This window comes from Rattus norvegicus, chromosome 3 (genome assembly GCF_036323735.1).
Source record: "Rattus norvegicus strain BN/NHsdMcwi chromosome 3, GRCr8, whole genome shotgun sequence".
Lineage (NCBI taxonomy): Eukaryota > Metazoa > Chordata > Mammalia > Rodentia > Muridae > Rattus > Rattus norvegicus.
The window spans coordinates 140825701-140897789 of NC_086021.1; the positions used below are offsets into that span (position 1 = coordinate 140825701).

At 40.6% G+C, this 72089-nt stretch overlaps 2 long non-coding RNA genes across 4 annotated transcripts; one reads left to right on the forward strand and one right to left on the reverse strand.

Annotated features, from left to right (window-relative positions):
- Window positions 1–8619: 8619 nt before the first annotated feature.
- On the forward strand, window positions 8620–13330 carry LOC134486448 (uncharacterized). The gene is made up of 3 exons (XR_010065394.1): window positions 8620–9356; window positions 10561–10776; window positions 13273–13330. It is a non-coding gene; the product is annotated as an uncharacterized LOC134486448 (long non-coding RNA).
- On the reverse strand, window positions 12260–35463 carry LOC102554852 (uncharacterized). 3 transcript variants are annotated; one of them, XR_591679.4, is made up of 4 exons: window positions 35361–35435; window positions 34367–34448; window positions 34109–34218; window positions 12260–12810 (listed from the first exon to the last, which is right to left on the reverse strand). It is a non-coding gene; the product is annotated as an uncharacterized LOC102554852 (long non-coding RNA). The 3 variants fall into 3 exon arrangements; XR_005502481.2 differs by lacking the exon at window positions 34367–34448 and having other exon boundaries at window positions 35361–35463; XR_005502482.2 differs by lacking the exon at window positions 34367–34448 and having other exon boundaries at window positions 34109–34213; window positions 35361–35456.
- Window positions 35464–72089: the final 36626 nt, after the last annotated feature.

A 72089-nucleotide genomic window follows, 5' to 3' on the forward strand; every position in this document is an offset into this window, starting at 1 on the left:
GCTGAGGTCCCTTGTGAGACAGTGAGCCAACAGTACAGCACAAGGGGAATAGTGAGACAGTGAGCCAACAGTACAGCACAAGGGGAATAGTGAGACAGTGAGCCAACAGTACAGCACAAGGGGAATATAACCCAACCTGGACAGTTTTTTAATGGCTATTTGCCCCCAGTAATCAGCAACATGTTTCCATTTCCTGTGGCTTTGTCTGTAACAGTGAGCTCTTGTTTTTTTCTGAGAGGTAGATCACTGTCCATCATCTGTGGTGTTCTTTCCTCAGTGCACCATAAAGGAAAGAGAAGGTTGGTGGTTCACTGACTCCAGTTGATCCAGTGTTTCCACACTCTCATTACTGCTTCTGTGCTTCTGTGCTCTTACAATCATTTCTGTATTCTAGGACAGAAACGGAAACTATAGATCCAACAGGAGAGCAGGGAGAGTCATCAAGAAGTGGGATAGTTGAACCTAAATAAAAACCAAGGCCTCCCTAGTGTCGACATCTTCCCAGCTCCAGGAAAGCCCTTCTCTATCCAAGAGGTCTGTCACATCTGCCAATAAACTTCATTTCTACATTTTTCTGAACTATTTTTCTGCCTATTAATTCTTAACCAACAGAAAAGGGACCTGTTGGCTAGTTGGTGACAGTTGTCAATCATAGAAAGATTGCCTACCCTTCTTCAGTCCCCAGAATTACAAGGAAGAAAAGAAGACCCCAAAGGAAGCATATTTTTGTATAAACAGAGTTTGACAGTGTTGATAATAACTGAAAGAACACCAAATCAACGAGATTGTAAATGTACAGTATGCATGTGCAGATACAATGCATGTATATAAGTGTGTGCTACTTTGATCAGAATTTTAAAAACTCAGCTAATAAACACTTTAATTAGCCATTACATTTTTGTAGTGTAAAAATATGATGTTAACAATTACTTGTCCCATTAAAATATAGGTCATTGACAAAATGTTTTGAATAATCAAGCTAATAGGGGCAAATAACAGTCTCTGATGAGAGAAGTCTGGAAATTACAGTTTTGTTAGGAAAATGACCCTGGGCTGTGGCATTAAGCAACAGTGTTTGTGGATCAGCTGGTGGATGTGGAATTGTTCCTTGAATAACTTATTTTTCTTTTTTGCTGGGTTCTATAAAGACACAAAGATGCTACTTGGAGGCTGCATAAAATCTAATCCTCAAGACATGCTTCGAAGGTCAAATCATCTTTCTTAAATTTGCATTTATTTCTCAAGGAGTCCACATTAACTTGACAAGGAAACTGAAGTTCTGCCTCTAATTTCCAGTTTACACAGATTGATGGGATTTTGAGCTGTACAGGAATTTACAGGTAAAAACTCTTAAGCCAGTAAAATCTCACTAAAAGATAGAAATGTCTGGGAGCCACAAACATCGAAACATTGGAGGATCATTACTTTTTTGCTTTAAAGAGTTCCTGCTGGAGTCCCACAGATTTCCCAGAAGGTGTCCTAAAAGGGCCATGCCGTATTCCCCCAGTACCTTCTTCTGCAGGATATGGAACTATGGGCATTTCTTGCCTTTCACCTCTTCCCTCTACAGCAGACCCCGGTCAATTTTATTTAAGCTGTTAAAGGCTATGTATGATTATCTGTTGTTGCATAAAAAGTCAGATCTAGGATTATAACATCAACTACCATCTATGTTGATGGCCCCTCATAGGCCTGAGCTGCCTATGACATCAGGACAGCTTGTTTTCTTCTGAGGGGGTGGTGGTTAGACAGCAACCAGGGCTATGTTATTTGAAAGGTTTTGCTCCTCATGGATCTGGTGCCTGATGTTGGCTGTGGTCTAAGAACTTATATTTGGTTTGCTGCTTGGAACATCCACATGAACTCTCTCTATGTGGTCTCCAGGCTCTCTAGCCTTTGACTCAGTACAGCAGTTGAGTTCCAAAAATACATTGGGGAGAAGGGAAAGCATAAATGTGAGCTGCCAGGCAGAATCCTTAGCACTGTTATAACCCCACATTGGAAACTGGCTTGTCTTTAGTGTATTCTATTGGCTGAAGCAGAGACACAGGTTCACCTAGGTTCTAGGAATGGTCCTAGGCTTTAACCCTTGGAGGGAAACAAAAGCCTCTTTGTTCTATAGGCAAGAGCTACTCCTAGGCCTTCAAAACTGAAAATTTGGTTTGCTCTTGAATACTCTCCTTTATTTAGGGGATTAAATGAGGTAGATGGATTTGTGTGGAAAAAATACCACTGATTTCTTTCCCCAGAAAGCCCACGGGAGAACTTAATAATTTCACTGAGCTGTTCCTCCACACTAAGAGAACAAAAGCCATCTCTTGGTAGAGTTCAGTAATCTGATCAGCAGTAAGTGTCCAGGTTTCTATTTCAGCACAAGATAACTCAAAACACCATGGCTTTGTACAGCATCAGTGTGTCATATCTTAGGATGTGTGTCAGAAGTCTGAGGGGGCTCCTTATAGTACTTTCTTTGCCCCATGTGGCTCTGCTTGGATCACTCATTACACACTTGGCCAGTGACTAGGTCTGCCTGTGGAGTCCTAAGTCGCTTCCCTCCACAGCTGTGATTTGACCAGAATGTCTGGAAGTGAGCTTACTTGGGCTTCTCTCCACTGTGTCTCCTCAACAGATTTGGTTGAGACCTGGTCTTGTGTCACTTTCAAAGGCTTCTGGCTAAAGCCTTCTCAGAATGTTCCCACACTCGAGGAACAGCAAGAGCCTCTTGCTAGTGGGAGGGAAACATGCAGAATGGGAGACTTATTGCAGTGATGGGAAAAAAAAATCTTGTTTTTTTTTTTTTTCTTTTTCAGCACCAGGAATGTCAAGTAGGAAAGAGAGACTAACTCAAGTAAGACTATGATTATTGACACTGTGATAGAAGAAAGATTTTGCTAAGTTAAGTCAACGGAAGCTGCTGAGTTCCTGTATCTGGCTTGGTATCACTTCATTGGCTTATTTGTTACCTGAGCACGGGTAACTATTTTAAACTACATTTTGCTTTGGGGCACCAACGTGCAAGGTTTGCCCGGACATTTCCCTAAGTGTTTGTCCATTTTGTTGGTATTGACAAAGAGAATTCTATCCCTTACCCCTCTTTTCCCTCGTTGGCTTTTATGTCCACTGACTGGTATTTATATAGTATCTATTATTTATGTGTCTAACACTGGTTCAGATGTTGGAGGTACAGAATTGATCAATATAAACTCTCTGGGATTAAGGAATCCACATTCTCCAGATTTCTAAAAAAAAAAAAAAATCCCTGAGCAAGGCAATGGTCTAGTTATGACTAATGGGAGTTGGGGATTAAAACAGAATGTCTGTAAGACTCTAATTGTATGACCAGAAATATTTCCCTCTTAACCAGCACATAAACACATTGGGAAAGCTCATTTCTTTTGTACATGTGGGGAAAATAAAATACATTGAGGAATGTTGAGGAAAACTTTTTGGGATTTCTGGAGTGACATTAGATTTGCCAGGAGGCTGGAAACGAAACAAACTTCTGCATTCACTGGACCAGAAAAGAGCAAAGTGGGAGCAGGCAGTTCTGAGAAGCCTCCGAAGCCCACTGTTTGTCCTTTCCATTCCTGCCTGCTGGGCAACCCCAGACTGTAAGTTACATTTCATCAAAGTCCGAAAGAGGGAAGTCAAAGCACTTTTGAACCTACTGGCAGGCACACCTTGCTGTCTCTGTGTCTTCACACACAGGCACACCCACAGGCAAAGTCTACATAACCAGGAAGTAAAGACCGATCACAGGCTAGGAACAATCGTAAGTTCCACTTTTCTTTTTTGAATTTAATGCCATGAGAGCATGCATTTTTCCCAGCTGCTAAACACTTCTGAAGCCATGAGTCCTTTCATAGTATGAACACACCAACCCACGCACTATTTACAGTTTCCTTTGTTAGTGATACTGCTGGGGTTAACATCTGTGTCTGGGTCTGTGTTTAGATGAAGCTCTGATTTTTTTCCCTCCTTAGGATAAACTCCTGAAAGGGGAATTTCGTAGTCAACGATACAAACACATTTAAGGCAAACATCTCTAACTCTTCCTTGCACATAAGAAAGAGGGATTTAAATGTACACTGTTTACTTCTAAAAGTCACCCAATGGCTGTGTGTGATAGTGTCCTCTCATCTTGTTACCAAGGAGAGCTTCATGCTCCTTGTTTTGGATCTTAGGTAATTTCTCAACTAGGGGAAATGCAAATGGAATCTGGAAGCTGCCTGAGAGAGCTTAGCTCAGGAACAAAGTCCTGTTTTGTTTTGTTTTTTTTTTTTTAATGATTTGCCTTTCAGTTCCCAAGTCAGAGTAAGAGAAGCAGACACTAAATTGGAGGTTGAAACCATCACTTACAGCTGCTCCTGATAAAACAGAGCAGTCTCAAGTGCTCTCCCACTGGCAGCTGCCTCCTCTCCCCTTATCTTTACTTTCCCTGTATCTCCTCTCATTTCTCATTTGGTCCCAAGCACAGAGCCAAGAGGGCATCTGGTCTGAAGCCTGAGATTCGCTCACCTTATCACTCTGCCTTGCTTCCCACCAAGAGGGCCTTTGCTGCCACTTCCCCTCCTCCTACCGCCCCCTCCCATCTTTTAGCAGTTTATAGCACGTTCCTCTCTTGGATACAGAAAATGCAGGCCCTCAACGGGATCTGAGTGTGCTGTTTGGAACTGTTTATGGCTGATTTTGGACTCTGCAGGCAGGGCCATAAATACACAGTTAATCTGCCTGATAGCAAGAGCAGTCACCTTGGCCCCAAGAGATTAACCACATGTGAAAACACAGAAAACCCATTCCTCCATACCAGTTGTGTGATGTCGTTAGCTGTGAGCCTGGCCTGAGAGGACTGGGCAGGGGACACAGATGCCACAGCTGCCTCACTGGGACCCTTCACAGTTGTTCAATCTCTGTGGTGCTCTCCTCAATCCTTCCCTGTCCTTGGAAAGGATCCATCCATGGTTTAAACCATGGTTTTGCCTCTCTGCTGTTGGTTTTTCAAAGCTTTGTCACTTCTTATTAGGTCGTTTTGGGGATGCAATGTCCAATAAGGTGGTTACTAGTAGCCACGTGGGGCTACTTTAATTTAAATGAGGTAAGATAGTGGAGGTAAGAAGTTCCCTTTCTCAGTTAGACTTAGCACATGTTAAGCGTTCGGGAGCCGAGTGTGGCAAGCGACTCCCGTAGATGCAGGGCATCCTGCGGTTACTGTAGGTTCCCTTAGGCAGAATTGATTTATGGCATTTGTATTGGGAAAGAAGGGGAATGTATTCCTCTTCACTGCATATTTTGGACTTTTCTTGGAAGCGGATAATAGCTGACATTATTTGAGCTTTTACCCAATAGTGGGAATATGCTGAGATCTCCACCTCATGAAACCCCAAGATAAGCCTAGAAGGAAGATGGATTATGATTGTGCCCATTCTACAGATGAGAAAAGAAAGTCTGCATAATGTTCATGGAATCTGCAAATAATCTCAAGAATTTTGAGGTTATAACTGTGCTATGACTTCACCCAGTCCGCGTATTACTGTGCTCCATAGCTGTGGGAAGTTTTGAGGGCCAGCAGCTGAGCTCCCAAGGCTCTACTGCAGTTTGGAGATTTCTCAAACACTACAGGGTCCTGGGAGCGATGGTCTGGTACTGGGATAGTGGTTTCTCGGAACTGGAGTCAGGGCTATGTAGTCTAGTTTTAGCTGGTCTTGGAAGAGAACATTCTAGAACTCATAACTTCAGCTTTGTGGTTCTCGTTGAGAGTCATCTGAAATGGGGGTTTTTCTGGTGGTTTTTAAGTTTTTCAAGGTTAAGACAAAACTTGGCATGGAGACCAAAATCCTTGGAGAGAATGGCTTCAGTCACTCTGAATATTCTCATGAGTTTGGGGTCCTGGTCACATGGAGGGGTTTGTGGAGCACTGAAAGGAGGGAGACATAGCACAGCTGCTGAGTAGTTCTGCGGAGGACCCGCTCACTTTCACAGGAAGGCTTCCCGTCATCGATTGCTGTTTCTTAGCAACCCTGTTTACTAAAGCGGCAAACACAACCTCTGAGCTTTCATGCTCTGCCATGTGAGATTTTAATACAGTGTGGAATAGTAGACAGACCTACCTCACTCTGTTTACCTACTAACTCATGCGCTTATTCTTTCTTTGTGGTATGGAGGTGAGAGGATGACTTCTGGGTCCTTCACCATGTGGGCCCTGGGGACAGAGCTCAAGTCATCAATCAGGCTTGGTGGCAGCATTGTTTATCTGCTGAACCATCTCGCTGGCCATGTCAGAAATGGCAGAATTTTATTCTTTTTTTTTTTTAAGGGTGAACGGTGTGTATATCCTACATTTTCTTCATTCATTCATTCATTCATTCATTCATTCATTCATTCATTCACAAAGGGCACTTAGGTTGATTCCATGTTACTGTTACTGTGAACACTGCTGGACTGGTCTGAGAGAGTACAGATGTCTTCTTAGCATATTGACTTCATTTCTTTTGAATATTCATATGAAGAATGTGCTTCCCGAATGTATGGTAATTCTACTTCTAATTTTATAACAAGTTCACACTGCTGTCTCTGGGAGCTGGACAGTTTACCCCCCACCAGCTGTGCACAGGTAACCAGTATCTGCCTTTCACACAGCTCTGGTCACATCTCCCGCTTCTCTGGAGCGTCCCTTTGGCTGTTTGTGGCACTGAAGTTTTCTCCTCTGACTGAATGTGCGGCAGCACCCCAGCACTTTGTGAGCTGAGTGTCAGGACAAGGTGTGATCTGATTTCCCCGAAATCTCCCTTGTCCTAGAGATAGCCTCCTGGGCCAGATGGCTCTTCGGGAACAAAGTTCAGTTCCCACCACTCCTCATCACATTGGCAATCTCAGAAGGTGCAAGTTCCACATATCCTGGTGGTGACAGATCAGAGGAGGGCCAGAGGCGACAACACAGCTGCTGCTGGAGGGGCTGAGAGGTGACTGATTAGGCCAAGCTTAGATGGAGGGCCCCCATTCCCACCCTCTCCAGCATGAAGCCTAAGCAGAGGCATAGAACTTTCTGTCCTGAGCATTTACAACCTTGTTTGGTAAAAACACTTTTGCAGACTTTCTCATCCTATCTGTGTGAATGAATAACTCTTTAACCAAAATGTCATCTCCGGGATGACAGGACGTGGGTTTGTGTCTCTGTATTTGTGAAGTTCTGGGTGATACTTAGCAGTCACAACAGGGGAAAGCCGGGGGTGGGGCTTAAAGCAAGAGCACAGAAAGATGTTCAGGATGTTTTAGTCAACAAAAAAGAATTTATTAACCTATTTATACAATTCCATCCACTTTTAGAAAGAAAAGTTATCTCTGTAAAACATACCTTTCTGGCTGGGCACTGGTGGTACATGCCTTTAATCCCAGCACTTGGGAGTCAGAGGCAGCCAGATCTCTGAGTCTGAGGCCAGCCTGGGCTACAAAGCTAGTTCTAAGACAGCCAAACTTACACAGAGAAAGCCTGTCTCACCCCCAAATAACCTAAACCCTCCTGCTTTCTTTTTCATGCATGAAGCCCCTCCCTCTCCCCCTTCTCCTCCCAACTCCCTCCCCTTCCCCTCCCCCTCCCTCTCTCCACATAAGGGAAAAGCCCAGAACATTCTGCAAGTATGTTAATTGATGGTTAGATCTCTGGGTTCTGGTTATGGCAGTTAAGCAACATTTGAGCAACTTAAATAGAGGTGGTGGGGCAGGGTGCAGACTCCAGGACAGCCCAGTACTTGGCTATCAGAAGGTCCATGTTGAAGGGATCTCCCAGATGAAGGAACCCAGAAATAAAGGCTGGCTGGTGCCTGCTCATTGTTCAAGCACTTTCCCAGCATTGTATATGGGCTTCCAGAGCCAGCTTCTGAGAGGGAGAGAAACTGCTTATCCTAGCCTGGTTCACATGTCCTCCTGTGTTCCATGAAGGCCAAACAATGATGGGAAGCCAGTGCTATTATCAAAGAAAGGAGGATGGATGGATGCTGTGAGGGGAGAAATAAGATGATGACTGCCAGAAACCATTAAGGGTCTTTTTTTCACTGCGGCTTCCTGACTTTTTTTTTTTGTAACAAAAATTTAAAACTACTTCTATTGTGTGTGTGTGTGTGTGTGTGTGTGTGTATCTATATCTTAAATATATCTTATACATATATATCTTAAATATATCTCATACATATATATCTTAAATATATCTCATACATATTTGTTGAGATAATACACCTTTTAATTGTTCAAGGTCCACTTTGGACCTCCCTGGTTGCTCTGAATTATTTATTTTGTATAGCTCACCTCATTTAGAATAAGCTGCACTAAGTTATTCTTTGTTTACACATGGTATTCTTTTAGAGTATCTGTGAGTTTCTCAAGGTTAGGATCCATGCCTAATATTCCTGCCTACGTGTTTAAGCACCTTGTACATAGTATTTACTCAATAAATGGCTTTTTCAATGTTATTGCTGATGACGTCTGCCAACATCACTGCACTGAGCAAAGGTCTTTGTATAAAGCCTTTCAGTTAATCATACATATCCATGGGATATGTTAGCACCATGACCCAGAGCCAAGAAAACCAGAGCTTAAAGAAGGCAATGGCACCCTCAAAGCCACCGCCGATTTGCAGTAACTATCATATCCTCCTTAGACAATCTTTTAAGGCAAGAGCTCTTCAGTGTTTGACTTTTAATTTTCTACTTGAGACCATTGTGCAGTGAGTAAATAAAGCTTTATACTATGTGGGTGAGATGACATGAAGCTTAGTTCACAGAAGGGTTAATGAAGGATTTGTGAGGTCAGAACTCTTGGCCCATGTCAAACCTGGTGGCCTCAATGAACCTCAATGGTTCAGAAGGGTAATGTGGGCTTGGAACGTAGCTGGGTGGGTTTGAGCTGCATCAGGGACATTCTCAGGTCCAGAAATACTGCATGTAGCCAGTTCCCGGTTGCTTTGTGGGTTGAGAAAAGTTCCTGATGGGGCCAACGTGCATTGGTATGTTGTCTGATGTGAAAAGAAGACAACAAGGAAAATCTATGGGAGAAACACTGGAAGCTTCTGGAGAAAAGGATGATTGTTTATGACCAAGAAGAAGTAAAGAAAAGCACATTTTCTGTAGGACAACTTGGAGACGTGACGTTGAATTAGCAATATTCTTCCTATTTAACTGCTGATACGGGGCCACAGATCCATCACCAAAATGCTCGAATATTTGCAAGCATACAAAACTATGACCTCTGCAGAAAAGTATGCCAGAATGTGTTTTAGGATCCATATCAATACAGCCCTGAAGATTCACAGAAATGGTGTTCTAGTTCTTGGATATTCTTCAGTGGGCTACATCACCACCCGCCAAGTATGTTTACTGCTAAGAAGTAAACAATGGAAACAGGAAACAGCTGTGGGATAAACATGATCCTGATGTTTTACTCCCACATTTCACAGGGGTCAAGGTCTTAATGTGACTTCATGCTTCCTCCTCTTAGTAGTTTAGCTCTCCATACTTCTCTTAATTGACAAATTATAGTTGTGTATATTTATGGGGTACAAAGTGGTGTTGTGATTTTGGGGGCAGAAAGGAAAAGGATGAATAGGAGAAGGGCATTCCTTAGCTACACTTTAGATTGTGATCGCTGGCCAGCTGGCTTGCCTTCATAAACACTTTTGTCATCAATAGCATGGACTGTGATACAGAGAGCTTATCCTCATGTCAGGGGAGTGTATACAGCACACGACCATGGCCAGATTTCAGCAGCTGCATCTTGCTCTTTCTCTGAGTTCTGATTGGCCAGATTTAGCTGGGCTTTTCCTCTGTTTCCTAATACTACAACCACACCACAGAAAGACCCTTTGACAAATAAGGTCTTTTAAGGCCAGTTCTTTCTTGTACGAGGGGTAGGACATTAAGTATCTGTTGAGCAATTGTTCACTATCATCTCTCTATGTTATGAATGTTATGAAGGCTATTGGCCATCATTGTAGGCCACAATGTCATACAAATAAGCGCTCCCTGGCTTGAAAATGAGAGAACTATTACCTTTGGTTGTTAATTTCTTCCTTTTTGTCCTCTTCCTCCTCTCTTTTTTCATGCTGTATAGTTCTTGTTTTTGTGTACTAGCTGTACTTTTCCAATAATTATTCAACCAATCTTATTCATGTGAACATGTTATACATGCAAGTAGTTTCCTAGCTTTGGCTATCTAAAGTCCAGGCCAGAGAATACTCTAGTGTGTTTTTTTTAATGTAAATCATGTGTTGACTCTTTAGGCACAGTAGATAAATCAAAAGGCATTCTTGTCCTTAAGACTATCATCTATCTATCTATCTATCTATCTATCTATCTATCTATCTATAAATCATTTATCTCTATCTATAATTTGGTTCCTTTAGAAAATGTCTTGTTATGTAGTTCTAGTTGGTGTAGAACTCACTGTGTAGATGATACTGGCCTTGAACTTGCAAAAGTCCTTCTGCTTCTGCATTTGAAGTATCAGGATTGTAGGCATCCACCACCATACCTGTCGCAAAGCTCAGCTTCTTACAGACTATTCCTTTCTTAGTGTCTCAGCAGAAAACTTCTTGAGAATCTAAAACCCATGGGCTTTGGTGATTCAGAAGATAATGAGAACAAGGAATCGTAGACACAGATTAATAGATAGACTGAGAAGACAAGTGGGGATCAATGAAGCCAGCAGAGATCAACAACGCCAGGCAATCTTTACCATCCCTCAATAGGAGAGAGTGAATGAAGAGCCAGCCTAGAGGAATCAACTCAGGTAAGATGGAATTCCGTTGAGCTCATTCATTGGAAGGAGCTCATTCATTGGTTTTCAGATATGCTGGAGATACAGTTTAGGAAGATGCTCCTCCCTCTCTTCTCTTTTCCCGCCTTATGCTGCAATCTGCCACCACACAAACTAAGTGAAGATTTTGTAGATAACGTTGCTGCGATGGTTGGTGATTGTTTGCTCATCAGATCCAACTCTTAGCTTTCAATACTGTGTTTTGCACTCTTTCTAAAAAGGAGTTATTTTATCATTTATTTATGACTTTGTGTGTTTTGAGTGCCTGAAAAGGTCAGAAGAGAATATCAGATCTCCTGGAGCTGAACTTACAGGTGATTGGGAACCACCTGATATGGGTGCTGGGAACTGAATACCTGTCCCTTGAAAGAGCATCATATGCTCTTAAACACTGAGCCAATCTCCAGCCCTAGAAACTTAAAAAATATTATGTATATGTCTAATATTATATACATATATAATATTTTTTATTATTGGAATATTGGAAAACAAAATGCAATTGGATTCCCTGAAACAGGAAGTATAGGTGGTTGTGATCATGGGAAGTGGTTACTGGGAACTGAACTTTTTCCTCTGTAAGAACAGTAGATGCTCTCAAACACTGAGCCATCTCTCTCACTCCTGTATTTTGAGCCTTAGAGACTGACTGAGCCTGGGAATTACAGTCTGCACGGATCAGTCACTGAGATCCCCAACAGGAAATACGATCTGTGTGAATAGAGGCTTGAGGTGGCGACAGGCTCTTTCTGCAAACCTTCCACTTTCTACTCACTCACTTTCTAGTCAGGATTGGTGACCTTCCCTATAGAAAGACTTTTCTTGATTCTTCCCTTCTGGACCTGACATGCTTCTGGTGCCCAGCATTGTCCTGGATCCTCCCCTTAGGATGTGAATTCACCTGCTTTGCTTCTTTCTATCATCCGTAGTTTTCTGTGATGGCATTTCTTATCCATCCTCTCTGCCTGTCCCCTACCAGCAACCTCAATAGAAACACTAGATAAAGAAGCGCCTGAGTGGGTTCTTTAAATATTTAAATATTTATTTATTTATTTAGACAAGGTTTCTCTGTGTAGCCCTGGCTGTCCTGAAACTCACTCTGTAGACCAGGCTCACTTTGAACTCAGAGACCCACCTGCCTTTGCCTCCCAGTGCTGGGACTAAAGGCGTGCACCACCACTGCCCAGCTACTATTTGTTTATTTACTTTTGTACACCGGTTTTGCTCTACATAGCCCTGGCTGTAAGGGAACCTACTATGCAGACAAGGCTGACTGCAAACTCTGAGAGATTCACTGGCTTCCTGAGTGCTGGGCTTAAAGGTATGCACCACCACTCCCAGCTCTTGTCTGAGTGTTTTTTTGTTTCTTGTTTTTTAAACCAAGATGTATAAGACATGCAAGATGTCAATGGCCATCTTCAAAAATGTACATATTAAAATGGTATGGCTCACTTCATTCTTTTCTTGTGAATGCGTGGATTTATTTTTGGAGCCAAACGTAATCTCCATAGGTGGAGAGTTGGATCCTTTATCATTAATTTTGGATGCTAAATGTGTGTCTTTGGCAGATGGAAGTTGTTGACAGATTGCTGGAAAGGCAACCAGAGATGACAGAAGTGTGAAATAAATGGTCTTGGGAGCTGAAAATTGATCGTCTGAATGCGCCCTTCTTTCCACTGATGATCTGTGGTATAACGAACTGATTTGTCTCTGCTCTCTCCCTTTATTCTGACACAAATGGGTTGTTGGAATTTGAGACAGGAAACAAGAAAACAATTTTACATCAGTGGATGGAGAGAGTGTGTGACCTTCTTGTCTGGATGAGTAAACTTTTTCCTAGTGATCTTCTTTTTGACTTCAGCAAGCTCTGCCCTTCTCTACTAAGGTTGATTTGCTGGTTTCTTTTGTAAGCTGGATGATGCTTGTCCTATCTTCACCCGGAGTGCATAGTGAATGGGCTGACACACTTGTCAGAAACATCTCCTCTTCGTCTCTGGAGGATTTGCCTGTCTGTGAAACAATTAGACCGTTTATTTCATAAACTTGCCTTTTTGATTTCATTTTTAAAAGTTAACCTCATATAGTAAATACTGAGTCATAAGAAGTTTTCTATCTATTGTATAATTAAATAGGTAATTATAAACACACATTGTATTCTGTACTTCAAAGATATCACTTTCTCATTCTGCTTTTTTTGTTTCCTTAGCACTCTTTTGTAAAAATCAACTAGTGTTTCTTGTTGCTCGTTCACCTTTTCAGAATTATTCCACGTTTATAAAATCAGAGTGTACCCCGTTCTGACCACACACGCACTTCTTACAAATGGAGCATACTGTACATGTTGCTTGAACTTCTGACTGATATGACACATGCCACTTTGCAAGCATTTCAGGAGGTCCTCTTTTACCCTGGCTTTCCTAAGTAGGTCTATTTTTGATCATTTAAAGCTAACAATGTTGTATTTTTCCATAGGTTAAAATCTGCAACCCTGAAGAGGAAGCATATTAAACTCCCAAGTAACTTAAGCTCAGATATAGATTGGTTTATTGACAAATTAGATCATCATCTTTCTTATCTGTTTGTGGGAGAGGTGTTGATCTTAGTCTTTGGGAGAGAAAGATGCCTAAGATGAGAGATGCCGAGAGGAAATTTCCATTCCCCCCCAATTTGCAGGGTTCCCTTCAAAAATGTAAAGAACTCAGAGGACCAATGAGAGCCATACTTGAACCAATATAGCAATAGCTATATGGTTTCCAAAGACAAACATATCCTAGCCTTGGGAGAGGTGAGTGGTCTTATGAGTACTATTAAGTGTGGTTGGAAAAATGGAAAAATATATGAGTGATTTCAGGGGTCTTGTTTGAAGCATCTTACTTATAGTCAACAATGTAGTTGTTTCATCCAATGCAGCATTGGATGAAAGAGGGAACCATTTAACAATGGAAAAGAGACAAGGGCATGAGGGCACACCTGTATCTTATCTCTTTAGCTCATACCTGAGTACTGTGCTTACTTATAGTCTACCCTTCCCCTCCTTGTCCCAGCTCCTCTCCCATGCACTCCCAGTCTCTTTGAAACATGATCTCTTTAATAATTACTGTCACCACACACCCCTGCTCCCTGGAGAAAACTAACAAAGGTTCAGGTTCTACACTTGTAGGATGATGTCACAGGTGAGGCAGGTACAGGATAGAAGGAGGCCTGTCATTGGAGGAGAAGGAAGGATGGGTGGGAGAGAAGTTTGAAGGAAGAGGAGGAGACTAGGGGAGAGAGGAGGAGACATGGCAGAGGAGAGGGAGAGAAGCCTTGGCAGGTGATGTTAAGATTCTGCTCTGTGTATTTACAGGTTGTTATCAATGTTCCTAAGGGATGGATGGTACCGGGCTTTGTATGTTTAAGTGGGCAATTATATTTTATCAATTGGATCTAAGATTACTGTGTTGTGTGTTCTTTTATGTGAGGGTTTGAGTGTAAGAAAGTGTGCGGCTGGGCTGTGTTTCCGCCAAGATATCTAGCAGATATCTTGGGACACCCAAGGTGTAGACCCAGCAAGGTAAAAGATAACCATTACTCTTTATTATTTTTATATTTTTACAACAACATACACTCATGTCTAAAGATGAAGAACCAGTTTCCACAGATAAGAGAGAACATCATCTTGCTTCCTGAGTAACAAGGCTGGGTTTGTTAGTAACGTTAAATGAAGAACACTGAGCATGTAGAATGTTGCTCGATTTTGGCGAAATACCCTTACTATCCGTTTTCTTCTAAGGAGATGTACTCATAAAAGATACTTACATAAGCAAATCTACATGGTAGGATTATGGATTACTGATTTCCCCTTTGTTTATCCATATTTTCTAATTTCTCCAGTAAACATGTCCATTTTGCAAAAAATAATTTTGAAAAATGAAGGCCCAGTTAACTGAAAGGCATGTAAAGTGATTTATATGGCTGATTTCAACTCTACTCCTATCTTCTTGTTTGGCTGGATGTCCCGTTTAGGTATGGCAGTTTACTGTGACCCATCAAAGCAATAGTTAATGTGGCCTAACAACGCTCAAGAGAATGCAACCTCCTGCCTTGAGTTTAGCTCCTGAAGGTTCTGTTCAGCATCATCTTTGTTTTCCCCCCAGCTTGGAAAATCCCACTTGTTCCTCATGTTATGCACAGTGGCTTTATAAGGAAATGGAAAATTGTATGACGCTCATTGAGTTTTGGAACTCATGCCTATTTCCATTCTGTGAGACTAAGCTTTTCTCTCGCAGCTTACACTGGTGCATGTTTGCTCTCATTCTAGAGATACGGATGCTTTCTAAAGAACCTGCTCTTTATTTTTTCAAGGAGTGTTGGTGGTGGGTGGTGGCAGGGTCCCTAAGTTCATGTTTGACTCTAGTGATCTACACAACAAGGTAGTCACTATTTTTGTTTTTGTGGCCATCTGAAATCTGAGAATGTAGATGATAGAGGTGACTGTCCAGCAACCACAGTTCTTAATTTAAGTCCTTACACAATACCTGCTAAGGAAGGAGGGACAAAAATTATTTACACGGAAAACTCACAAAGCCTTCAATAAAGCAAAAATCTTATTCAACAAAACTGAAACAAAATCATCAAAAATGTATGAATGAATTTCCTGAGAACTGAACTCAGACTGCGAAGGAGGACATTCATTAAATTATAAGGCTGGAAACAATTCTAGCATTTAGTAGGACTTCAATGCCTACTAAAGTAGCTGTTGGTTTCTCTTTTGACAGCCAGTTGATTGGTACAGATGGTTTTGTCTAGGTTTTCCTGCATCTATAATCAGTTGGAGCTTTCTCTGCTTCATGTGGCCTCTTCTAGATGGCAAATCATACTTCTTTGTCATAGTGAAAGCAAAGGTTCAAGTGATAGCAAAAGTTTTTAAGACCCCTCTAGGTCTAGGCTTGGAGTAGATACGATGCCATTTCAGGCATATTCTTTCGGCTAAAAACAAATCACAAGGCAACTTCAGAATCAAAGGTTGGGGCTAGACTCTTGATAAGCATGGAAAGACAGACTGCTAAGAGCATGGTCAGGGAAAAGAGAGAACTGAGAACAAACATACATAGTGTGTGTGTGTGTGTGTGTGTGTGTGTGTGTGTGTGTGTGTGTGTGTATGTGTAATATTGGCCCTTGTAGAATACCTGGGTTGAGTTCTCTGTACCCACATGATGGCTAACAATTTTTCTGTATCTCCAGTTTAAGGAGATCTGACATCATCTTTTGGTCTATGTGGGTACTAGGCACACAGATGGTGCACATACATACATGCAGGCCAAACTCTCATCTAAACAAAATAAATCTTTAAACAATGTAAACTTGTGAATTTGGTGATTGCACGGATGACATTTTCTGATTAGATGGGTCATGCACAAGACCTTTGGTCACTTGATGATTCATGGGATAGCCAATGGGAGGTTTTCTTCACAGTGACTCTTGTAGTGTCTAATGCCTACAGAAGGACAAGTGGCATTGAATAAGATGAAGAAACAGACTAATTTTCTAGTAACAACTTTTATTATAAATGTGACAGAATTTAAAGTCCAAAATAGTTTTAATTTTTTCTATAACTGAGGCTTAAAATTAAGAGAGTGTTAGTAATTATAGGGCTGACAAGGGACACTGGAACCTAGAGATACCAGTGACCATATACATGGCTTGACTTTTTTAAAATTTAATTTTGGTTTTACTTATTCATTTTATATCCTGATCACTGCCCTTCTCCTGGTCATCCCCCAATCCTTGGCCCCCTCTCTCCACTTCTCCTCTAAGCAGTTGGGGGCCCCCTGTGTATACCCTGACCCTGACACTTCAAGTCTCTGCTAGGCTAGGTACTTCCTCTTCCATTGAGGCCAGACAAGGTGGAACATATCCCACATACCGGCAACAGCATTTGGGATAGCCTCCATTCCAGTTGTTCAGGACCCATGTGAAGACCAAGCTGGACATCTGATATATATGAGTGGGGAGGCCTAGGTCCAGCCCATGGATGTCCTTTGGTTGGTGGTTCAGACTATGAGAGCCCCAAGGGTTCAGGTTAGTTGTCTCTGTTGGTCTTCCTGTGGAGTTCCTTTGGGGGCTGCAATCCTTCCTCCTGTTCTTCCATAAGAGTCCCCAAGCTCCATCCACTGTTTGGCTGTGGGTGTCTGTATCTTTCTGAGTTAGCTGTTGGGTGGAGCCTCTCAGAGGACAGCATGTTCCTGCCTGCAAGAGTTACAGAGTATCACTAATAGTGTTAGGGAATGATGCTTGCCCATTGGATGGGTGTAAATTTTGGCTGATTATTGGTTGGCCATTCCCTCAGTCTTTGCTCCATTCCTCTTGCCTGCATATCTTGTAGACAGGATAAATTTGGGGGTTTATAGTTTTGTGTGTGGGTTGGTGTTGCTCCACTGGGATTCCTGCCCGGTTACAGGAGGTAGCCTCTTCAGGGTCTATATCCCTAGTGTAGCGAGTTACAGTTAAGCTCACCCTCATTGATTGTTGGGTGCCTCCCTTATCCCATGTCTCTGTCTCATCCTGGTAATGCCTCCCACCTCCTCACCCCTGAGTGTGGCAGATTTCCATCCATTTTCATGGTCATCTAGCCATCTCCCCTGTCCGTCACCACACCTGATCCTGAATCTTCCATTCATCTCTATCTAAGTGAGATTCAAGCTTCCTTGCTTGGGCCTTCCTTCTAGTTTAGTTTCCTTTGGTCTTGGCATATTACCTATATTTTATGGCTAATATCAACTTATAAATGAGTACATCCCATCAATGTCCTTTTGGGTCTGAGTTAACCTCACTCAGGATGATATTCTCAAGTTCCATCCATTTGCCTGCAAAATTCATGATATTTGTTTCTAATAGCTTCTATTGTGTAGATGTACCACATTTCCTTTGCTATTCTTCAGTTTAAGGACATCTATGTTGTTTCAAGTTTCTGGCTACTAAAAATGAAGCTGCTACGAACATAGTGGAGCATGTGTCTTTGTGGGATGATGGAGCCTCTTTTGGGTATATGCCCAGGAGTGGTATATCTGGGTCTTGAGGTAAGAACTATTTCCTGTTTTCTGAGACACTAACTTTTATTTTTAAGAACCTCATATTCAACTGTAAAGAATTAAAAATTCTTGTATGCATATGGAAAAGTTAAGATTTCTGGCAAATATTTAACTTATTTTTGCAATAAGAAAACAGAAATTATGCCCCTTTTAGTTCAAGAAGTAATTGAATTCTTTTAAAGACATTAAGTATTTCTTTTCCAAACTGTCATCTAGATTTATTAGTTAATGCTGAGATTTCATCGTGGACTAACTGCTATTTCTGTTTTTGATCATTGTTATTATTTTTTTTTTACTTTATTTCTTATGTTACTATAGTTCTCCTTGGCAAGCTTCCAGAATCACATTTTTAAGCTAAAATATATATATCTGTATGGTATAAATTTTCTTTCTATATATTATATCTCTTATCATATTAAAGACAGTTTCCTCAGATTTATTTTTCTAATTCACTAAGTCTTTCTTCGGCTGTACCTAGCCTTTAATATAGCCATTTTTCGTTCAATACTTTATTTTTAAATTTTGATTCTCCTATTTGGCCTAAAAACATACCCTGGAAATGACACACATCTCTGTGGCATGTACAATTGCTGCTAAATTGTGGTTTGGGAGTAACAGTCCTTGTTTATCTTATCTGCTTTTTGATGACGCTGCTGCCAGGGTGGATGACTGGATTAGAATTAGAGTTTATCTGTCAGGATGCTAGATCACAGCCTTTGGTTTCCCAGTTGCATTTTCTTTTGATGTTTAATAGCATTGATGACAAGGCTCTGTCACAGTCATCTCTGAATGGGCTTACCACTTAAGGGAGGCTATAAGCAATTCCTTTTTTCTTTCCCCTTTCCCAACTCCTAAATCTTTCCCACATCCTACCCATGCAACTTCGTATTCTTTTTCTTAATGTCCTCAAATCAAACCAGATCAAAACACAACAAAAAAGAAACAAGACAAAGCATGGATTCTGTTTTGTGTTGGCCAGCTACATCAGGGCTTGGGTCTATCCTGGAGTACAGTTGATATACTCAGTGTTGGTCCATTGGAGAACATTGATGCTCCTTCTCCTAGCAGGTATGAACTAGAGGTATTGGCTAGAGGTAGGACTTCACATCCACTGTTGCAGTCATCTCTGAATTGTCTTACCATGTATTCCTTTCTGTGTGCTAGAATTTTGTCTTGCCTAAGCTTGTACAGGTCATGTGTGGGCTGTCACAGATATTGTCAATTCTTATTTCCTTTAAACATGATAGTTCAAGTTTCATTTAAAAATAGCAGGGCATGGTACTATGCACCTTTAATCACAGCACATGGGAGCCAGAAGAGGTGGACGTCTGTGTGTCTGGGGCTAGCTTGGTCTACATCTCAAACTCAAGCCAGCCAGGGCTACACAGTGAGACACTGTCTCAAACAAAGAAACTTGCACTCATACCCTTAAGAAACACATAAAAAAGTAAAACAAAAATCTCTGGTTTTATAGTGTCTCTAACATTTCATGATAAACTATAGAGGGGCCAAAGGTCAATAAAGTGACTGTGTTTTGTATTAAAACAACCGATGTATTTTCTATCATTAGAAAGCAAGTACGTAAATCAACACTAACTTTAGTTATTGAAAGAGGAAAATTAATTTCACACTTTTTGTATACTAGGGATTGTTGCCCATGAAATATGGAGACATAATATACTGGAGGGCTTTGAAACTAAAGGAAGAATTACTTTAAGGAAAATGTAACCGACCATAGTGAATGCCGAGGAGGACTGAGCACAGATGGAATGAAATGCTACTTAACTACACTGGACTCATTTAAGTAGACATAAAAGTCATGGTTTGAATAGTGAAGAAAGTGGGGGATGAGGGCTGACAAAAAGAAAGGACAAAAATCAACGACAGTGTCACTTTGAGGACTCCTGCTATGAAGAGAAGCAGAGAAATTCAGAGAGGTCGATCGGTAATTTGAAAGTCTTTCTTCAACATTGTGATATATATTGCACCAAAGGGGATTGAAAATACAGAAGAGAGCATCTTACTAAAGAATATATGGGAACACTGCTAATGAAAAGTCTTACTTTTAGACTGAACCACATCCATCATGATAGGAAGCCAGTTGGTACCAGCTCAGGGTTTTCTGATTTGTCCATCTTCCCAATGAAATGAAAATGGAACTCTTCAGTTGGAGTGAAGTGTAGGAAGGGGTTAGACATTACTAGGGCAGGAATGTAGTTTTGAAGATTATGAGAGCCACTGAGCCATGTCAACGGACCACTGGAGCTCTGTTAATAAGCATTTCCCATATAGGAGCAGCCATCAATGGGCAGAGGTGAGTCTATGGAGAGTTGTAGACATTGGGAAACTGAGGAATCCTGAAAAGAGGAGTCATAATGACGGTGTGAACTTCAATTTGGGTAGTGAGGAAACTGTGTTTAGAAGGCAGTGCATGTATTGATAACAGCATATCTTAGAGTGTGATGAGGAACACAGGGATAGAGAGAAAATCCTGTGACCCAAGCCGCAGGCAACAGGGCAGTGAAAGGATCACCCAGCGAGTGAGGACATGTTGGGGCCAGGAGACAGTGGAAGAGAGAAAGATGGTAATCCGCATTCTGAACTCTGCAAGAAATGTACTGCGGTGGTGGTAGGGGGCTTCTGTGTGTGTCTGGTGACTGAGAGAGGGAGGGCTACTGAAGAGAAACCACAACAAGGTTCAGGTTGCTGGGAGAGATGGAGGAAAAGCACAACCTAAGAAGAAATATTACAACAAACTATAAGAGGGGGAAACATATTGGTAAAGATAAAATATGATATTAAGTAGAGCAAATACAAAAATAGACAGGAGTAAAAAAAACTAAGAATAAGTTCTATGTGTACTTACAAAAAACCCTATTTTTCCAAATATAGTAATAAGAAAAAAAGAGAAAGAAAATATACTAGGACTAAAAAAAATGTACTTATAAATGAATCTAAAATACAATGAAACCTCGATAAGGATGTTCTTTGCATAATTCTCTGGCAGTCATCTAGTAGAAATTCATGATATTCTAGCAAAGTAGCAACCAAAACTGACCACAAAGAAAGTAGAAAACCTGCATAGATTATCATACAGGTGTATGAAAGAAAAAAACATACTCAAAAAGCCAATGGACTCCATTGATTTACAGCAGGCTTTTATTTTTCAGAATTTCAATAAAAATCAATTTCTAAATTGTTCAAATAACTTCAATTATAAAAAAAGAGGACAGCACATATTCACTTAATGAAGCTATCATCATCTTAATTAAAACAGTTAATGATAGTTTGAGAAGGAGAAACTATGAGCAAAATTTGCTCATAAAAACATGGATTTTGAGGGACAGACTGGATAAACAGTTCTCTGCACCCAAATCCCGTGGGAGGGAGAGCTAAACCTTCAGAGAGGCAGACACGCCTGGGAAACCAGAAGAGACTGCACTCTGCACACATCTCTGACACCAGAGGAAAACACCAAACGCCATCTGGAACCCTGGTGCACGGAGGCTTCCGGAAACGGCGGCGCAGATCTTCCTGGTTGCTGCCACTGCAGAGAGCTCGTGGGTAGCACCCCGCGAGCAAACTTGAGCCTTGAGACCACAGGTAAGACCAACTTTTCTGCTGCAAGTGACCTGCCTGGTGAACACCAGACACAGGCCCACAGGAACAGCTGAAGGCCTGTAGATAGGAAAAACTACACGCCCGAAAGCAGAACACTCTGTCCCCATAACTGACTGAAAGAGAGGAAAACAGGTCTACAGCACTCTTGACACACAGGCTTATAGGACAGTCTAGCCACTGTCAGAAATAGCAGAACAAAGTAACACTAGAGATAATCTGATGGCGAGAGGCAAGCACAGGAACCCAAGCAACAGAAACCAAGACTACATGGCATCATCGGAGCCCAATTCTCCCACCAAAGCAAACACAGAATATCCAAACACACCAGAAAAGCAAGATCTAGTTTCAAAATCATATTTGATCATGATGCTGGAGGACTTCAAGAAAGACGTGAAAAACTTCCTTAGGGAAACACAGGAAAACATTAATAAACAAGTAGAAGCCTACAGAGAGGAATCGCAAAAATCCCTGAAAGAATCGCAAAAATCCCTGAAAGAATTCCAGGAAAACACAATCAAACAGTTGAAGGAATTAAAAATGGAAATAGAAGCAATCAAGAAAGAACACATGGCCTGGTCCTGAAGAGACTTGATGTGCCAGAGTGGGTTGGTACCCAGGCAGGGCTACTGAGAAGTGGAGGGGAAGATGGGGGGAGGGGCTATGTGATGGAAATGGGACTGTGATCAGGATGTAAAGTAAATAAATAAATGCACAAATGGAAAAAAAAAAGAACACATGGAAACAACCCTGGATATAGAAAACCAAAAGAAGAGACAAGGAGCTGTAGATACAAGCTTCACCAACAGAATACAAGAGATGGAAGAGAGAATCTCAGGAGCAGAAGATTCCATAGAAATCATTGACTCAACTGTCAAAGATAATGTAAAGCGGAAAAAGCTACTGGTCCAAAACATACAGGAAATCCAGGACTCAATGAGAAGATCAAACCTAAGGATAATAGGTATAGAAGAGAGTGAAGACTCCCAGCTCAAAGGACCAGTAAATATCTTCAACAAAATCATAGAAGAAAACTTCCCTAACCTAAAAAAAGAGATACCCATAGGCATACAAGAAGCCTACAGAACTCCAAATAGATTGGACCAGAAAAGAAACACCTCCCGTCACATAATAGTCAAAACACCAAACGCACAAAATAAAGAAAGAATATTAAAAGCAGTAAGGGAAAAAGGTCAAGTAACATATAAAGGCAGACCTATCAGAATTACACCAGACTTTTCGCCAGAAACTATGAAAGCCAGAACGTCCTGGACAGATGTCATACAGATCCTAAGAGAACACAAATGCCAGCCCAGGTTACTGTATCCTGCAAAAATCTTAATTAATATAGATGGAGTAACCAAGATATTCCATGAAAAAACAAAATTTACACAATATCTTTCTACAAATCCAGCACTACAAAGGATAATAAATGGTAAAGCCCAACATAAGGAGGCAAGCTATACCCTAGAAGAAGCAAGAAACTAATCATCTTGGCAACAAAACAAAGAGAAGAAAAGCACAGAAACATAACCTCACATCCAAATATGAATATAACAGGAAGCAATAATCACTATTCCTTAATATCTCTCAACATCAATGGCCTCAACTCCCCAATAAAACGACATAGATTAACAAACTGGATATGCAACGAGGACCCTGCATCCTGCTGCCTACAGGAAACACACCTCAGAGACAAAGACAGACACTACCTCAGAGTGAAAGGCTGGAAAACAACTTTCCAAGCAAATGGTCAGAAGCAGCAAGCTGGAGTAGCCATTCTAATATCAAATAAAATCAATTTTCAACTAAAATTCATCAAAAAAGATAAGGAAGGACACTTCATATTCATCAAAGGAAAAATCCACCAAGATGAACTCTCAATCCTAAATATCTATGCCCCAAATACAAGGGCGCCTACATACGTAAAAGAAACCTTACTAAAGCTCAAAACGCACATTGCACCTCACACAATAATAGTAGGAGACTTCAACACCCCACTCTCAACAATGGACAGATCATGGAAACAGAAATTAAACAGAGACGTAGACAGACTAAGAGAAGTCATGAGCCAAATGGACTTAACAGATATTTATAGAACATTCTACCCTAAAGCAAAAGGATATACCTTCTTCTCAGCTCCTCATGGTACTTTCTCCAAAATTGACCATATAATTGGTCAAAAAACGGGCCTCAACAGGTACAGAAAGATAGAAATAATCCCATGCGTGCTATCGGACCACCACAGCCTAAAACTGGTCTTCAATAACAATAAGGGAAGAATGCCCACATATACATGGAAATTGAACAATGCTCTACTCAATGATAACCTGGTCAAGGAAGAAATAAAGAAAGAAATTAAAAACTTTTTAGAATTTAATGAAAATGAAGGTACAACATACCTAAACTTATGGGACACAATGAAAGCTGTGCTAAGAGGAAAACTCATAGTGCTGAGTGCCTGCAGAAAGAAACAGGAAAGAGCATATGTCACCAGCTTGACAGCACACCTAAAATCTCTAGAACAAAAAGAAGCAAATACACCCAGGAGGAGTAGAAGGCAGGAAATAGTCAAACTCAGAGCTGAAATCAACCAAGTAGAAACAAAAAGGACCATAGAAAGAATCAACAGAACCAAAAGTTGGTTCTTTGAGAAAATCAACAAGATAGATAAACCCTTAGCCAGACTAATGAGAGGACACAGAGAGTGTATCCAAATTAACAAAATCAGAAATGAAAAGGGAGACATAACTATAGATTCAGAGGAAATTCAAAAAATCATCAGATCTTACTATAAAAGCCTATATTCAACAAAACTTGAAAATCTTCAGGAAATGGACAATTTCCTAGACAGATACCAGGTACCGAAGTTAAATCAGGAACAGATAAACCAGTTAAACAACCCCATAACTCCTAAGGAAATAGAAGCAGTCATTAAAGGTCTCCCAACCAAAAAGAGCCCAGGTCCAGACGGGTTTAGTGCAGAATTCTATCAGACCTTCATAGAAGACCTCATACCAATATTATCCAAACTATTCCACAAAATTGAAACAGATGGAGCCCTACCGAATTCCTTCTATGAAGCCACAATTACTCTTATACCTAAACCACACAAAGATACAACAAAGAAAGAGAACTTCAGACCAATTTCCCTTATGAATATCGACGCAAAAATATTCAATAAAATTCTGTCAAATCGAATCCAAGAGCACATCAAAACAATCATCCACCATGATCAAGTGGGCTTCATCCCAGGCATGCAGGGATGGTTTAATATACGGAAAACCATCAACGTGATCCATTATATAAACAAACTGAAAGAACAAAACCACATGATCATTTCATTAGATGCTGAGAAAGCATTTGACAAAATTCAACACCCCTTCATGATAAAAGTCCTGGAAAGAATAGGACTTCTAGGCCCATACCTAAACATAGTAAAAGCCATATACAGCAAATCAGTTGCTAACATTAAACTAAATGGAGAGAAACTTGAAGCAATCCCACTAAAATCAGTTACTAGACAAGGCTGCCCACTTTCTCCCTACTTATTCAATATAGTTCTTGAAGTTCTAGCCAGAGCAATCAGACAACAAAAGGAGGTCAAGGGGATACAGATCGGAAAAGAAGAAGTCAAAATATCACTTTTTGCAGATGATATGATAGTATATTTAAGTGATCCCAAAAGTTCCACCAGAGAACTACTAAAGCTGATAGACAACTTCAGCAAAGTGGCTGGGTATAAAATTAACTCAAATAAATCAGTAGCCTTCCTCTACACAAAAGAGAAACACGCCGAGAAAGAAATTAGGGAAACGACACCCTTCATAATAGACCCAAATAATATAAAGTACCTCGGTGTGACTTTAACCAAGCAAGTAAAAGATTTGTACAATAAGAACTTCAAGACTCTGAAGAAAGAAATTGAAGAAGTCCTTAGAAGATGGAAAGATCTCCCATGCTCATGGATTGGCAGGATTAATATAGTAAAAATGGCCATTTTACCACAAGTGATCTACAGATTCAATGCAATTCCCATCAAAATACCAATCCAATTCTTCAAAGAGTTAGACAGAACAATTTGCAAATTCATCTGGAATAACAAAAAACCCAGGATAGCTAAAATTATCCTCAACAGTAAAAGGACTTCAGGGGGAATCACTATCCCTGAACTCAAGCAGTATTAGAGAGCAATAGTGATAAAAATGCATGGTATTGGTACAGAGACAGACAGATAGACCAATGGAATAGAATTGAAGACCCAGAAATGAACCCACACACCTATGGGCACTTGATTTTTGACAAAGGAGCCAAAACCATCCAATGGAAAAAAGATAGCATTTTCAGCAAATGGTGCTGGTTCAACTGGAGGTCAACATGTAGAAGAATGCAGATCGATCCATTCTTATCACCCTGTACAAAGCTTAAGTCCAAGTGGATCAAGGACCTCCACATCAAACCAGATACACTCAAACTAATAGAAGAAAAACTAGGGAAGCATCTGGAACACATGGGCACTGGACAAAATTTCCTGAACAAAACACCAATGGCTTATGCTCTAAGATCAAGAATCGACAAATGGGATCTCATAAAACTGCAAAGCTTCTGTAAGGCAAAGGACACTCTGGTTAGGACAAAACAGCAACCAACAGATTGGGAAAAGATTTTTACCAATCCTACAACTGATAGAGGCCTTATATCCAAAATATACAAAGAACTCAAGAAGTTAGACTGCAGGGAGACAAATAACCCTATTAAAAAATGGGGTTCAGAGCTAAACAAAGAATTCACATCTGAGGAATGCCGAATGGCTGAGAAACACCTAAAGAAATGTTCAACATCTTTAGTCATAAGGGAAATCAAATCAAAACAACCCTGAGATTTCACCTCACACCAGTGAGAATGGCTAAGATCAAAAACTCAGGTGACAGCAGATGCTGGCGAGGATGTGGAGAAAGAGGAACACTCCTCCATTGTTGGTGGGATTGCAGACTGGTAAAACCATTCTGGAAATCAGTCTGGAGGTTCCTCAGAAAATTGGACATTGAACTGCCTGAGGATCCAGCTATACCTCTCTTGGGCATATACCCAAAAGATGCCCCAACATATAAAAAAGTCACGTGCTCCACTATGTTCATCGCAGCCTTATTTATAATAGCCAGAAGCTGGAAAGAACCCAGATGCCCTTCAACAAAGGAATGGATACAGAAAATGTGGTACATCTACACAATGGAATATTACTCAGCTATCAAAAACAATGACTTTATGAAATTCGTAGGCAAATGGTTGGAAGTGGAAAATATCATCCTGAGTGAGGTAACCCAATCACAGAAAAACACACATGGTATGCACTCATTGATAAGTGGCTATTAGCCCAAATGCTTGAATTATCCTAGATGCCTAGAACAAATGATACTCAAGACGGATGATCAAAATGTGAATGCTTCACTCCTTCTTTAAAAGGGGAACAAGAATACCCTTGGCAGGGAATAGAGAGGCAAAGATTAAAACAGACACAGAAGGAACACCCATTCAGAGCCTGCCCCACATGTGGCCCATGCATATATAGCCATCCAAGTAGACAAGATGGATGAAGCAAAGAAGTGCAGGCCGACAGGAGCCGGATGTAGATCGCTCCTGAGAGACACAGCCAGAATACAGCAAACACAGAGGCATATGCCAGCAGCAAACCACTGAATTGAGAATAGGACCCCCGTTGAAGGAATCAGAGAAAGAAGTGGAAGAGCTTGAAGGGGCTCGAGACCCCATATGTACAATGCCAAGAAACCAGAGCTTCCCGGGACTAAGCCACTACCTAAAGACTATACATGGACTGACCCTGGGCTCTGACCTCATAGGTAGCAATGAATTTCCTTGTAAGAGCATCAGTGAAAGGGGAAACCCTGGGTCCTGCTAAGACTGAACCCCCAGTGAACTAGATTGTTGGGGGGAGGGCGACAAGGGGGGGAGGATGGGGAGGGGAACACTCATTAAGAAGGGGAGGGGGAGGGGGATGTTTGCCTGGAAACCGGGAAAGGGAATAACACTCGAAATGTATATAAGAAATACTCAAGTTAATAAAAAAAAATATATATAAAAACATGGAAATTTTCTAACTAAAATATTACTGAAGATGTTTTTTAAGTGAGTAGAACACAACTGGATTTTTAGAAGACAACTTGTTGTTTGTCCACTATGATGACAAGACTTATCTTTGAGTAACTTTATAGCTATTTTTCATGATAAAAAATCCTTGTGTCACTTATGACTATCCAAGACAATTTAATTTTATGATCAAAAATTTGAGATTGAAATCCTGGGACAGCACTCAGATGACAATGTTTAGACTTTATATAAAAGTTAAAGAGCTTCATTTAGTTTGATTCAGCATTAGAAACAAAACGAAATCTCAATGTTCCTCTAAATAGTCCCTGAAACACTAAACACACACACACACACAGACACACACACACACACACACACACTTACACAATACACACATACATATATACATACATACACAACATATATGCACCTATATACATGCATACACATATATATACACATATGTACACACATGCACACATGCATACACAGATACGCACATATAAACAGACAAAGACACACCAACACACAGGCATTGTGGTGGTTTGAATATGATTGGCCCAGTGAGTGTCACTGTTAGGAGGTGTGGCCTTGTTGGATGAAGTGTGTCACTGTGGGGATGGTTTTAAGACCCTGGAAATCAATCTTTTCCTATTTACCTTCAGAACAAAATGCAAAATTCTCAGCTCCTCCTGCATCATGCCTGCCTGCCTAGATGCTGGCACACTTCTTTCCTTGATGATAATGGACTGAACCTCTGAACCTGTAAGGCAGCCCCAATTAATGTCCTTTGTAAGAGTTGCCCTGTCTTGGTGTCTTTTCACAGCAATGGAAACCCTAAGACAGACAGACAGACAGACACACACACACACTTTCAGCAGTAAGATCAATCACATCTAAAAGTTCCAGATGTGTGTGACAATTAAATGCTAAACTCAAAATAACTCCTTTCTTAAGCTATGGCTAGCTCCAGATAGCTGCCATGGAGGGTAGAGGCTTCTATTTTTCTGCTTCCTGGTTCTCTGTTTTCTCCTCAGTCTTCTCTACTCTACTCGCTTTGACCAGATTCTTGCTCCTTCAGGGTGATGAGACCCCTTCTCATGGTGGATCCAAAGTCTTAGGCATATTTGTAGAGAAATATAGGAATCCATTTTTCTAATAATCTCCTTACAATGCCTGCTCCAACAACAGAGATAATCATTTCAGTTTTGCAGCTATTTATATCATAATTTCCATTAGAACAAGAACCTCACCAGCTCTGCTAACCCTAAGCGAAAGATATGCAAAGAAGTACTGGCTTTGGAGGGTCATTTGTCGCACTGTCCTTACTGAGGCATCCACTGAACGTGCTCAGTTTTTAAAACAAAGCCCAGTTTTTTTAGTGGTAAATGAGATGGGACCAGTTTGCAGAGGAACTAGTTAACACTACACAATTGTCAACAAGAATGGACAGTGAATAGAAGCGTAACTAATGGTATGCATTATTGAGCATGTTACATAGCTGGTTATTGAGTAGGCTACGTCATTAATGTAAGAGGAAAGATGAGATAGAGCTCTGAGAGGAGATAGCTGGACAGAGGTGCTAAGAGGGGGAAATGGGAAAAACTGGAGAGGATTTAATTAGGGAGGAAGGAAAGGGATATCTATGTGTCTGTCTGTCTATCTATCTATCTATCTATCTATCTATCTATCTATCTATCTATCTATCTATCTATCTACCTATCTATCTATCTATAGAGAGAGACGGAGGAATATGTAATGGGAAAAATCAATAGGGAAATATTATTTCATGTTTATTTAAAATATGCTATATACAAATATTTGTGTAAACATAAATACATTGTATATGCTTACATGATATATGCAGTATTTATGTGAAGATATGCTGCTTGAGGTGATAATGCATTCCACAAGCACCATAGACTATCCAACAAAACCCGTAGTAGCAGGCATAGGGATCCTTCCCATGAGCTGCTGGTCAGAAAAGTTGAGAAGACTCCCAAAACAATACAGGCTACTGCCATTGCCTTTGGTTGCCTCCCTGGACTTGGTAAAACCCTGCTGCTGAAGACACCACACACTTCAGACACAGGGCTTAGGAGGCGCTGAGCTGGACTTTATGCCTTTTCCCTGAGGACTAGCTCTATGCAATCTGTCAAAGGAGAAAAGCAGTCAATAGTTTCACCTGGTTTTAAAGCTTACCAGCATGGTAAAATATCACCAACCATGTAGTAGTGACATTTATATCTTGGGGACAACTAATAGATGTCTCATTGGACTTAAGGCCTGCTTGAAAAGAAGGAACTCATGCCTTCTGTAAACCTACCAGTAGGTGTTGAGGACACAGAAGTGGACCTACTACTATATTTCACAAATCGGTATAATTCCTAACTACATTCTAAATAATTTATCTTTATTTCACAAAGATAAATACAGCTTTCACCCCTCACCAAGGAAGTTTCTTTTTTTTGCTACAAAGAGCATTATGGGAAATCCCAATTAGTTAAAAGGCAGAGAACACCTGTTTATGGACCGCCCAATCCTAACTAATGTGTAATAGATCTACAGCACCACCTCGATACTTAAAGTTCAGGAAACCTCTTAGATGAGGGGCAGAAAAATTGTACAAACCAGGGGATCAGGCTGTGTGCTGTGAGATAGTGTCTTCTTTATGACAAGGAAGTATATTCATGAACTATCCACAGTCTGGTCACCTAACAAGACCTGCCCAAAAACAGCAGCGGACAAACCAGTACAGATGGGGATATCTCACAGGGTCCCAGCCCAAGGTGAAGAGTCACAGGCGATTAATGGTTTTCAATGAGAGGGAGGGAGAGAGAAGGGGGGAGGGAGAGAGACGGGGGTAGGGAGAGGGGAGGAGGGAGAGGAGGGAGAGAGGGGGGAAGGAGAGGGAGAGAGAAAGAGAAAGAGAGAGAGAGAGAGAGAGAGAGAGAGAGAGAGAGAGAGAGAGAGAGAGAATGAATCTATCTACCAGTCTTCTTCATGGATGAGCTCTATGATCAGATCCCTAGAGCTCTAAACAAACACAATGTGCGAAACACCAAATGGGCTAAGTAGATGTGTGTGTGTGTGTGTGTGTGTGTGTGTGTGTGTGTGTGTGTGTGTGTGTGTTGTAATTAAAGGAAAATAGATCATAAATCTGGGGGGAGAGGACACAGAAGGAGTTGGATAGAGGAGCAGAATGGGTAGAAATGTTAGAGTATTCATATATGAAATTCTTTGAAATGTGGGGCAAAATGCAAAAGAAATAGGTCCATGGGGAACCATGGCAACTAGGGAAACCTCTGAGAAAGTAAGGCTTTTTAAAAACCATGTGATTGATTTCATGCCAGAAAAAGTATTTTCGGTCTCTCCTGTCAAGTGCGCTTCAGTGCACAGAACTATGGGTTGGCAGCCATAGGATTGAAGGGAAATAGGCAGCACTACTGGAGGTTGCCAGTAGATGGAGCTGTAGATTTTTAGAAATTCTGATTGAGACCTCTTCCTATGAAACAAAGGTTTCAATACCACAGTCTAACTTTTTTTGTTTCAATTAATATCTCTTGGGACACACATCAACCATACTAAAAAGCAATAGAAAATAAGCTCCTAGGTATGAAATTCATTTCTTCAAGTCACTTCTTTTTATGGATAAGTCTTGCATTTTTTTCTTTCTTATTTTTCATGATTCTAATGTAAGGAAAATATAAAGATCTAGAAAATAACCTTCTTCTAACCCCTTAAATAAATATAAGCACTGTAACCCCTGAAGAAAGGAGTGTTGCTGAATGATCAAAGAACAACACTATCATCACGGTACCTGTGCTTTTATTTAAAATGTTAGCTGCTTGCACAGGCCTCTGGGATACGGGACTGATAGAATTTTTTGGTGGAATTTTGCATTGCCTCAAGGCTCACATGAGTAATACAGCTCAGGCTGAACAGACATCAAGTGGAGATGAAGCTGATAACTATACAGTTTAGAATTAGAGAAGGCTAGGTTTTCCAGTGACAGATGACCCTTGACCCAGCTGAGTCCACTGAAAGATGCTGATGGCCCATCACAGAACAGCCACCTCTAATAACTGCCACGTAGTCAAATGGCCCACGTGTTCCCAACAGGACTGAAGACGTCCTTGCTTGTTTGAAGGCAGGTGTGTTCCTACATTTTCCTTATGGTCTGGGTAGGATTTCTGTTCACTTTCTTCAGTGGGAACATGTCATCCACAGTCTGAGTCAAATTGGTCTTCTAGATACCACCTCAGACCCAGTTCCTTTTGGTTTGGAAGGAGGTCACACTCTTGAAAAATAACGAAGTTACTAACAACAAAAGTGATATTTTAAGAATGGCTGTGGGTGCTAAATTGAAAATCTTCCTCTATCCCTTTCTGTTAACTCTACTTACAGTCTGAGGATTTAAACATCACATTCTGGTGGAGTCGGATGCTCTATGCTGGGCATCAAGGCCACAAAAATAATCTTTTTAATCACTGAATTGGGAGATATTGAACCACCAGAAATACAGAGTTAGTTTTCTGCAAGCTTCTGTCAGAGTTTTTATCAACCAATTATTAATATAACCTTGTTTAATATGTCTGTTCTCTTATTTAGTATATATTGTTGATCTACTCACACTGAACTCTTTGCCAGCAGCACTAGAACATACACCGGAATGATGTTTAACATACATGAACTTTTTGAGAAGTCGATCTGTAGCCTTACAGCTAGGAACACTGCCCGAAGCAGACTGTTTGGGTTCCATCCTAACGCAAGAGAATTAGCCACCCAAAGAATAAAAATGACCAGAATGGGACACTCACTGGTTGTGGAAAGCATGTGTGTCTGTGGCAAGAAAGCCAAAAACAGGACAATAGAGGACATGCTTGAGAGACTGGGAATCACACAGACTCCCTCTTAGGTGGATGGCTGAGGGACCATGTCTAGACAATAAAGGTGGAGCATTTTTAAGGGGACCAGCATTTTCCTCATGCTCCTGACTTGAAGCCAAACCCTACCAGTTTCCAACAAAGGCTTTTGTCTCCCTCCAACAGGCTTCCTGCTGGTGGGTGGGCTCAACAGGCTCAAGACCAGATCAGGGCATGCCACTTGACAGCTGTGGGCCAATCAATCATCCCATCTTTCTTCAAACTGACCATCCCTCAATTAGGGGAGCAGCTCTTCAGAGGTCTCTTGGGAAGAGACTGCATCTTTTGGCTTTTCTAGTCCCACTTCTGGTTCATGTGTGTGTCTCTCCTCACTCCCCAACCTCCACACCTTTCCTCTACAGCTGAGTCTGTCTGCTACTCTTTGCAGTGTTTGAGATTTCTCTGCTGCTACCTTTCAGACCCCAGATTTTCCCTGCCTTATAACTCTTCAAATGACTGAGAGAATGAACCCAATCAAGATACCTGAATGCTAGATTTAGCATGTGGCTGTTTGACCTCAGCTGAAAGCATATGGATCAATTGATTCGAAAGCTTTGCTGCTTTGCAAATAGCCATACAGAGTCATACAAATGCTGGGTTTGTTTGTTTGGCTTGGGTTTTCTCTTTGAAGGGGTCTCAGCGTGTAGCCCTGGATGGCCTGAAACTCTCACTGTGTAGCAAGCTGGACTCAAACTCACAGAGATCCACCTGCCTCTGCCTTCCGATTGCTGGGTTAAAGGTGTGGGTCACCATGCCTAGCTCAAATTCTGTTCTCATTCTGGGGTTACTAATACATTTAACAAGCACATGACTTGAAATATATTTGTGTAAGTGGCATCCATGGATAATGAAGGCAGTTACTCTTGATGAGTTGTTACTGTGTGTCAGTGTTCCATCTAGGCTAGCGAAGGACAAGCTGTTAATGCTATTTGCCTCTTTTTGAAACTAGTGTGATTGCTGGGCGGATTGGGAATAGGTTACACATCTGTTCCAGAACACAGTGAGGAGTAGAACTGGAGCTCCCAGGATGTGGTCCACGCTTTTTCAGTCAGGTCAGGTAACCTCCATGACCCTGGAGCATTTAGGTGTTTCTTCTGTTCAAAATCCTCTAAGAGGGCACCAGCACTCTGTGGGATACCCAGAAACCTTCCATTCACACTCAGACTTCAGTTCATGGGTCCTTTGGGATTTAAAATGTGACTTGCTCCCTTTAAAAGTGCAAACAATAAGACGCTGTGCAAACCAAGGGATTAATCAGGCATGTGAGTGTCCATTAATAGATCATATGAGGTAGCCACGAGGTAACTAAGCTCAGAGCTGGCTGAGGCAAAGGTGGGGGACTCCCTAGGAGTCAAACCAGCTCAAAGAGAAACGTGCTAGCTCCAGAGCCTCCAGCATTCCCACCGGGGAGGAGGGAGGAAGTCTCCCTGCCAGAAAGTGACTAAGACAGGAGGAAGCCAGTGGGAAAACCTTCCTTATCAAAGCCCAGGAACTCTGCCTTGTGGGCTTCATCTTTTGCATAAGCCCCTCTGGGATTTTCTTTCCAGCTTGATCGCTGTGGATCACACAGCATTTCTGTTTGATTCTTACCTTTTTTTTTCTTTTATGGGGCTTGCCCTCTTTTGCCCTTGGCTTCTCTTTTTGGCATTTACACCTTGTTTCATGTTTGATTATCCAATGTTTGACGTTCCTCCTCTGTTCTGTGGAGAAAAACAAATACTTCTATAGCAGCGAATTCTGTGATTAATTTTCTTAGTTATTTCAAAAGTGATTCCTCTATTGAGGTCAAGAAATGTACGTGTGGTATACATTTTAAAATGCTTAGTTTCTCTGGAAGAAAATACTAACCATTCTTGCCAAGGGAAAGTTCTGTGCCCAAAAGCTATGGTAGCAGCTAGATTGACCATATGCACTGCTGTGCCTGCTGCCCCTGTGACACACACGGACAACGTTCAGTTCTCTTCACAGATAAGGAATTATATTAATACTTGGAAATTGCTCTCTTAGGGAAATCTTGGTTTCATTATTAAAATTATTAAATAATGGATTCAAATAGAAGAACAATTTAATCGAGTCTAAAAGAAAAACAAACAAACAAACAAACATAGGCAAGCTATAAATTGTGTTAACTTCTCAGAGAAGAATGGATGAGAAAGTCAGAGTTATGTGAGTTAGTGGTGTGGAGGTTAGGCACATGGTAGACAAGCAGCCATGTGATGGGGGAAGGGATGCTTTGAGAAAGAGCAAGAAAACCTGAAGTACCAGAAATAGCATTTTTAGGTTCTGTCCAGCATCCAAAAGTGAGATAAAGAAAGAGCAACAGCGAGAACAAAGCAAAACAACAAAACAACCAAAAATATAATACCAAAACAGATGCAAAGGAAAGGAAGAGGCAGGCAGCAGACAGACAGACAGACAGATGGACAGACAGAAAGAGAGAGAGAGAGAGAGAGAGAGAGAGAGAGAGAGAGAGAGAGAGAGAGAGAGGAATATTGCTCAGAAAGATGGACAGACCTAGCCAAACCTCATGATGCTGGGCTTCTAAAAACTGTAGTAGGAAGGAATCCTGGGAGGGCTAGCACTGTATCTCATTAAAGGAATAATTATTCCATCTATTTAGCATATATTAAAGTGAACCTCTCTTCCTAGCAGTGGTCCATTAGTGAGGCCACCGATGTTGTCCAAATGGAGTGTTAGGTTCCCATTGGACTAGAGATCCTCTTCTCTTGACCAAGTGCATAGTTACTGTGTCTATCTCAACAGGAAAGTCACATTTTACACAGTCTATTACAGATAACACCAATGTAAGAAGCTTTAAAAGGAGAAAGCAGTATGGGATGACCTGGTTACTTCTTCCAGTTTGATGCAAACCTAGACATAGCCGAGAGAATGGCAGTTGAGGAATTGCCCGCATGAGATTGGCCTGTGGACATGTCTGTCTGTGGCGGGACATTTTATTGGTTGATAACTGATGTAGGCAGGCCCAGTTCGTTGTGGGAAGGTGGTACTGGCTAAAGATCTGTGGGTAAAAAAGCCTACCAAGCAAGCCAGTAAGTATTGGTTTTATACAGTTTCTGCTTCAATTCCTGCTTCCAAATTCCTGCCTTGATTTTCAATGATAATGGATTGTAACCTGTGAGCCAAATAAATCCTTTCCTCCTATGGGCGGGTCTTGGTCAATGGTTTATCACAGCAACAGAAAGAAAACTAGGACACAAAGTCAATGTTTCTAAACCATCTTGGCCCAGAATTCCATATAGTTCCACTTCACTTTGTGCCAAAACTCATCTTTCCAGTATTTGATCATTCGTTCTATGCTTTAAATATAGTTTTTGAATCTAAAAGTTTGAATCTAAGTTTGTTGAAGAGATATTAAAAAGCCCAAAGCAGTTGAAAATAGACAAAAAAGCCACCTACATTATTTCTTCAGAGATGATCACTGTTAGCACCTATTTTCTATTTAACATGTTATTTCTCTAGAAATTATCATACTGATAGGGGAATATTGGGTTGTCTTTGAGGGTGGTGGAGTCTTCCTGAGGCCTTATCCTTTTCTTGAGAGGTCTAGAAACTCAGTGGCCTCCAAAGTTAACCTAAGTGGCTTTCAAGGTCTTGTCTTGTGAATTCAAGGAATGAAATCCACAGACCATAGAAGATGAGTTTTAGAAGGAAGTATTTTAAGAGGGACCTTAAGAAAGAGAAATGTGTTGGGGCTCTTGTACAAGGGGAGGATACTTTTGCGTCTCTATTCCCTGGACAGAGACATGGGTGGGAAATGAGCTGGAAAGTCTATTCCCATTTAGAGCTTGGAGTTTCAGTCACACCCTCCATATGGCTTCCTGGAAAGGGTGCTGCTTAGAAGAAAAGGTAACAGGACTCCCTTCGGGCTTCTTTGGACTCTGGCAAGAATAGAATTGCCACTAGGCCTAAGGACATTTCAGCTTTTAGCCAGAAAAGAAACTGTTTACTTTTCTTTAGGGTTTTTTTAAACTGTAAACTGCATAGCTAATTCATATCTGCTGTTCAATACATTCTCTCTGTCTTTGTCAGACAGTGGTTTCTGCCACTATGATATGCAGGTCAAGCATATAGTGTCAAACAACCATGAAATGAACCATCAAACACTGTGGGTCAGAACAATTTCATCCCCCTTGAACTGTTTCTGTCAAGTGTTTTGTCACAACAATAGGAAGTGACAAAACACCAACGAATACACTTTCCTACCAGACTACATTAGAAAGTATCGAACAGTATTGTACTATATGAATTTATCATTTATATGTAAACCAAATTTTGGCTTCTTGAGATCCTTCTCACTAGAAAGAAGAATAATATTGTTGTTTTCTCCTTTGTCTGGTGTTACTAATGAGAATCTCAATGTGGCATACCATCCTACTCTTTCCTAGAAGATGCTCACAGACAGCATCCTTGTTGTGTGCTTTCTTGGGTTCTGCAGTATTTCCATTGGGGTTGGACATGTTTTAAGCATCTTGTCAAGGACTCAATGGCCTTTTCTATCTGGGAGTTCCTGATTCTCCTCTCCGGAACTATGGCACCCACTGGTCCCTTGTAGGTGTCTTTGATTTCTCTGACATTTCTTTCCTATGCGTCAGTTCCTCTCCCTTTTGAGATTTCTTTGGCAAACTTCTCTAGCTGCCCCTTTTGCCTGTGCTGTCACTCCTGGGCTGTGCCCATTCAGCCAAGACCTCTGCACATTGAATTTTTCAGGTTTTAGATTTAATTTATAGCCCCTGACTGCCTTGGTTACTTTAGCATTTCACAAGGAAATTATTGGCTTTGTCTGTTCTGCTATTTCTACACATAGGAACCCTTCCTAAGTTCACTTCTGAGTTTTACATTGGCTTTCTTTCCATGTTTGGTAAGCATTTTATGACTTATCTATGCTATCCGACAGACCAGTTTATTATAAAAATCCATTTCATCCCAAATGAGATATTCTGCTTCTTATGGGCTGAGCAGTCCTAACCTGAAAACTCTAAATCCAAAATGCTCCGAAATCTGAAAGTTTTAGCTCAAATGTAATATTTCAAGTGAAAAACTCTATACCATGAAACTTTGTTTCATGCACAGATTTATTAAGATACTTTATAAAATTAGCCTGAAGCCACTTATTTTGAGGTATACATGAATTTCATTTTAGACTGGGTCCTATAACAAGGAATGTACAAATAGTCCCAAATCTAAATCTTCTGACAACACTCCTATTAAGGCTTTCATGTAAAAGGCCTCCAACTTATACAGCAGAGCACCCTGCTAAGACATGAACGGGTTCCTGACTAAGTGGTATCATCCTTTTCTTTATGTCTAACATGGATGTGTGTCTTGCTCTAAGCTTGGTTTAGAGAGAATGGGGAAGAGAATATGGAGGGACTCCTGGGTGCTTTGTGATTTTTCCATACTATCTCATGTGTGGATTTGATTGGAGTATTCTGGAGACTTTGTGTCTTGTACACTGGCCCTCTCCAAGAACATGTGTTGAAGGTTTTATTTTTTACTTTTAGTTTTTGAGACTGCATCTCCTGATATAGCAGAAGCTAGTCTTGAACTCAGTCTTCCTCCATCAGCCTCTTGAGTGCTTGGATTGTGGGTATGTACGATCACGCCAAGCAACGTTGAAGACGACAACAACATTTATGCTTTTACAAATTGCATTTGCGGTGGATAGAGTGAGAAACAGTATTAGTTGCTCTCGGAAAATGCAAGACTACAATTAAATTTTGATACACTTTCATTTTGGGGTGAATATTTTGATGTGGTAACTATACTGGGTGTCATGGGCATTAAAATGCTATGACAATATTCAAGCAACTGCTGATGAATTATTGTTAAACGAAAGTTTTAGTGCATCAATAGCTGGTTGTCCTCAAAGGATAATTCTCCATGATGGATTCGGTTGTACACACAAATTGGTTTTGTCATATTTCTGAGTTTAATTTTAAATGTTAATGTATTTAATAGAATTATAATGTTTTCTCTGCCTTTTTCTGGCCCTGTGAAAGTCTGTACAAGAAAGTAAAAGTTGTTAGCAGTTGATCTATTATTCAAAGGTTTTTCTCCTTCATGTGTCATGTCATCTCCAATTTTAAGAAAAAATGGAGAAAATTTGCTTTGTGGTGAACCTTTGTATACATTTATAGAGTAGTGTCCTTATCTGTCGAATATTAATATATTTAATATAGTCTTAAAGTTCAATTTTCGTTACTGAGCTTGTGGGTGTTTGTCTTGCAGTGTCTCAGGAACTTTCTAACACAGTGGGGATATTGTCTATTTTGTGGTACAATGTCCATATGTTCTTTTTTGCATACTGGTGGAGTATATGCGGTATTGGCTAGATCCTGCCATGCCTTTTGGTAAGTTCACAGAGTGAGCTCCCCTTAATGCTCATTCAGTTATAGGAGAGCAGCCTTGGTTTGAAAATGTTCCTGGGAAGTTTGGAAATAACTCATTTTATAGGTTGGGGGAATAGGCCAGCGGTCATGTACTTTCCCTGTCCGTGTGAGACCCTAGGTTTGATCTCAGATCTGAGATCAAATAAAACAGAAGAATAGAACAACACAACACAGCGAAAAGAACAGAACAACAACACAACACAACACATCATCAACCAACCAACCAACCAACCAAACTCAAACTGTTGAAACCCCACCCAACTCAGCCCAAATGAAAAAGCACTTCGGTTTTAAGTGTCTTTTTGAGTAGGGTAAAGGAAGTTTATGTCATCACATTGTATCCTGGGTGGATCACCATTTATCACACATGTCCACACTGTATGTACTACTCTGTGGCAATCAAGAGGAAAGGAGACTCTAATCACATCGCCTTCAGTACAGTATATTGCTACATCGAACCTATTCTACTATAGTTACTGTCATTAATCTCTTGTTATATCACATTTGGAAAATAAACTTTAAGTATGTACATATAGGAAAAACATGAACACAGGAGGGGTACGTTTTGTCCTATTCCTGGTTTCAAATCCATGGAGAATCTTGATCCTCTATGGATAAGGGAGGCTATGCATTTCTGTTGACACTTGAGATTGGGCTTTGAGAATGGTAGGGAAAGTTGGCCTCCCACTCTTGAACTCCGCTGGATGCTGCTTTTGGCAGAGACTCACATTTGGGGACCATGGTCAATCTCAGCATTCCTGCTGCTGCTGTTGCTGCCGCCACCATGTTACCAGCAACAATCCAGGCCCCAGCATGGCTTCATTCTGTAATTCTGCCCCATCCTGGACTTTCCCTGGATGCTAGTGAACATCATGTGGTCTGTCCAGCCTTTGTGGGAGACAGACTTGCTCTGCATACAGCCTCTGCATTCTGTACATGTGTGCTGCTAGCTGCCTGCCTCCTTTCCTCTCACACTTGCTCCTCTGCCTCATCGCTCTTCATTTACAAAACACAAATTCAAAGCAAAATTCATTATTAGTATCACAACTGTGACAGTCAACTATTAAGCTAAGTATGAGGCCTTTCCCAGTGTGAGCCATGAGGGGCTGCAGAGGTCATGTGTTTGCAGAGCCACCCCTTATAGGAAGCTTACAGTGGGACTCCATTTTCCGGCATGATCTCTTGAGGAAAGGCTACGATGTTTTAGGAATCAACAGTTATTGGCACTGTAGTGCGCATGAGTTGACTTCCCCTATTCTGTGTTTTTCGGCTGGACACGGAACACATTGAGAAAGCCGAGAGAAGGAGTAACCTTAATACAGTGTTATCAACTCCTTCCCTTCCCTCCCCTTTTCCCTCTGTCTCTTCCCATCTCATCCCTCTTCCTTTATCTCACCATCTATCTCCCCTCCCTCTCTTCCTTCCCTCTCCTCATATCTTTTGAAACAGGGTTTTACTCTAGCAAGTGCTGGCTTGGAATTCAGTACTGCAGTCGAGGCTTCCATCGGCTTTCATCGTCGGTGCTTGGATCACAGGTGTGTGCCATCAGGGCTGCCTTAAATCTTTCCTACAAGTGTAAAAATTAACCTTCATAACTTAGGATACAAAATTTGCACCATTCAGGAAAGGCTAAAGAATGTGCATCAATACAGGTGGTCTTCCATGTCTGATCTTCCGGGCCTCAGAGACACGCACCCTATTCATCCTCTCAGTTCTAATTCATGGGTTGGTCTTCGGGACGGCCTAGGTCTCAAGACGATTTTTTTTCTTTCATTTTCTGCTGCCGTACATCATCTGCTTAGGCTGCCTTGTTTAACTATCTGAGTGTAATGACAGGTACGTTGTGAAAATGGCTGAGATCCTGAAGCTCAGATTCAGGGGTCACGTTGATCTGAAAACTCGTTCACATCTACCTGCTACTGTTTGACCTAATTTTGGAAGAGAAATCTCTCAACATTTTTTTTTTTTGTTCTCCAGATAAGAAACAAAAAGCCAGGCCAGCTTGTTTAAGTATTTTTTTTTTAACTTTTTTTGTAAGTGATGAAAGACGGTGAGTGTGGAGTCCTTCCCGCTCATCTTCAAACGGCCATTGTGCTGTGCTCTAATGCACCAGCACGCACACCTCCCGGAAAACACAAACCGCAGAAAACTCGTACTGTCACGGGAGGACAAAATTACAGCCAGTTACCAAGTAACCCTGAGGTTCTTTGTGTGTGCACAGATGTTATTTGATTGTCTAATTATGTCTTGTTTGATTAAAGATGGTTCCACCTAAACATATTTGGCAAGCTTGATTTTTTTTTTTTGTCAGACTGAAGAGATTAGAATTTACCTGAGACATATAAGCAACTTTCATTTCCTATGTGTCTGTGATTAAGGTAGTATCGGCTTTTGAAAGAGAATCCAAACAATGTATGCAGAACACGTGGTGTGTGTGTGTGTGTGTGTGTAGTGTGTGTGTGTGTGTGTGTGTGTGTGTGTCTGTCTGCCTGTCTGTCATTTCTCTGCACCTGACATTAGCAGAACTTTAATTTTGCATCGGAGCACACTATTATTAAAAATCCACTCCAAAATGTGCTTAGATAGAGCTAAGATTTGTTTTCTTTGAGAAGCCCTGTGATAGTAGCTGTTACTAGGGAGGGGTGTGGGGGGGGGACACACAAGGACCCATTCTGCATGAAGAGAAGACAATCATGTTGAAAGTCTGAAGATACACTTTCCGGTTGGATGCTTAATTTTGAATTTTTTTTGTTGACATGCTTGTTTTGATTTAAAAACTCCCTTTATGTTTACTCATGGTTCCTGACAATGTAAAATGATTTTCCTTTAAACCTTGCTTTTTACATTTAAAAATGATGAAACACTTACGAGTCTTTGAAATTAAGGGAATAAACACGAGCCTTTTATCTTTGAGGACTTTGGTTTCAAACTGGCTCAGTTTGAGCTAAAGCAAGTATGATCTTGTTACCCGTACTTCTCCAAGCTTTCAGGGTGAGCAATAATTACGAGCCCCAAATCCTCCAAAATATGTAAAGACAGAAACAAAACACTTCATCGTAACTATGAAGGATATGCACATATGCTCATATAGACACATATCTACATCTGCATCTTTAGATATGAAATCATTACATTATATCTTTGATCGGATTAAAAATAATTACAGCCTCTGTGCCTATTAAAAGTTTTGGTAGAAGGAACAGAAAATGCCCTGTGCTGCCTTTCACAGCATTGCGGATGGGGAGGCTGGGGATCTAGTGAAGTTAGAAGTTATTCTGTTCCCTGGAAAGGCAACTCCTTACCCCTTTGGTCCTCACCCTACTAGAAGTCTATCTTATTGCTTACCAGCTGCCTATTTGGTAACTCACTGTTTTCCGTGTCTATTTGAGTTCCAGATTGGAAGCTAAGAAGTCATGTTTCAGAACATTTACATTTTAATGAGAATCATAGACTGTGGTTGAAGAATGAAGAGCTAGAGCCAAAAGTTTAGGGGTTGGGGATTTAGCTCAGTGGTAGAGCGCTTGCCTAGCAAGCGCAAGGCCCTGGGTTCGGTCCCCAGCTCCAAAAAAAAAAAAGAAAAGAAAAGAAATAGAGTCAAAAGTTTAATGGACAGGAGTCAGTTATACTGCCCTCAGGAAAGAGTCTTAAAATCTTACTGGATTCACATTGGGACTCAGTGTTCTATAGTGTGGCCCAAGAAGCTACTGGGGAGAGCCAATTATTAGACACATTAATGACAATCTTTAATATATATAACGTATAATATAATATATAATGTTAGTCTTACGAATTGGTACAGAGCAGCCTGGCTATTCTGGGGCATTGCTATTGCCCATGTCTAGTGGTTTGCAAGATAATTGCTGCCTTTGTCTCTCTTACTTTTGATGGCCTATCATTACTTCCACTCTTAGCATGAGCCTGTTTGCTCTGCCCGCCCCCCTTTCCCACCGTAATCATTATGGTGACTTTGTACCAACAGGTATCTTGTTGATGGGAATGTCTTAAATGCTTCTTGAAGGGAGTCTTGAGTAATGTCCTTGTGAGAATGCAGTATAAACTTCAGGAATATGGGAAACCATTATTATCAGTACTACTACATATTGGCAACAGAAAAATATAAAACTTATTTCTGGACCATGCACTTGTGTCAACTGTAGATGAGAGAAACAGAAGGAAGATCAGAATCTTCAAAGGATTCACAGCTCTGAAATGACTTGACATCCTGTCCAGAGATAATTACGCTCAGAACATTAATTCTTCATTATTGAAAGTTTGTGAATATATGAATGATGATAATTTACTAAGCTACAATAAGAAATACAGCTGTAGTTGGGGGTGATGGTGCATGCCTTTAATTCCAACACTCAGGAGGAATAAGCAGATAGATCTCTGAGTCTGAGGCCAGCCTGGACAGCCAGAGCTACCAGAGAAACCTTGTCTTGAAAACAAACAAACAAATAAACAAATAAACAAATACAGCTGTCACATGGGATGGAGGCTTACTGAGCTTATCAGAATTAGAAGTCATCAAGCTCCATTCTCTATTAAACCACTCTGTTGTAACTGGCTGGGTGACAAATTTGAAGGTTGTTTCCGGGAACAGAGATCCAAACAAGTGGAGGTAGATAAGAAAATAATCATCAGCAATATCTGTTCAAGGTATGCCATCAGTGCGCAGCACAGGCGGCCTTGTGAACAGGCATATAGAACACTCTGTTCATTGGCTTCACATTCCATCACTTCTACCCCAGGAGTGACTCACCACAGGGACTGCAATCACTTCAGCTCCAATGGCTAGACCTCCTTCAAGCATGGCCTGTGATTTGTTTAGCATTGGCAATAAACTTTCCTGACTAAGCAGTCTCTAATTTAACAGACATGGATTCTTCAACTCTTCTTATATGTTCTAATTTGCTATGCTCAAGTCTTTTGACCCAAGAACCAATAAGATGACTTTGTTTCACCTGCAGGGTCATGTTGTTTTTATATTTATCTTGAAAGGAGGCATTTTTCATGTTCTAGGGAACAGCCTACTTAGTTCAATTATGAACAGAAAATGGTTGCTAAGACACACAAGTCAGATTTACAAATATCAATAAACACTTGAAAATTATCCATTCTGTATGTTGCAGTATATGGGTTGAAATTTTAGGGTAAATATTTTACACTAACTACTTTTAAGTCTAACTTAAAAGTCTTTAGGTCTTTATATTAATCACTTTGATGAATTAAACTAAAATATTTCCTCATTGTTTTGCAAGCCTGGCTTCCTGATCAGTAAACCATATATTCTTAAGGATTACCTTAAAAGGGAAAATAAATTTAAACTCTAAAGCTGTTTGCTTACAGGACTCAGCAGTCATTTGAATGAAAATATTTATGAGCTATTACTGGTATGTAAATTTGTTAAATTTATGATGGTCAATCTTGATTGCTAAAATGTCTATTAATCTTCTAGATATATTTTTATAGCATTATCTTCACACACATACGCACATATGCACACACACACACATATATATATATATATTTACACACACACATGGCTAGTTTCTTGGCATGTAGTCAAATTGTATTCATTGAAGAATGATAGAAAAATATTTGAGAACAAATTTTTGTTTTCCAAATTCTGTTAAATATCTGGCTCATTTTATAAAGCCCTTTAAACATATTGAAAATATTCATAATTATTATTATATAAAAACAGTCTTTAAAACAATATGCATTAGTATGATTCCAATTTTGCAATGTATCCTTTACATGTGTTTTTATATATGTGAAGAATAGGAGGAACATGAGTTGAACAGAGTTGAACAAGGAATTTTATGTTTTTTAGTGTGGGAGTAGGTATGAGTAGGTCCTTTAGAGTTTCTTGTTTTCTAAATCTAACTTTATTCTATTTGTTTGTGTTGATTTTTAGTTTCCCCCCGATTTTCACGCACAAAATTTATTTTAAAATAAAAATAATATGCTCTGTTTGGTCTAGGAAGCCTGCAAGTTAGAAGAATACTTAGATGTGTTCTTCACTAGAGAGTGTAACCTATTCAGTGATCACCACAAAGCTGGTCTCATCTACCCATTTATCCATTCATTCAACTTTCTTTCTTTCTTTCTTTTTGACTTAGAGTACCCTATATTTCTTAGCAATATCTCATTTTTAGGACAGATTAATCTAACACTATTGAGGCAAAAACCACTTTTCAACCCTAGTCTTTGAACTAGCCACCAATGATTTTGGGGGGGAGGGATTGTGGTTAATACAATTAATTTATTTTTGTGTTTTGCTAGTGTTAAGCTAGTCAGTGATATCACTATCAAATATTCTCATTATTTGGAGGAAATTTTGAATTACTGCTAAATAGAATAGGCCATCTGTAGGCAAAATTATCATGGGCCAACCTCCTTCAGAGAAGATAGTCAACTTGTTAGATAAAGTTGTCATTACATTTAACTTGGCCTTTAATCATAAGCAGATGGGCGAATTATTTTAATCACTACTATATATCTGAACAGTACTTCATACATTGACACACAGTGAAGAACATCAAACAGAAATTAAACGGTAGAGCAGGAAAGCAGCCAGCCTCCACCGGAAGCAATTGATCATAGGCTGTCATCTTTAAAGGCCCAAAGAATGCAAAATAAACACGCGGGATTAGTGCCCTAAATATGGTTGCTCAGCCTCCAGCTCAACCCTCTGATAATTCATCTATTTAATTTATTTTAATGCTTTACCATGTATCTCTCATGCTCTGTAATTAACCTTTTGAGTGTTCTCCACTTCTTACCGTAACCTTTGAAATTGGGTGTGGAAGGATTCCCTGAGAAGACATTACTACTACACAGGACAAAAGAGGCAACTCTTGGGTCCACAGGCAGAAAGTCTTACTAAAATTTGGAAGGTGTATTGCAGTTGCTTGAAAGTCCTTCTATTTTTGGTTGTGCACTTAGCCTTTAATGGTTGAGCCATCTCTGGCCATTTTGCCCAAAGCAATCTACAGATTCAATTCAATCTCCATCAAAATTCCAACTCAATTCTTCATAGAGTTAGAAAACAATTTGCAAATTCATTTGGAATAACAACAACAACAACAACAACAACAACAAAAAGCCAGGATAGTGAAAACTATACTCAACAATAAAAGAACTTCTGGGGGAATCACCATCCCTGACCTCAAGCTGTATTACAGAGCAATAGTGACTAAAACCTGTATGTTATTGGTACAGCAACAGGCAGGTAGATCACTGGAATAGAATTGAAGACTCAGAAATGAACCCACACACCTATGGTCACTTGATCTTTGATGAAGGAGCTTAAACCATCCAGTGGGAAAAAGATAGCATTTTCAGCAAATGGTGCTGGTTCAACTGGAAGTTAGCCTGTAGAAGAATGCAAATCGACCCATTCTTATCACCCTGTACAAAGCTTAAGTTCAAGTAGATCAAGGATCTCCACATCAAACCAGATACACTCAAACTAATAGAAGAAAAAGTGGGGAAGAATCTTGAACACATGGGCCCTGGGGAAAATTTCCTGAACAAAATATCAATGGCTTATGCTCTAAGATCAAGAATCGACAAATGGGACCTCATAAAACTGCAAAGCTTCTGTAAGGCAAAGAACACTGTCATTAGGACAAAATGGCAACCAACAGATTGGGAAAAGATTTTTACCAATCTTACATCTGATAGAGGGTTAATATCCAAAATATAGAAAGAACTCAAGAAGTTAGACTCCAGAGAGCCAAATAACCCTATTGAAAATGGGGTAATGAGCTAAACAAAGAATTCTCAACTGAGGAATATCAAATGGCTGAGAAGTACCTAAAGAAATGTTCAACATCCTTAGTCACCAGGGAAATGAAAATCAGAACAACCCTGAGATTCCTCCTTACACCAGTCAGAATGGCTAAGATAAAAAACTCAGGTGATAGCAGATGCTTGAGAGGATATGGAGAAAGAGGAACACTCCTCCATTGTTGGTGGGATTGTAAACTGGTACAACCTCTCTGGAAATCAGTCTGGAGGTTCCTCAGAAAATTAGACATCCCATTACCTGACGACCCAGCTATACCTCTCCTGGGCATATACCCAAAAGATGCTCCAATATACTATAAAGACATATGCTCCACTATGCTCATAGCAGCCTTATTTATAATAGCCAGAAGTTGGACAGAACCCAAATGCCCTCCAACAGAAGAATGGATACAGAAAATGTGGTACATATGCACAATGGAGGACTACTCAGCTATCAAAAACAATGACTTCATGAAATTCAAAGGCAAATGGATTTAACTAGAAAATATCATCCTGAGTGAGGTAACCCAATCATAGAAAAATACACATGGTATGCACTCCCTGACAAGTATATACTAGCCCAAAAGCTCAGATTACCCAAGATATAATCCACAGACCACATGAAGCTCAAGAAGAATGGTGACCAAAATGCAGATGCTTCACTCCTTCTTAAAAGGAGGAACAAAAATATTTATAGGAGGGGATATGGAGGCAAAGTTTGGAGCAGAGGCTGAAGGAATGGCCATTCAGAGCCTGCCCCACATGTGGCCCATGTATATACAGTCACCAAGACTAGATAAGATTGATGAAGCTAAGAACTGCATGCTGATAGGATCCAGATATAGATGTCTCCTGAGATACACAGCCAGAGCATGTCAAATACAGAGGCAAATGCAAGCAGCAAGCTGCTGAACTGAGAACAGAACCTCTGTTGAAGAAATTAGAGAAAGGTTTGAAAGAGCTGAAGGACCTTGCAACCCCATAAGAACAAAATGCCAACCAACCAGAGCTCCCAGGGACTAAACCACTACCCAAAGACTATATACATGAACAGACCCATGACTCCAGCTGCATAGGTAGCAGAGGATGGCCTTGTTAGTCACCAATGGGAGGAGAAGCCCTTGGTCCTGCCAAGGTTGGACCCCCAGTGTAGGGGAATGTTGGGAGGTGGGATGGGGAGGGGAACACCCTTATAGAAGAAAGGGAGGGAAATGGAATAGGGGGATTATGTCTTGGAAACCGGGAAAGGGAATAACATTTGAAATGTAAATAAAAAATATCCAATTAAAATAAAAACACTAAACATCAAACAGATAAAAAAAATAACTCCAAAAAAGAAAGTCCTTCTAATTTATTTATTTTTTTTTTTCCGGAGCTGGGGACCGAACCCAGGGCCTTGCGCTTGCTAGGCAAGCGCTCTACCACTGAGCTAAACCCCAACCCCTCTAATTTATTTTTTAAACACACTGATTGATTGATTAATTGACTGATTGATTTATTTATTTTTACACTCCAGATTTTTTTTCCCCTCCTGGTCTGCTCCCCACCCCGACTGTTCCACATCCCATATGTCCTCCCTGCCCCCTCCAGTTTCTACAAGGATGTCCCCACCCCACCCACCCCACCAAACCTCTAAACTCCCTGGGGCCTCCAGTGTCTTGAGGGTTAGATGCATCTTCTCTGAATGAATCCAGACCTGGAAATCCTCTGCTGTATATATGTTGGGGCCTTCATATCAGCTGGTGTATGCTGCCTGGTTGGTCATCTAGTATCTGAGAGATCTTGGGGGACCAGAAGACTATTGGTCCTTCTACAGGGTTGTCTTCCCCCTCAGCTTCCTCCAGCTTTTCCCTAATTCAACCAGAGTGATCAGCAGCTTCTGTTCATTGGTTGGGTGCACATATCTGCATCTGACTCTTTCAGCTGCTTGATGGGTCTTTTGGAGGGCAGTCATGATAGGATCCCTTTTTGTGAACTCCCATAGCTTCAGTAATGTTGTCAGGTCTTGGGGCCTCCCCTTGTGCTGGATCCCCTTTGAGCCTGTCTCTGGACCTCCTTTTCTTCAGGCTCTTCTCCATTTCTATCCCTGCATTTCTTTCAGACAGGAAGAATTATGGGTCAGAGCTTTTGCTGTGAGATAGCAAACCCATCCCTCATTGGATGCCCTTTCTGCTGGAGGTGGGTTCAATAAGTTCCCTCTCCCCACTGTACGGCATTTCATCTAGGGTCCCCCTTTGGGTTCAGAGGCTCTCTCACTTCCCAGGTCTCTGGCACATTCTAGAGGGTCCACCCAACCTCTTTCCTCCCAAGGTTACCAGTTTCTATTCTTTCTGCTGGCCCTCAGGGCCCTCCCAATGCCAGATCATGTTCACCCCCATTCCCTTTCCCTTCCCTGTCCCTCCCTGTGGTTGCTTTCTTCTCCCTCCCAAGTGGGACTGAGGCGACCACACTTGGGCCCTTCAGCTTGTTGACCTTTTTGACTTCTGTGGACTGTATCCTGCGTATTCTGTACTTTTTTTTTTTTTTGGCTAATATTCACTTATTAGTGAGAACATACCATGTATGTCCTTTTGGGTCTGAGTTACCTCACTCATATTTTCTAGTTCCAGTTCATATACCTACAAAACTTAGGATGTCCTCGTTCTTAATAATTGAGTAGTATTCCATTGTGTAAATGAACCACATTTCCTATATTCATTCTTCTGTCATGGGACATCTGGGTTATTTCCAGCTTCTGCCTATCACAAATACAGCTTCTATGAACATAATGGGACATGTGCCCTTGTAGCATGGTGGGGTATCTTTTGGTTATATTCCCAAGACTGATATTGCTGGGTCTTTAGGTAGATCTATTTCCAATTTTCTGAGGAACGTCCAAACTGATTTCCAGAGTGGTTGTACCAGTTTGCAATCCCACCAACAATGGAGGAGTGTTCCTCTTTCTCCACCTCCTTGCCAACATGTTTTGTTACCTGATGTTTTGATCTTAGCCATTCTGACTGGTGTGAGGTGGAATCTCAGGGTTGTTTTGATTTGCATTTCTCTGATCACTAAGGACTCTGAACATTTCTTTAGGTGCTTCTCAGCCTTTCAAGATTCCTCTGTTGTCAGTTCTTGGTTTAGTTTTATACCCTATTTTTTGATTGGGTTGTTTGGTTTTTTAGTAGTAAGCTTCTTCAGTTCTTTATATATTTTGGATATTAGCCCTCTATCGGATATGGGGTTAGTGAATCTGTAGGATGCTGATTTGTCTTATTGACTATGTCCTTTGCCTTGTGGAAGCTTTCCACTTTCATGAGGTCCAATTTATCAATTCTTGATCTTAGAGCATGAGCCATTGAAGTTCTGTTTAGGAAATTCCCCCCTGTACCAATGAGTTCAAGGCTCTTTCCCACTTTCTCTTCTATTAGATTCAGTGTATCTGGTTTTGTGATTCTTAAAAGCCCAAGTGGTGATATATTCTTTTAGGTAAAGATTTGCCTGGCTTATAGGTACATTATTTGATGGTACAAGAGGGACCTGGATTTAGGCTTACTGAATGCAAAATACTTCTTCAATTTAAAAAGTAAAACATGCTGAAATAAAAGCTATTAGATACTAGTACTTTATACTTTGTTTTGAAGACCACGTTCTTTGACTACAAAGAATGTTATCAATTTGCACCTAATCCTTGAGAGAATTGAGGCCCAAGGCAGGGAGGCCTGGTGGGGGAAATGTTTTCTCAGAGGTGGGGTAGGGGGTTGGAGGGTGGGGGGAGTGGTGACCTATGGAAGGGGGAACTGGGAGAAGTGTAATGTCTGGATTATATATACATAAAAGAATAATAAAAAAATATATGTATTCTTTTGTTATGGTGAATGGTCACATATATTAGGTTGGAGATGCTGCTGTACATTTGTTCTAGAACAGTAATCTTGCTAAGCCTCTACTTCAGGATGTGGCATTTACTAATATACTTGTCAGTCACTGGGTATAACAATGGTGAAACATTTTCATTATTTATTACTAAGCATTGAGATGGCGAGACAATGAGCGGTATAAATAGGTGTGTTGTTTCCACCTTGACATTATGAGATGGGTTCTAGTATTTGAGCGTGGACATGTCCAAATATGGCGCTATCTACACTACTCTACATACCCAAGAAGATGCAGTTTTCTATTTTTAGTTCACTTTCAAGTGCATGTTGTCATTCACTTTGCAGAATATATGTGACAAAATTTTAATCCTATGTGACTCCCTGTTGTCCCTCCAGGCTCCTGCTTTTTACTGTGTGTTGGGGAATTCCTATGAATGTCAGCTTTCACTGAAGAAAGCACCCATTTGGAACTGACATTTCATGCTCCCAAGTTAGAATTTTTTTTTCATTCTAAAGGTTCAGTAGTGGTTAGTTTGTTTATACATTTGTTCCTCTTTACAGCTGAGGACTAACAACTCTGGAGGAAAATATTGTGAAGTTGGCACTCTCGGTGACAGCATGCAGCCTTTACATGGACAAATCGAAGTTTTGTGCAGAGAGGTTGGCAGCAGAGCAGTGCTGAGCCTTCGTGGAACTCACTTGTGATGCGAAAGGAAGCCCAGGTTCAAAAGCGGCCCATTTACCAAACTCATTTCTTTGACTTGTAAGAAATGAGAAATACTAGAGTGGTTCTACTCTGTTACTAGCTTCCATGCGACCCTCATAAAATCTGTTAATCTTTTGCAACTCATGTTTCCTCAGTTACACAACAAAAATGAAGAAAGATGAAATATCCGGAAATCAGTAGGCTTTAATCTACCTCTCTCCTTCCCATCCTTCCTTCCTTCCTTCTTTATGTGTTCTTTTAGGGGATGACAAACCCAGGCCTAGATTACTAGAGGTTGGTCTTGTAGCCATGACTGTCTTCTTCTACTCTTCACCTTTGGCCATAAACAGTTGTCTACACTGACTTCAGACAAGGCCATCTGTGACCTGATAGAGCAGCTAAATCATGACCCCCTCCATTGTAATGGCAGAGGATAGACAAAAACAATGCTCCTGCTGGGGGAAAAAAGAAGATTCTGGCTAATGCAACTGACTACTGCCCCTTGGTCTACTGTAGATTGTAGTCACTTCATTTCTTCCTCATTAGATTTATTTGGTTCTCTCACTCTCTGACCTAATCAACATCTCATGTCTTTGAGCCTTCTCAGATGTCCAAACCTAGAGGTCCTTTGGAACATCCTTACTAGGCTGCTCCATGGGTCACTGATGTCCTGCCAGTGCCTGGCTGATAGTATTTAGCAATCATGGCAGAGTCTTCATTGACTATAACTGAGGCTTAGGATCAGTCTTCGCTTAAATAAAGGGGAAAGCAGAGATCTAGAAAGCTGTCTTAGGTCTAAATGTGACACTATCACTTTATGGCTTTATTTTATTCATTGAGTATTTCCCTAACGATGAGATTAGGCTAGGGAAACCTTGTAATTCATATAGCTTAACATTCTTGGGAAGGTTTCGTAGGAATCATGATCAGTACATTTGGAATTAGTCAAACTACGAACTACTTTGTAACTCTGGGTCAGGGCCTATTAGAACTTCCACCTGGCAGTGGTTGAGTAAATGGACAGAATTTGTAAGAGTAAGGGAATGCCAAGCTGATTCCTCCATGTTTTTAAGTAGCACAAATGTCTCACTAGCTTCTTACCCGCCTTTCTCATTGTTAAATGTTAAATCATCTCTTTTTAAACGAAGGGGGCATGCTATTTTTTTAACCTGTCTTCCTTAGTAGGTATTAATCTTCTAGACAGCTGTGACAATCCCCCGATGTTTAGCACAGTGCTTTTATCCACATTACTGTTAATAACTAGCTATTTGCACATGGGTTATCTTGTTTATCACATACTCTGTCACCAGCTGCATGTATGAAAGTGCCCCCAGGAACTGAACAGTACTCAAAGCACGGGGCAAATGGGAGCCCATCACAACAAATTAAGTATCAGTACATTTTCATCTTGTAGGTACTGATTTATTTTGTAACCCCCACCCACCCACCCACACAGGGTCCACTTGCTGTACAATTATTAAATAAACAGCAGTAGCTATGAAGTATTGAGGGCTCAATTCACTGTTCCTGGTGACCTATAGAGCTTTATCCTTCACAGATGTCACAAGCCTCCAGTGAGGTCGGCAATATTTTCACTTCCCTCACAGTAGTCTAGCGAGGTGAATTAATCTGCCTTAAAGTGATGAGGGCAGAGAGTGATGGGAATACATGTTTCATCCCCAAACCACACCCTTTGTTTAGTCTATTGCTTCTGTGATCTTTATTCTTTTCATTTTTTTTTCTTTTATGAAGCAGGATTTTTATGTTGTAGCTATGGCTTGAATTTGCAGTCCTCCTGCCTCAGCCCATACAGAGAACGAGGATTATACTCTAGACTCCTGCAAATAACCCCACACCCCACACATACTGAATATACTCATTGGCTCCCCAGGGGGAACATTGGTGGAATCGTGCTTTGGTTTGTTACTGGGACCTTAGAAAGAGTGAATTAATGTTGCTTGTCTTTCCGCAAGGAAGGAATCTTTCAACACTTGACATAGTAGGATATTACAGAATTGAAGAATTTGGGAAGAATAATGGCATTGTTTCTTCTCTGGGCGATGAAGCTGAGTGGTCTGAGAGCGGAGTATCTGCATGGGGATTCCTGATGTGGCTGTCTTACCCTATGTGGTATATACGGTGTGTCTTCTTGTAATGTCTCTGGCCTGGGTAAGGAGATGTGCAGGTGAGGGTGAGATGGCTTACAGAGGAGATTAGGTTGTGCTAGGAAAGGGTCTTTCAGCCACCACCCTCTGTGTTAGACCCTGGGTTGGAAGGGCAAGTGTAAAGAATGGAAGGGGGTGTGGCCCATCTATAGTAGCTGCGGAGCTGAAGAAAAAGAGAACACAAAGATTCCTTCCTTGGGTACACAAATATAGAATCCAAGGGAAGGGTCATGTAGCAATGTGGAAAAACCTGATTACCTCAGTGATTGTGAAAGAAGGGAGGAGGAGGGAGGTAACGGATGATGCCCTGGTCACTAGCAATTTGGCAGGGACATTGGAGTTGGGACAGAGCTGGAAGTGTTCACTATCTGATAGCCAGCTTCAGAGTGTGGAAAGGTGATATTAAATCTAATAGAGAGAATTCTGCTCCAAAGGCCTATTCTGCTACCCAGTATGTTATACTATGGAAATGGCAGGCAAAATACTCCAGCTGGTGTGTCCTTTTTTCCACCTGTGTTTTGTATTTCGATTACCTCTGATACATACGACCAGCCATGATGAGGGGACAGAGGGATCCTTGAGAGGGGCAGCAGGGTTCAGTAGCCTGCTGGAGATGAAGGGGACTATCAGAGTCCATGCCACCTCCTCTGAGTTTCAGGAACATTACAGAAGTGGGGAATGGAGAGAACGTAAGAGCCAGAGAGGTCAGTGGAGTGTTTAAATCTGCCCTCTGAGCAGATGGGCACTATTTCAAGTGTTAGCTATGAGTTCCTGCAAGGAAACATGAGCAGGACCTATTGATGGTTGACATTCCCTCAGAGAAGGGAGGGGTGAGGGAGGATATGGGATTCTCACCTGAGATTTTGGCTGCTACCTCCTGTATCTTTAGGCCAATGGTGTATAGTTCTGTCCTAAGTGTATGTAGACCTGTGGTCTTACTGGGTGCTAGAGTATGTGGACAGCTCAAGGTTCTCCTAAGGGGGATGAAGCCATCTGTGTAGCTCTGGGGAAGCCATAATCGATGTTCGGTGACTACCTTACAGTGTGGCTCTTTTAGGGTCACCCATGATCCTGTGAACAGCCCCTTATCCTTGATCTGCAAGTATATCCAATAAACTCATTGGTTCCTCAGGGAGAACTCTGATAGAATCATGCTTCGATTTGTTTTGGAGGCTTTAGAAGAGGGGTTGGACATTGTTTATATCTCCAGGGAAGGGATTTGCACAACACGAGGCCATGGAAAGCACTGAAGGTTCTTAGGTTGCTTGTGCTCTGGGGAAAAACAGTCACCAAGTTGGCAGGAAACTCAAACAGCCTGAGAAAAGGCTCATGTGGGAAGGACTGAGGCCTCCCACTCATACTAGCTCTGACTTGCTAGACAGAGTGAGCCATGTTGACTGCAGATCCTGAAGCCCAGGCAAGCTTGAAGTGATCACAGCCCTAGCAGGACTTTAACTCTCAACTCACTGGGCTCCAGGACAGAAGCCACTGAGCTATGCTGCCTTTAAATTCCTGTCACTCAATGAATGTGATAGATAATAATGATTGGAGTCACTATAGGGATAATTTGTTACACAGCAGTAGGGTGGGAATTATTATCAGGTACCCACTCCTTTTTGGAGATCCAGAGTAGGGTTACATGGTTTCTTTACTTTGGTGGTTTTCCTCATATGAGCAGGTAGCTGTATCTAGCAGATGTTTAATGGCTGTAATGCACACACACACACACACACACACACACACACACACACACACACACACACACACACACACCTTTAGCCCTTGACAATTCTAAGGGTGTAAATATTCCCACTATGGCCAATTTCAAGTTACCCATATGACATTAGTAAACACAGAACTGGGGAGAGATGGCATGCAATTATGTAAATAGCTGGAAATAACATCAACAATACAGATAATAGGAGAATGAATCTGGAGAGACTTGGAACAGAACTTCAACCCTAGTCTTTAAGCTGGAAAACTCACTTGGCTTGCCAAACTCTAGAGTTTAATCTATTCAACAATGACAAGAATGACTCTGTTTCTTAGTACAGTCATGAAGATGAAATGGCAAATGAAGATGCTGTCTGTTAAGTTTTTAACATAAGAAGACCCAGCAGTTTCCCAGGTGAATCACCCTGCGTAGAGAACACCCACAATGGGATTTGCTATTTCAAATGTTCTCTTTGCTTTGCCAACTGATATTTTTAGATTTCTTCCTGCATGTGGCGCTCCCTTCTTTCCTTCCAGATGTAGCTCCCAAGTCACCTACTAGCATTGTTCTTCCTAAGAATGTTCCGATTAAATTTCTAGAGCAGCCACCAGGGCCAAAGACTTGGGCAGTGTGCTGGATAGTGTTATGTCAACTTGACACAGCCAGAGTCCTTTGGGAAGAGGGACTCTCAAATAAGAAAACACCTTCACATGGAGACACAACTGAGTGTTCTTGTCTGATGGATCAACACACTTACTGGATAAGGAATCCCTCAGGAGCTACTCTGTCCCTCACTGGGTGCCTCAGTCCTCGGGAGGAGACTCCCAGCAAGCCTATGACCACCTGTTGCCTGTCAACATATACCACTGACACCCTTGGCCAGCTACACTCAAATTTGGTCTGAAATCACTTTTAGGGCAACTGCAACACAAAAGGAAAAGGGTTAGGGGGAGTGAGACCAGGGGGTAAACAGAAGGTTACGATGGGTGAATATGGTCGAAGTAAGTTACATGCAAGTATGAAAATGCTACAACAAAGTCTACTACTATGAATAATTTAATATAAATATGAAAAATGGAATCTTTGTAACAAATATAATAAATAACCATCCTTTCCACTGGGTGACTTCCTAACTCCTGTCACATATCTTGAGAAGTCAGTTGGTGATTGTCCTCTTTGGGGACTATCTCCTCATCTAGGATCATATCTCCTTGGAGGGGTAGCCAGTATTCATTGACTGATGTTTGTGGGTGATAAAGGCCAGCTCCATTTTTTTTCTTGAGAAAAATTGGAGAGATATTTGTAGGATTATCCCAAATTCTGCCCAAACCCATCCAAGCCCTTGATTGCCACTCATCAAAGACTTTGAGCATGCACCTGGACTCACCCTTTGTCTCCAGCCTTCCATAGGGGACTATTCCAGAGGATTCTGTAGTAAATGGTCTGCCTGCTAGACTGTATTCTCGATGGACCCAACCTGGACTGGGCTGGAGGGCCTGGTCTTCTTGGCTGACTGCGTACAGGTTCAGCCAAAGGAATGGGGTTAAAGGTGGAGAGGAAGAGACAACTTTACTCTGCACACTTGCCCTATTGATACCCTGTTCTCTCTCCACAGAAGCCATCTCTCAGAGGCTGTAGCTCTTGTCCACCAGATCATTGTCTCATGCCATCACTCACTCTTCAGGCCAGAGAGTAAAACCATTTCTCACTGTTGCTGGGCTCCGGGGCTCAACATTTTCGATTGGTTTTCTTTTTTCCTACTTCCTTCATTTACATAGATTCAGACTTCAATTGAACTACCAGTATGCTGGGAAATGTTTAAAAACTGGTTTCTAGAAAGAAAAAAAAATTAAAGAAAAAAGAATAAAAGAAAAAATGTACCTCAAAGCTCCAATTAATAGCACTTTCCAATTTCTAAGATTAAACATTTTCCCTATGGCCTGATGTGTTGCCATTGGACACAGAGTTACAAAAAGATGTCAACAACCAAACATGGTGCCACAGGCCTGCAATGGTCAGTGGGCAGAGGTGAGAGGACAAATAATTCAAAGCAAAGTCAACTCTGTGAGATTCTGTCTTACAAAACAAGTCAGAGCTAAAGGATAAAAAGTTTTATATTGCTAAAATATAGTACAAATAATCCCACAGTAGCACACAATATCGTATAAACTAAGGAGGGTGGATTTTGAATAGTTACTATCGCTGTTTAAAATAAATTAGCTCATTATGCATTAATTAGTTTATTTTTATTTTTAATATTTTTTGAGACAAGGTCTCACTATATAGCTCTTGCTGGCCTAGAACTTGCTATGTAGACGAGACTGACCTTAGTAAACTTACAGAGATCTGTCTGCCTGTGCCTCCTATTTGCTGAGATTAAACATCCATGCCAAGTTTATTCTTATTTTGTGTGGTATAGTGGATTGAATGTATGGTCTGGTGTAAACTAGGCAAATAGTCTGTTACTAGTTATATTCCTGGCCCTTTATAAAACTTTTGAAACAGGCTCTTACTCAGTTGCCATGCAGACATTTGAAATCCTCCTGCCCCTTGAATAGCTAGGGTTATAGGCTCATGACACTAAGCTCAGGTTGAATTTTTAGTGATAGTTTAGCAAGTTATTTACAAAGTCTCTGAGAATTAACAGTTGACTTGTACGGCATGAGTTGGTTGCACCGTGATCCAGTGAATTATTCCGTGCTGAGCCTTAGCCTCGTGCAGCCAAGCAATAACTAACCTGGCAAGCCACAGTGAGTGACTGAGAAATGAGTGGTAGGGGGAAGGGTGTGGCTCCAGGGTGAGTAAGGGAAGGGGTGGGTGGCAGTATGGATTAAGGTGTGGCCACTGCCTAGATTCTAAGCATCCCAAAACAGAGAACTGTAAATGTCATAGGTCCTCTCCCTCCTCTGACAGCCTCACCCATTCATAGCCTTCAGCTGTTCCGGCACAGCATGAGTTTCAAAAAGGAAAAAACAGTTTTAGGATAGAAGCCGGAGGAAGGCTTTGACTGTTGACAGAGATTTGCCCAATTTCTGGGGGTTTGAGGCCAAAGACTTAGGTTTGAGTTCTTTGTGTTAAGAATATAGCTGTAGCTAGAGGAGAGGATGATTGGGCTGGGAAGAAGAAGTGGAATCCTCTCAGCCGGAAGACTCTGAGAGCGACGGACAGACTGAGCAGATAGGAGGACATTTACAAATACAGTTTTCCTTTACTTCTCCAGAATGCTTCTGTCCAAAATCTTGTATCTACACACACAATAGAAACCATGGCAAGACTCATCAATTTAGCTTCCATCCTCGTGCATGTGTGTGTGTGTGAGTACAAGTGTATGTGTGTGCTAGCTGAGTGTAGAGCCTGGGGGTTGACATGGAGTATGAGTCTCTCTCACTGAACTCACTCATTTGCCTAGAACGTTTGCTTGTCCAGCTCCAGGGATCTTCTTGATCCCTCCTCCCTAGCACTGAGTGTAGGTATCTACTGTATCTGGCTTTCACATGGGTGCCGGGGATTGACCTGAGATCCACGCATAAAAGCATGACTGACTTAGCCATGCCACCAACCCCAACAAATCTATCTTGAATAAGGTTAGAGCCAAAAATATAAGAGTGGGGAGACAGTTGACTCTGTAAAGACCCTGCCTGAACTCTCCAGCAGGATTGAGATTGCATTTTGGACACTTGCAGACTGGTAATACATACTGTGTATCAGCGGGTATATTAACAGAGTGCTCTGAACTAGTCTAGAGACTAATGAAGTATGTGTCTATGCTGCCTGTACAAGTGTGACGTCAACTCTGCCAACATCCTGAGAGAAAAAGACTATATTGACATCATGCTAAAGTTGAATAGGCACTTAAAAATGTAGAAAAAGTATGTTATAGGGTTGAAAAGAAAATGCATTTTCTCCTACCTGATTAGGGAAGACATCTTTTTAATACTATTGAGCAGACAGTTCTTACCCCAGTCTAGGAGCGTATTTCTTGGGCTAGGTGGATTAGCCGGAAAGTAATTCATAGGAACTAAACAGAAGCACTTCAAATTTGAATGTAGTTGCATCCTAATAATAGGTGTGTGTTAGGGCCATACTTTAAACTGTCATGTGAAGGCAAAGCCATATATATATATATATATATATATATATATATATATATATAAATACTGTCATCAGTAGTGTGTGTGTTTGTGCGTGTAAGCCAGAGGACATTCTTGGGTGTTGCTCCTCAGATACTTCCCACCCTTTGTTTGTTTGTTTCTTGAGACAAGGTGTCCTACTCTCCTACATCTTGCCAAGTCCATGCTGGCTGCTAGCAAGTCCCAGGGACCTTCCCGTCTCTACTTTCTAGTGTGTACTGCCATGCCTGGCTTCTTCAAATGTGAATTCCAGGAGTTGAACTCACATTCTTGTGCTTGGATATTATTGTGCCCCAAATCCCTGTGTATTATTTTGTTTGGACTTTACACAGTTTTCAAAAGATGCGCTCTTCAAAGTAATTGACAAGGCAGTTTCTTTTAGAAAAGGACAGATCATGTTCATCTCATTGTCGGGCACACTTGCATCTTGAGGTCCTTGCTCCTAGAGAAGGGCATGGGGGAATGACAGTAGAGGAGGTCTCCATTGCCTTTTTTTATGTTTTGATAATCAATGTATGCAATTGGATCTTGTACCATATATGGTATTTCATAATACATAAGACTTTCATCTTTCCCATTTCTAATTAGCATCATTATACAGATCACAAAGGTATCATTTGTATGGAGTTGATTGACAGTATATAAAGTTTTACTTTCATTTTAGACTACTAGTAACAAAGTCTCCATGTTTTATGATAGGGACCCTGTGTTAGAGAGTTTCAGCTACTTGCCCAGGTACAGCGACTTGGAAGTGATAAGGCTGAGATTCAGTCCCTGCCTGCTTCCATCCTCCCAGCATGCCCTGGTGCATATGGCAGTCACAGGTGTTCCTACAGTCCTCACATAATCTACTAGAGTGGACCTGTTCCTTATCTCTGTTTTCATTTTCAATGGTGAAGAGTGGGGTTGCTTGAACCAGTGAAAGTGTTCTTGGGTGTTAAGAGGAGAGAAGTGAATGAAAAGCCAATTTTGGCCTCTTTCCCTATTTTTTTCAACAGCATGGAGGAAATGAGATCCTTTAGAACTGTCTCCAGGATCCAGGAATCCCAAATGATGATCCTGAACTCATTCTGTTTTCCCATCTTCACAAGTTATCTTATAAGACCTCTCTCCATTTTAGAAATATTCGTAACACTTCCCTTTGGCTTCTCATTATTCTGGTGACTAGGAAAGGACTAGGTTCTTCAGAGTCCAGAAAAGAAAATGAATTGTGCTGATAAACTGTGTGCTTAGAGATAGGAGGTCAGGGGGAAGTGACAAGTCGTTTGGGGGGAAGCTGTTCTGAAGTGCTAACATGTTACTAGGCACTGTGCTAAACGTTTACTCAGTCCATTTGGTCCTCAGAACAATTTGAGGAAGTAAGTATGAGCAGTAGGTCCAGTTTATAGGTGAGAAAACTAAAACTGCAGGAATAAGTAAGCACCTTTCTCCGGTGGCCAAACCAGGAGCAGTGGGTCAGTGTTTCATGACAGTGTCGTCTCTCCTTTAGGTTTCTGTCTAGCTTGAAGTAGACCATCAGAGCATTGTCCGAACCCCTGGAAATGTCTCTTCTTCTGAATTGGACATGGAGTAGCCTGCCCCACTCTCTTGAGGAATCTGCTTAGCCTCTGTGTGTCACCTACAGTCAGGAGCCATGCTGTGTCTCTCAGTTCTAGATTAGGGGTGCTGGGCATCCTATGGCTCTCAGCACAGCACACTCTGCTGGCCTCTAACCTTTCTCACAAGGTAACCATGACAAGGCTGCCTCTCTTGCTTGCCTTTGTTTCTACCAGATAATTCTATAAAGTACACTCAATACACTCCAGCAGGAAATGACTGAAAATGTTTTTGCCTCCCAACCATCCTGCTATGCTATTTCTCCCAGGCCACCACTGTCTCGGTTGCAGATTGATTCTTTGATGTGTTTTGTAGGCATTCCCTTTTTCTGAAACCTCATACGGCTTGGGTTCTGCTCGGAGGTGTTTTGTGGCATCGCCTGTCCTCTCAAGCACATGATTCACCAGGCTCTCTGTCACCGCTTCTTATTAACTCTGGACTGAAAACTCCTTGAGGACAGAGTTCCTATCTTAATTACCACGCTGTTCCCACTAACCGTGCCTAGTGCAGTGTAATAACAATCGGTAGAATGAATGGATACATTCTTTCACACACTCGTAATGATGGGACAAAATGCATCCATCTTACAATTAGTAATTAAATGTCACCTCCGTGCCAGGCAATCGCCAGGTGAGAAAGGAATGATGAATAAATCAGACATGCTTCCTGGACTTTTGTCATTAACACCCCTTCCCCCCTTTTTAAAGGTAAAAATGGTGGTAAACATGGGAGACGATAGGAGGAAAGAAGCCCAGTGAAAGTTATCTGTTGAATATAATAATCAGCAGCCTTGATGAAGTCTTGTGTTCAAATAGCATCTCTTTCCTTCTTGGATCAGTGCTGAGGATAATGGAGGTGAGCACAATTTGTGTTTTAAAACAAGGGGATGGATGCCATATTTCCTGAAGGATAAATGACTTTCTCAGTTATATCAACTAAGTGTCAAGTTTGTCCCAGTTAACAAATCAGAAAGGTGTGATGGCAGAAAGTGTGAGCAGACCTATTAAATTCTCACCAGAAAAGGTGAGGTGCATTTTTGTTATGAGAGAAGGCACTAATTTCTGAGAATGTTCAAAGTAGACAATGGGATCCCAGAGATCTAGAGAAACATGGAGAAATGGGACTAATTTGGGATGAGAGGGATGAATGATTAGTGTGTGGTACTACATAAAGTCAAGCAATCACTTGATTAACAGAGTGAATGCAAGCAGGAAAAACCCCTCTGAATTCAGAAGGACCCCAACCCTAGAGAGTAAGAGAGATGAGGACCTGGCAAAGGTGTTGAGAAGAACAATGGCAGAACTTTGAAATCAGAGTCTTGATTAACAAGTGAAAAATAGCATTGGGTGATGATGATATATATCACATATACATGGAACATTTGCAATTGGTTTTTAACAATTACTCTCATCGACAGTTTTTACTTGTGACTTCGATATGACCATTTTTTGTGACGTGGTTTAATCAAAAATTAATTGCAATATTTCTAAGAAAGCACAGGAAGAGAGGAATGAAATTTTTTAAATTTAAAATTAAAATTCTTTCTGTTACCTGACATTTCTTTTCTCCCTCCATCAACAATGCTTACATTAACCTTTTGAGCCTCTGGAATGGTCCTCTTTAATTTGTCTTTGCCCTGTATCACCTATGTGCTGTGTGCAATGCTAATTACCCAGGCACAGGTAAGTTCTACAACAAAAATCTCCCTCTTCGCATTACTCTTGTTGATGTTGGCAGCTGTGCTATTGACAGGGCAATCCCGTCAGTGCTCTGCCCCCTCAGTTCCTTGACCTCCCTTACGCAATACTTTTTCCCTTCTTTCCACCTCTGTTACCCATCACAGTCAGTCTCTAGATCTTGTCATCAGTAGCAACCACAGTCAGCTTCACCTCTTCTGTGTCCTGGAAATCAGATTCTGCCCCATATGTCTTTCAGGGCCCATCGATCACATGTCATCTTCACTATCACTTTGTCCCATTCAGATTCTCCTCTCTTTCTCTGTTTTAGACTCGCTGGTATAGAATTATAGTTATTCCCTTGAAAGTGTCCTTGAAATTAATAGTTCTGACATTATGTTGTTCCACCCCAGGTATTTTGTCATATCAATGAGAAAAGCAATGAATATAAAAATGGCATTTAGAAGTGGGTGTATTGTGACAAACCCTCCATGTGGTTTTTAGTCTTTTGGGAAACAGTTTTTGAGGAAACTGTAGCAGAGTTTGGCACTTTGGGCTATTGATGATTTAGAATTCTCTAAGACCTTAGTCGACCATTTTTTTTTCTTTGTGAGAATTGGAAGGGTTGGAATGCTGATAGTCAAATAGTGGAGGCTCAGCTCACAACATTATGGAGGAGAACAGGAGTCTACTGATGACAGAGCTGGGTGGGGAGTGGTAAACCTATCCAGGGCCATCGGGATAGCTACAGGATCTGGTGTATTACCCACTGGAGTTTGCTCTGTTTTTGGTTAGATGGTTCTTTACTAAGTACCCATTCTTCCCTTTTGGAATGATAATGCTTACTTTGCCATTGGAAATGTGTAACTCAGTTTTTAACTTCACAGAAGCATGAGATTTCCTTGAGTCTCAGAAGACATTTTGGACCCTTGAACACTGTTGAGACCTCTAAAATCTATAGGGACTTTTAGAAGTTGACTACATGTATTTTAAATTATGGGATGAATAAGAGGGATGAATAATAAGATTTAATATGATGTGTGTGGATGTCAAATTAACAAGGAGAGGAGCTGACTAATCTTCGTTTTCAATTTGGCTGATTTAGAATCCCCACACACATGTTCTTGGGTATGTAAATGAAGGTATTTACAGACAGACTTAGGAGGAGGTAAGACTTCAAATGTGGGTAGTACCACGCCATGGAGTGGCATCTTGAACTGAATAGAAATGAGAATGTAAACAGAGTACTCACGCTCACATCTCTTGATTCCTGACTCTAGGCAGTGTGGTGAGCGGCTTCAGCCTCCATCACCATGCATTGCCTCAACTCTGAGCTAAAACTCTCCCTTTAAGTTGTTTGGTCAAAGCAATCTGGAAATTAACCAATCAAATATACAAATAGTACATCTTATAGAGAAATGTCCCAGGGCACATGGATAGGGCCAGAAATGCTGTGGTTAGCAGAATACGGTGACAGTCTTCTGCAGTTATCCTTGATGGTGCTCCGTGTGACTGTAGACCATTATATTACATTGCTTTGGCTACATGGATAGAACCTTGAGTTCTTGTTAATGGAAAGTTATGCAGAGTGACATTGGCCACTGATAAGCCTGGCCCAGGAAAACTGCTATGCAACAATCCCGCTCTTTCCCCAGGACAATGCAGATTAGTACCCTGCCCCCACTCTCCACCCTCATTGGTTTCAGGACATTATCTTTAGTATTTTGAAGTTTTGAAAATTTGTGCTTAATACAAAGTTAACTCACCCTGACAGTACACTGGGTTTTAGTGAATGACATGTTCAATTTGACAAAGCAGGGGCAGATCATTTTCAAAGAGATTCTATTGGCTTATAACTCTGCCCATTCATGTATACGATTTTCAAGTGCCTTTGTGATATGATTATTCTCTTTATGGTGCTGTTTATTGAATGGAAGATCTCAACACAAGTATCATTTCATACGCCAAGGTTTTCCTTTAAAATATCTATCGTTACTTTTAACTAAGTCTATGTCTGCATGTCTGTGTGTAGGGTAAGTGCATAAAAGTTAGAGGTGTTGGGTGCCTGGAGCTGAAACTACAGGCACTTGTGAACCACCCCATGGTAGTTCTGGGAGTTGAATTCAGGTCCTTTGCAAGTGCAATATATATTCTTAACTCCTGAGCCATGTCTCCAGAATTCAATATTTTTTGATATATTGCATATTCTTATCAGTATTTGGTATTAAGTGGGCTTCTTTTGCCCATCTTGAGAGTGTTCAGCATTGTCTCTGAATTTTTATTTATTTCCCTAATTACCATCAAGCTTGATCAATTTTCCTTATACTTATAGGCTCTTTATATTTCCTTTCATGGGAAATGACTCAGTCTTCCTGTTAAATTACCTTTCATTTGTGTGCACTTGTAAAAACTTCACAGTACACACGCCTTTCCTGTCAATCACGTATTTGCAAACACCTTTCCCCAGGGTGTAGCTTGTAATTTTATTATCGTGTGATGTCATTTATTGAAAAGAAGCTCTTTACACTAGTATCATTGAATATATGAATGCTTTCACACATGGGTTCTATATTTTTATCTTCTATAAGAAATAATATAACGATGACAGTTATATTCTCTTGTTTCATTTTTACTTTGTATGTTACATTTTAAGTCTATAATTTGAGATTTACTTTGTGTTCATTGTGACACTGGGATAAACCTTCTCTTTCTCTTTGAAGATAGATAAATTTTCTAGCATCCAGAATGTTCATTAAAATTAGTACATTGAGAAATAAGAGTATAAAGGTATTATTCTTTTCCAGCTTTTGACTTGATTTGAAATTTAAGAGCAAGAGTCCATACCACATAATTTTGTAAATAAATTTTATTTGGACACTGCCCCGCTGGTTTCTTTACATTATGGTCTATTTTGAAACTTTTGACTATGACAGCAAAGTTACTAATTGTTATGAGAGCTATCTGGCCTCCAAAACCTTCAATGTTTGCTATATAATTTTTTTTAAATAAACACATTCAGTGTTTATAAACTTTTGTTACATGTTAAGAAAAATGCTCATTTACATATTTAGGGAATTGATCCTTTATGTCTATTAGATCACATTAGTTATGCCATTCAAATGTATTTATTTTTATCTGTCATTTACTATAGGATGTGTATTGAAATATTTACAGTGAAAGATTTTCCATGAACTTATGACATTTTCTGTGTTTGTGAATTTTTAGATTAACTTGTATTTATTTATTTATATTTCTTTTTTGTTTGTGTGAGGTGTTGTATGGGCATAACATATGCATGTGTATTTGTGTAAGAGTATGTGAGTGTGTAAGACAATGTGAAAGTATATGTGTGTACGTGAGTGTGTCTATGTACATGGGTGTGTATGTGTAAGAGTGTGTAAATGTGTGTATGTAAGTGTATGTGTAAGACTATGTATGTGTGTATATGTGAGAGTGTATGTAAGAGTATGTGAGTGTGTATAGGAGTATGTGTGTATAAGAGTATGTGAGCGTATGTATGTGTGTGTATAAGAATATGGGAATGTATGTGTTTGTGTGTATTTTTACATTCATGTAGAGGCTAGAAGAGGATCTTGCATCAGTTTATAATTCTCCACCTTTTTCTTTTGAGAAAGGGTCTTTCATTTAACCTGGAGCAGGCCAACAGGCAGCAAAGCCTACTGATCCTCCTGTCTTTGACTCTCTTCCTTCTCTGCTAGGTTTATAGGTACACATTAGAGCACATAAACTTTTTACATGGGTTCTGTGTATTTGAACTCAGTTCCTCATGCTTGTTCAGCAAACACTCTTACCCAATGAGCAATCTTTCCAATCCTAGACTAATTTGTACTCAAAATGATTATCTTTGTTTTATTTTTTTATTTATGTATATGACTGTTCTGTCTTCCTGTATATCTGCATAACAGAAGAAGGCATCAGATCCCAATATAGAAGTTTGAGAGCCACCTGTGGTTACTGGGAATTAAACTCAGGACCTCTGGAAGAGAACCTGTACTCTTAATCACTTAATCACTGAGCCATCTCTCCAGCCCCCTTTGTTTATTTTTCATAGAGGCCTTTTAAATATTTTTTCTGAATGCTTAGCTCATATTTTATTAAATAGCCATATAGATTTCAGTAAGTATTTGTCATCTCTTTCTCTATTTTTCTACTCTCATTCTCTCAATGTTATTATGTTTTACATGTGCTTTTATTTGGAGAAATCTTGTCTCTGAGAGAGGCTGCTAGCGTATAAGTTGGTATGTTGACGCTTTCAGGTCATCACAGTTGTCCTTTGAGACTGACAGGGGATTGGTCGCATGGCTGCATTGATACTACAGCCTGCAGATTAAGAGATGATTGCTTGCGTGACTCCTCGTTGATACTGCAACCTGCAGACCAAGTCCCTTATATAGAATGACATGAGAGTTGCATGTAATTTATGCAAATTCTCACCTCTGTCTTAAATAACCTCTAGAGAGCTTTGAATACCTATGATGATGTGGATGCCATGTCAGATGCTGCTGAACTATATTGTTTAGGAAATGTCTTGCTACTTTTTTATTGCCATGATGAAATACCATGACTACAGCAACTTATAAAATAAAGCATTTAATTAGGGGCTCATAGTTCCAGAGGCTTTAGCATCCATGACCATTATGGAAGGGAGCATGGCAGGAGGCCGGCATGGTTCCTGGAGCAGTAGCAGGGATCACATATGATCCACGAGCATTAGGCACACCTAAATGGAATGGTGTGAGCTTTAGAAACCTCAAAGCCCACCCCTCAGCGACACACTTTTTCTCTAGCAGGCCACACCTCCTAGTCCTTTCCAAATCGTTCCATCAACCAGGGATCAAGTCTTCAAACAGATGAGCCTATGGGGGTGCATCCTCATTCAAACCACCACAGGAAATAAAGAGAAGAGAAATAGTTGTAAATTTTCTATAGAAATGAATTTTAAAGAAATCTTTCTGAGTTATAGTTGATTGGATATGTGGATGGGAGACCTTGGATGTGGAGGCTGGCTGTATTAATGGCTGAGGGAATTTCCCAGAGAAAAACACATACTAAGCTGTTACTATTATTTGTGTGAAGGTCTGAAGTAAGTTAACACTCTTCCTTTCAGACTCAGAGTTTATACTTGGAACCTTTAGTTAGGGTTCAGTTTGTAGAATACAGTCTTCAAGGCCTGGGGATGAGGTTGCTCCTACAATCCGACTGTTGTGTTCAGGGAAGAGAGGAAAGGGAAAGGCCTGACTGACCGGTCACTTCAGTCTGCAGTTAGTAGTCCTGAGGCACACCACTGTCTTTCTTTTCAGATTATTGGAAAACAGTCAGGCATAAAGAGAGCTCTGAGGGTCCACTCTGCTATTTATTCTCTTAAACTTTGGTCAAGTGAGTCAGATTTCTAAGTTTGTACCTGTTGAGTAGCCTTAGCATTTCAAATGCTCTGTCTTGGCTTTCTCTTTGAGTGACTTGGATTTTGAGTGTGTGTGTGTGTGTGATAGATATGCTACTTTTAAGTAATTTGCTCAATGGTTTTGAATGACAATTCTGTCTCATTTAAAATCAGATAGGGCCAGCATGATGGCTCAGTGGGTAAAGGAGCTTGCTACCAAGTCTGAAACCTGAGTTTGATCCCTGGAACCTACATGGATGGTAGAACTGACTCTTCAAAATTGTCCTCTGAGGACATACACATGTTCCCCTAAATACATACATACACACACACACATACATACATACATACATACATACATACATACATACATATATACTAGTTGCTTCAAAAATGAGAGTGGCTTCAAAAATGGGAGAACAGTGTTCAGGATATACTGCAGCTTTGGGTAAGTAGCGTGTTTTGTTGTTATTCCTGTTAATATTATTTTATTCCTTCCTCAATATTTAGTAGGCAATGAAAGCCTACTAAATTTATTAGGTACTACCTTCGATACTTAGGAAACATCAATGACTCAAAGAGATAAATCATGTTCTTGTGGATCTGTTGCTCTGGAGGGTGACACACTTTAGAGGAGATGGTGTCCACAACAAACCACCTGAAATTCCTGCCCCTGTGAGAATGCATCTGACTGGTTGGCTGGACCTTCCTTGTGCCTGGGTATTATGGGTTGTGTCTGGCCTTGCATGGCTGTAGCAGAGTTGACTAGTCCGGGAAAACTTTGATTCCTCTCTGTATCTTTTTCACCAGTGAGTAAACACAAGGATGTGCTCATGAAGATGGCGGAGAGATGAGAGTGACGATGAAATATGTCAGTGCTTTTCTATCCTTTGCGGAGTGGTTTCAACATCTCCTTGGTCACCTTTAAACATTTGGCCATCTCAGATTGAGCAGAAATGGAAAGTGGTAGATTAGAAAGGGGGATACAACAATGGTGAGTACTATAACCATTTATTATAACCATTATCAGCACAATCAATTTATGTTCCTATATACTGGTGTGCTGCCATATGTAGCTTGTGTATACTCACAGTTGGGGGTTACTGATCAAGCCTACTCTGATGAATCACGGTGAAATAATATGAGATGTTTCTGTCAAGATGCATGGCTATTCTACTTCAGCACCAGCATTATCAACAACATTTGTGAGATATTTATGAAGCCAATATCATTCAATCCCCTGCAGTATAGATAGACACGCACACACACTGTTTAAGGAAAACTATTTGAGAGCCACACATGCTGTGTATGCCTATAATGACAGCACTTGAGAAGCTGGGGCTCGTCTGAAATATATAGCAAAGTCTATCTAAAAAGAAAAAAAAAAGAACTAAAGAAAAGATGGGGGAAATTATTTGAATCAAACAGTTTTTACAGCTTGATACCAGTTTGTGGCCCATACAGATATTTGGCCATGAGGTTGCAAAAACATATTTTTGAAGATAGAAAAAATCCCTTTATTTTAATGACCTTTATTGAAATGAAATGGAAACAACACCATACATACATACATAGCTAGATTGATATAGCCACTCAAAAAAACACTTGCCCAGATCCAAAGCTGATACATCTAAGTGAGTTCTACCCATTTAGAATAGCTGGTCTGAAGTCGTGGATCTCTGCACAGAACAGCCATTCTGAAGCCAAGGAGCTCTACTATCCAGGACAGCTGTTCTGAAACCAGGGAGTGTTGGTTCGGACTTTACACTATGACTATCAATTAGATTTTGTGCACTTGTCTATCACACAGAGAAACAGATACACACACACACACACACACACACACACACACACACACACAATCTATGACAGAGTAAACGCTTGAAAAATCATTAACTTTATATCCTCTCTCAACTCTGTGTCTTTTGTCTGAATGCCATCCTTCCCCATCCCCTAATATTGGCCTTTCTCTCCTTTGTTCTACATGTTTCTATACACACATACATTTGTTTGTATATAGACTTGTACACATCATATGATAAAGAGCATGTGGGTTTTTTCTCTCTGAGATTGGATGGCATCATTCCAAGTCTACCCATTTTTTTCTGCAATTTGTATTTTTCTTTAGAACTGAAATGTTCCATTTTAGATATGTTCCAGATTTTTATTATCTATCCAACTGTTGAAGGATAAACATGTTTATTCTAGTTTTGTGTTGTAGTAAGTAGAGCAGCAATAAATATAGATATGCAAATATCTCTACAGTAGGATATGGAGTTCCCTGGGTATATGCCTGGGAGTGAAATCACTGAATCATATGGTAATTCTATGTTTAATTTTTGAGGAATCTTCAAACTGATGTCCATAATAGCTGTATCAATTTCCAACCCATCAGTAGTGAACCAGGGTTCCTCTTTCTCCATATCCTCTCTAGCTTTCATTATCAGATTTCTTGATGACAGCTATTCTGATTAGAGTGAGGTGATACGTCAAAGTAATTTTAATCTACATTTCTCTGACAGCTAGGGATGTCAAATGCTTTTAAAAATAGTTATTGTCTTTTTTTTAAAAAAAACTATCTATACAATTAATTTGCCAATTTGTTGATTGGTGGTTTTGTTTCCTCGATATTTAATTTCTAAATTTCTTTATATATTCTAGATATTAGCTCCTAAAGTGTAGCTGGTAAAGACTTTCTTTCATTCTGTGGTCTGTCTATGTTCTGCTGATTGTTTCCATTGTTGTGCAGAAATTAATTTCATGTCGCCCCATTTGTTGATATTTGGGACTGGTTCCTGTGCTGTTGATGCTCTGTTTGGAAAGTTCTTGCCTTTCCCAGTGTCTTGAAGGGTATTCCCTATATTTTCTTCAGTGTTTCAGGTTTCAAATAAGGTTTTTGATATATTTTGTACAAGGTGAAAGATGACTTTAATTTCATTTTTCTGCAGGTGAGTATTTCCTTTTGCCAGCATCATTTGTTGAATATGAGATAACATGTATCTTTTTGTTTCCTGTGTCAAAATGAAATGAGAATAGATTTGTAGGTTAGCTTTAGGGGCCTCTATTTTATTCTACCACCTGACATGTGGGTAGTTGGTACTATAGGAATATAATGTTAAAGATCAAAAGTCTAAGTTGGATAAGCCAGCAGTAGGTTGGGCAGGCACGTAGGAATGAATAGGAATGAGGTGTGTCATTTCCAGAGTTCAGGGCCAAATGATGGGTCAGGAAGTTCAAGACAGGCGGGAGAAGTTAATAGGTGATGTGAATGCCAGGAGCCTGTGACATCACCTTGGTACAAAGCAACCCTTTGGCCCAGATGGCAGCGTAGGATGTTTAGAACCTATGTGTGGGGTCAGGAAAACACTTGGTTTGAGAGAGGGACCATATGGTTAAGGTAGATACAGGCATTTTCAGGGGGATCCCTCCATCTTTTCTTCTAGATATATTATTCTTGACTGTCTCTTAATGGTTTCACATGTACACACAGACACAGACACAGACACAGACACAGACACAGACACACACACACACACACACACACACACACACACACACACACACACACCCCTTCTTGCTTGCCCACTAGTGGCTTTCTTGCCTGGGAGTCTTGTTGATGTATCTCCTTATTACTGCTTTGCAGAATGGAAGCTTTAATGGTGCACCTCTGCACAGGTGTGTGCCTCCCGTGACTTCATTTGACCTTGTGGTGAGTAGCTAGGAACAGTTATGATTCATGTCTCTACTCCCTTTCAATATCCAGCTATTAAGCCCATTGGAATAAGAACCTACTTTCCTATATTGTGTCTTCAAATTCTCAACCTTTCAAAACAATTTTATGTACCTCATACTGAGTATTAAAACAAACACTTGACCAACAGAGTACTATGTCTTGCTCATTATTTCTGCTTCCCTGCCTCTAATAATGAAAAGGTCATTGTTCCAACTTTCTGCACTCACTGTTTTAATAGAACAATGGCCCAGCCAAGACAGAAGTTCCAAATGCGGAGTTGTTGCGTTGTGTCCATGCAAAGAGTAGAGCTTCTCTTGGCTACAAGAGGATGTAGTTTGGTTGGTCCTCATAATAATTGCCATGGATGGGTTAATTATAATTAAGTC